The sequence below is a fragment of the Balearica regulorum genome, chromosome 2 (genome assembly GCF_011004875.1).
Source record: "Balearica regulorum gibbericeps isolate bBalReg1 chromosome 2, bBalReg1.pri, whole genome shotgun sequence".
In the NCBI taxonomy this organism is placed as follows: Eukaryota; Metazoa; Chordata; class Aves; order Gruiformes; family Gruidae; genus Balearica; species Balearica regulorum.
Window position 1 is genome coordinate 48194630 of NC_046185.1, and position 72089 is coordinate 48266718.

The window sequence follows — 72089 nt, forward strand, 5'->3', positions numbered from 1 at the left end:
TGGTCAGAATTTTGCAAGACTTTTTATTCTTTATATTTATTTCTTTATATTTCTTTATATTTATTTCTTGCTCAGTGCACTGTTTCATTAATAGGGGCTTGGTTCTTTAGTAGTATAACCTGCCATATGTGTAGTGATTTTGCTAGGAAGAACACTAACTTGATTTAAAAAAAATAAATCAGTGATATAGAACACATTAGGTTTCTAAAATGGTTATCTGGAAGTACCTGACAAGAAATAGAGGGAAACAGAAAAAAAGCCTCATAAGCAGAATCTATGCATTGGTCTGCTGCTGGCTAAGTATATTTTAATTGTTTCAACAATGATTTAGAAGAAATCTTTGCTTTGCTATAAAGAGCTGGGCCAGTCAAATACAAAGGCACACACATAGCATAAACCAGCCCAGAATATTAGGGAAAAAAAAAAAAAAAAGGCTTTTGCAGCAGCAGTAACTTATGCTTGACCAATGAGTTCCCACTGCAATGCTGTTACTGTGAAGAAATACTTGCTATGCATATTGAAATTAGGGAATGTTAAGTGGGAGAAGTTAGATACTGCATTCATGAAGATATTTTGGGGTTAGAAGCCTTTTGCCTCAGCAGGAGAAATGCAGGCTGAACAGTTGGGAAGGAGCCAGGGAAAGCTTCAAGAGTGATTAAAAAAAAAAAAAAGGTTCCCTCATAAGATAATAATGAAACTCGATTTATTTTACCCAAGCGATGACTATGACTTAATCATGCTTTGCAACTATGTATTTGGTGAGTAGATTCCTGAGGGTTTTTCAGTGGAAAATGGTAAAATGTGAGTTTGTGGTTGATAGCTGACACTAGACCAATTCAGGTTAAAAATGGTAAAAGAAATATGTAAAAAATTCCATATTGAAAATAATTAACCTTTAGAAAATGTTGACTAGGGATATTAATATCTAAGTTTCTGCAAACAGAAATTATACTGTGCTTACACTTTGTAGTTCAGGAAGTTAGCCTGGAGGCTGGTGGTCCCTTCGCTCCTTACAGTATTTGAGTTACATAAATATAAATCAGATGAGGAATTGGCTCCTATATATAAGTTGATATTAAAAGGCATTCTTACTCTGAGCCTGAAACATTCCTGAAAAAGGTTAATAATTTTTTTCCCCCATAGTTTTGCCCCAATTTTTTTGTTTTTTCTTTGTCTGAGAGTGCTTTATTTTCAGATTCATGAAGGAGCAATACACAGAAAAAGCATTTGTTTCTCAATGCCTGCTCTGGCTGGATGTACAAGCAAGGTCTATAAAGCAATTTTGAAACTGATAACTTCCAGAGTAGGAATATGTAATTTCCCCAGTAATCTTTACATTATAAATTGATCGCAAGAAGAAAAAAAGACAATGAGGAGAAGAAACAATGAGGCAAGGGAGAAATGACCATACTTTAGGGGGATGTCTTACCAGAAGAAGAGAAAATGGAAAGAAATGGGACCCTTCTAGACCAGACCTTCTTCTTTGTCCCATCCTATCAGTTTATTACTTTTAACATGAGATAATATGATAAAGATAGCATATGATGCTTAAGCCATGGCTTCCATACAAAGCCTACTTTTTATCTCAAATGTAGATGATGCAAACTTCTTGAAATAAATAAAATTATTTGTGCAAAAGCAGATCAATTCATTAGTAGAATTATCATAACAGCTGCACTGAACAGGCAAATCAAAGTTTATTTTGTATTTTATTTTTAAAGTGCTTAACAATAACTCTAGGTATTTTTTACTATCCTTATGACTATGCAATATTATGGAAGTGTCTGTATCTTCATTTAATTTTTCTTAGTACTATACTTAATTGATCACATTAGCTATTTTGATGGAATGAGCAGCAGCTCATCTTGTTTAACCTATCTAATCTATAAATGTCTGGAGGAAAAGAAGAGCGATCAAAATGCATCTCTAAGTCTCCAAAACTTGCTAAGAGGCTAATCAGCCGAAATGCTGGCAGACCAATAGGGAAATGAATTTGAGAGTCACGGACCACTTGCACAAAACACATTGGCAACTGTTCCATCTGCCCTAGAGCAATGACAGTAATGAACCGCAGTCCACTGCTACTGCAAGCCCTTCTTGCAGGGAGGGGAGAGACTTTTCAAGTAATCAAACTGCAAATATCTAGTCATCCACAGAGTATAAAGCCGTGTGGAGTATAATGGGTAAACTGCGTGAGTCACGGGCACTCAGGTAAGAACTTTGCTAATAAGTGGTTTTTCAGTTAATTTTGCAGTGATGGAAAAAAGCAGCTGAAAAATTTTGAGTTGTTCAATCATTGCAATAAAATAAAGCATTCAACTTTCAAATCTTAAAAGAAAATAATAATTGAAGGAAATCTTGAAGCAATACACCAAGCACTATTAAATTAAAGTATTATCCTCGGGTTTTTTTGCTTTATTAACCAGGACAGTAGGAAAACCATGTGTATTTTACAAAAAAAATTGAGTGTTGAGGTCAACTAGAACATTTAATAAGATTTTATGAGAAATATTTCACACAGCTGTAGTTAATGGTTTGAGGATAGGATTTTGTGCCCATTGTAATGAGGTCACTTTTCTCATCAGCTTCTGCTTCTTGTTTCTCTTCCAATGTAGCTTAGTTTGCTAGGTCAAAACATAAATGATAACAGTGACAGATACACTTGTGTGAATTATAACAACCATTTCACTAGGTAAGGATGAAATAACTTCTGTTGGACTCAGCTGTGTGACCTAATCAGAATTAATGAGACTTTTTGTCCTATGAAACTGAATCAATACTGTTTCACTCCTTCAATTCTTTGTTATTAGTCAGTTCTTTTTCTAGCAAGCAGTTACATTCCTGCTGTATATACTGATAATTTATTTTTAAAACTTTGGAAAGGTGTTTCAGCTTAGCAGACATGGCAGTATAGCAAATAGTCTTCTTTATGACCTTTTGAGAGACAAAATTAGCAAGTTACTGCTGTAACTTCTCACTGAATTGTCATTGTTCTATTCTATATCTGCACCATTTGTAGTCTGTGATCTGATCAGCTTTCACAAACCTACCCCGGTCACAAATGCAGCGTAATGTTATAAAGTTCGGTGAGGTATTATGAATTTCTAAGTTTCTCTTCATTGATTGGTTAAATAAATCCTCCATTCATCAGATAGAAACAAAATTACAGAAATATTGGAATTAAACCATGCAAATTCTCTCAACCAGATGTACAGTTTGAATTATGTTCTTTGTAAATATTCTGCATTTAAAGTTAATATTTGTGGGTTTTATGATGTTCAGGAATGTGCTCAGGTACTCAGGGAACTGTTTGTTGTCAAAGCTGAAACTAAATTCTGAATATAAACAGTAGTTGTATGTTTTTTTCCCTTTTTTGCTTTGCTTTTCTACTTATTCCTCTCATCCCAATAATTAAATTTTGATTCCATTTTACTACCTTTGTCCTGCAACTGAATACTGAATGCTGTCTATGCCTTGCTTTGAACAATTGCAGCTTTCTAACAAGATGGTGACTGAACTATAGTAGTTGAATCTGAGAGCTTTTAGTATATGCAGTAGATTTATAGCATGAATAATGATGTGCTATAAATAATGATGTTCCTTGCTGAGAGTTACCTCGTCCTCTGGAAAGGGCTACATCTAGGAAATGAGAGTGCACACTGCGCATCCCATATGCACAAGACCAGCATTTCTGGAAAGTAAGGGAATATATTATGTACATCCATTTAAATCTGACCCCTTGGGAAGCATCAGATCTAATATGAATTCAGAAATATCATGGCAGGCAGCGCAGCTTGCCAGTAGAAATTTTGCGTCTTGCTCAGGTGGAAAGGTTGGTCCTCATTCCTCTCAAACATCAGGATTTTAGTCTGAATGTATATAAGTGAGGTAGAAATGAGTGACTGGACTGCACAGGCTAAGCAGTGCTAAGGGAGGGCTGTTAAAGAAAAATTCTACCAGACGTGAGTTACCCTAGGTATGCTTTATTGCAGCGCTGGATGCACGGGGGAAATAGCTCCACCAAACGTGCATGCCAGGTGATCACCAACATACAGGTTATATAGAATCAAAATATACATATTCATTATTTTTCCGAGAAAAGGCAGTCCTATGATAATCATTTCTTGGAATCCATTTCCATATTCTCCTCCCCATCACGCATGCTCAGTGATTTGAGTCGGTGGTCCTCAGGGGTCTCTGGTGGTCATCAGTGGTCTCGCACCCGTGTTCGCTGGATGACCTTCTTCTTGCAGGCATGCGCAGTATCCTTGCTGTGGATACACTTGTCCCTTACAACTTACTTCATAAGATTAATATTCCCGGGCCTATTGTCCCGTTGGGTAGGGACTGTACAAGGAACGTAGCAGCATTGTACATTGCCATGGTCAGTTAGCTATTACCTTGATTACAAACCCCTTTCCCACGATTATAGGCTTTAAAACAGTTCTAGGCCATAAGCAGCTTTCTAGTTAATATAAGTTTTCTTATAGCTAAGCTTCTATATTTTTACAGGGCACGGGGGATGTCCAGCTGTAATGCACCGAGTCTGGCTAGACTGATGCCCCAGTGTTGGGCAGGAGTACCTGTCGGTGAACTTCACGATTCTAATGACCCGATGCCATTTTAACCTAATCAAGCTGCAAGATCTGCTATTTTCTCCCCTGGAGAAGCTTTATCTCAGACCAAATGAAAAGCTCAAGTCATTCACTACACAGTGGTGCTTCAACCAGGGGTGTTGGGGGAAGGACTCCTTCGTCCTTCACTGCAGTGACAGAAGCTTTGAGCTTCTATCTCCAATGCACTGAATTCGGAGTGAACTTTCCCGTTGTGGTGGTCACAATACGTTGCAATTCAGAAAGGAGAATTCAATGTGGTGCCACTGAATGGGTGGCATTTTATGGCTGGGTTAGACAAGAGCATTGCTACAAACAATCTGTTTTATAAAAGAAGATTATGGTATCTTGCAACTTCCAATTATTTCAGAGCTTGGTCAGTGAGACAATAGAAGATTTTGAGGTGCGTGGCACAATCTCTGTGTAACTCAGTAGAGTGTATGATGCATGTTTTGAATCTTGCTTTGCATTCATTTTAATAAGGGAGTATTCATGTTCAATAAGGGAGTGTAGAGTGACAGGACAAGGGGTAATGGGTTCAAGCTGAAGGAGGGTTGATTTAGATTAGATGTTAGAAAGAAATTCTTTACTGTGAGGGTGGTGAGGTACTGGAACAGGTTGCCCAGAGAGGCTGTGGATGCCTCATCCCTGCAAGTGTTTAAGACCAGGTTGGATGGGGCTTTGGGCAACGTGGTCTAGTGGAGGGTGTCCCTGCCCATGGCAGGGGGGTTGGAACTAGATGATCTTTAAGGTCCCTTCCAACCCAAACCATTGTATGATTCTATGATTCTATGTTCCTTTTTAAGCTTGCTGTTCACTTCTGTTGCTGTGTGGTGGCTTGACGCTGGCTGGAGGCCGGGTGCCCACCAAAGCTGCTCTATCACTCCCCTCCTCAGTTGGACAAGGGAGAGAAAATATAACAAGGCTCCTGGGTTGAGATAAGGACAGGGAGAGATCACTCACCAATTACCGTCATGGGCAAACCAGACTCAGCTTGGGAAAATTAATTTAACTTATTATCAATCAAATCAGCATAGGGTAATGAGAAAACAAAAAATAAGGCTTAAAACAACTTCCCCCCACCCCTCCCTTCTTCAGCTTAACTTCACTCCCGATTTTCTCTACCTCCCCCCGCCAGCAGCACAGGGGGATGGGGAATGGGGGTTGGGGTCAGTTCATCACACCTTGTCTCTGCTGCTCCTTCCTCCTCAGGGGGAGGACTCCTCACACTCTGCCCCTGCTCCAGCATGGTGTCCCTCCCATGGGAAACAGTATTTCATGAACTTCTCCGATGTGAGTCCTTCCCATGGGCTGCAGCTCTTCACGAACTGCTCCAGCGTGGGTGCCTTCCACGGGGTGCAGACTTTCAGGAACCGACTGCTCCAGCGTGGGTCCCCCACGGGGTCACAAGTCCTGCCAGCAAACCTGCTGTGGCACGGGCTTCTCTCTCCATGGGGCCACAGGTCCTGCCAGGAACTTGCTCCAGCATGGGCTTCCCACGGGGTCACAGCCTCCTTCGGGTGCATCCACCTGCTTCGGCGTGGGGTCCTCCATGGGCTGCAGGTGGATATCTGCTCCACCATGGACCTCCATGGGCTGCAGGGGGACAGCCTCGCCATGGTCTTCTCCATGCTGCAGGGGAATCTCTGCTCTGGCACCTGGAGCACCTCCTCGTCTCCTTCTTCACTGACCTTGGTGTCTGCAGGGCTGTTCCTCTCACATCTTCTCATTCCTGTCTCTGGCTGTTGTTCTGAAGGTTTTTTCCTCCCTTCTTAACTCTGTTATCCCAGAGGCACTACCTGATGGGCTCGGCCTCAGCTAGCAGTGGGTCCATCTTGGAGCCAGTTGGCATTGGCTTTATTGGACATGGGGGAAGCTTCTAGCAGCTTCTCACAGAAGCCACCCCTGTAGCCCTCCCTGCTATCAAAACTTTGCCATGCAAACCCAATACATGCTGTCATGTGAAAAGCAATACAGTCATTGCAAGGCAGAAATGACCACACCAAAGAGGAGCTACAGCAGGGAGCTACGTGTCCTTTGGGCATGCCATTATTCACTTCATGACTGGGAAAGAGTGTGACCCGAAGCTTTGGTACACAGGTCTCCCAGGTGAAAAGACTTTAGGTAGGAGACTGTCAATATGGTGTATGCTCCATCCTCTCACTGTTCTGATCAGCTGTAAATGCTTCCATGGTCTTTAGTAGCTGTTGAGATATTATGACAATTGGAGATGTGAAGCAGGTATGCCCAATAATTTTGCAATTTGAGCTGCTGTTTGTACATGAAGAAAATTAAGGGCAGAAAGCATTTTGAGTTTGGAAAGCAATGGCAGAATGCTCCAACATGATGGGATCAGTTCCTAAATGGTCTGCAGATAGTGCTGCATTTCCATACAACTGCATTTGAAATGTACTTTATTATCCATCAATACCCCTGGCAGAGGTAAGGGGTCAAAGATTCTGTGGTTCTCTGAATTTGCAAGATTTTGATCAAATTTCTTCTGAAGAAAATCTAAAGTGTAAAGTTAGTAATAAGGCAGCATTATGGGATATTGAAAACAAAGGCTGGTAGGCACAAAACTCCTAAGATATGTTGCTAATCTCGACCAGTTTTAGATATTGGATTGGTCTATTGCAGAAGGTGAAAGGCAAAATCCTGGAGTGCCAGATATACTGAGGTCAGTGAAGTCAATTTGCTGGAGCAGAAACAGCCTCTATCCTAAACCTCTGGAGTTCATTCCATTTAAATTGTCAATGAAAGGTTAAGGTGACTTATTTTTCATTTTTTTTGTGTTCATGTGGGAGTTGGTGTGATTGGAAATTGGGGCTAGACAAATGGTAAAAACAAAGCATCATCTCCTCCTTCCCCAACTAACCCTCTGAGTGACTTCCTAAGGATTGTGCTGGACCTTGTGTTTTAGGTCAAGCCTGGATGATTGCTTTAATTTTGTGAAGTCAAATAGTTTGTATCAGATGATGATCATGTTGTGTGACCTCCTGTGGTCCCTTATGAGAGATCTCTTATGATGTCTCTCACATCTCTGAATCTGGGATAACTTCTGAGTATAGAGAAGTTTGTGGGAAGACTTTCATCTTGATTTTGGGAGTGGAACTAATTACTCTGGTCATAGTGACATACACATTTTTTTTCTATTGTATTCTGTTCTTATTTACTAAAGTTAACAGATCTGCTTAAAATTTGTCCCCCTTTGCATGCTGTTCTCCCTTTCTGTGGTGTGGTGTAAAAGTAGCAGTACTGCTACACTGAGGCTTAGGGATTTCTCCTGTCACAGTTCATTAAGAAGCAGATAGGTTGTCATCTGCTTTGTACAACTTTTATCATCTTGATGTATTTGATTCATGTGGATACTTTTAATGTGGGTGGCAAGACAAATAAAAGCATATTATCTGGCATTCGACATTTTAAGAAAGAAGAGTAATTCTAGGTAATTTATTGATTTGTAATATCGGAACATTTGAAATGTATCCTTGCGTTTTCTTGCAGAACTAGACCTTGTACATTCATGGATAAGCTACTGCACACAAGACACAATGCTCCTTGACTTCTAATTAGTCCTTCTAGCAATTGTTATTTATAGAAGGTGGAGTGACATGATTTTGGACATGAGCATGATTTCAGTCCTGTGCTCCAAAAATATAGCTTTCTGTAACCAGAGTGAAAAACAAATTAATTTCCAAGAGAATTCTCCATAGAGTTGAACAATTATAGGACCTCAGTGCATCCATGCATGCATGCAGAGCCAGCCCAATTTATGATTGTATGCTGGAATGGCAATGGGAATGAACAAATGAGGCAGTAGAAATCTGTATACAGAAATGTTTATTCATACACGTGAACAAATGATTGTGGTCTAATACCTTTCTACAGCAGTTAGTATTATGATTTCCAAAGTCTTCACAAGCATGGCCATGACTGAAAAAGAAAAAGTTCCCATGTTTACTGGTAAAGGCCTCTATGTGCTCCTTATTTCAGGAATCTTTCATGCACTATGAAATCATCAGTCACTGTGTGTATCTTCTGGGAAGGGCAACTGACGTCATCTACCTGGACTTGTGCAAGGCATTTGACACTGTCCCACACGACATCCTTGTCTCTAAATTGGAGAGACATGGATTCAATGGATGGTCCACTCACTGGATAAGGAATTCGCTGGATGGTCGCACTCAAAGAGTTGTGATTAACGGCTCAATGTCCAAGTGGAGAACGGTGACGAGTGGTGTTCCTCAGGGCTCGGTACTGGGACCAGCGACATGGACAGTGGGATCCAGTGCACCCTCAGCAAGTTTGCCGATGACACCAAGCTGTGTGGTGTGGTCGACATGCTGGAGGGAAGGGATGCCATCCAGAGGGACCTTGACAGGCTGGAGAGGTGGGCCTGTGCGAACCGCATGAAGTTCAACAAGGCCAAGTGCAAGGTCCTGCACGTGGGTCGGCGCAATCCCAAGCACGACTACAGGGTGGGCAGAGAATGGATTGAGAGCAGCCCTGAGGAGAAGGACTTGGGGGTATTGATTGATGAGAAGCTCAGCAGGACCCAGCAATGTGTGCTTGCAGCCAAGAAAGCCAACCGTGTCCTGGGCTGCATCAAAAGAGGCGTGACCAGCAGGTCGAGGGAGGTGATCCTGCCCCTCTACTCTGCTCTTGTGAGACCCCACCTGGAGTACTGTGTCTCAACCCCTTCTGCCACAGGCATGGACACCCTCCACTAGACCAGGCTGCCCAAAGCCCCATCCAACCTGGCCTTGAACACTTCCAGGGAGGGGGCATCCACAACCTCTTTGGGCAACCTGTTCCAGTGCCTCACCACCCTCACAGTAAAGAATTTCTTCCTAATATCTAATCTAAATCTACCCTCCTTCAGCTTAAGGCCATTGCCCCTTGTCCTGTCACTACACTCCCTGATAAACAGTCCCTCTCCAGCTTTCCTGTAGGCCCCTTCAGGTACTGGAAGGCTGCTCTAAGGTCTCCTTGGAGCCTTCTCTTCTCCAGGCTGAACAACCCTAGCTCTCTCAGCCTGACTTCACAGGAGAGGTGCTCCAGCCCTCCGTTCATCTCCATGGCCCTTCTCTGGACTCAGTCCAACAGCTGCATGTCTTTCTTGCACCGGAGACCCCAGAGCTGGAAGCAGTACTCCAGGTGGGGGTCTAAGCAGAGTGGAGTAGAGGGGCAGAATCACCTCCATTGACCTGCTGGTCATGTTTCTTTTGACACAGCCCAGGACACAGTTGGCTTTCTGGGCTGCAAGCGCACATTGTCAGGTCACGTTGAGGTTCTCATCCACCAAAACCCCCAAGTCCTTCTCCTCAGGGCTGCTCTCAATGCATTCTCTGCCCAACCTGTAGTTGTGCTTGGGATTGCCCCGACCCATGTGCAGAACCTTGCACTTGGCCTTGTTGAACTTCATGAGGTTTGCACGGGCCCACCTCTCCAGCCTGTCAAGGTCCCTCTGGATGGCATCCCTCCCCTCTAGCATGTCAACTGCACCACACAGCTTGGTGTCATTGCCAAACTTGTTGAGCATGCACTCAGTGCCACTGTTCCTGTCACTGACAAAGATGTTAAACAGGGCTGGTCCCAATCACAACCCCTGAGGAATGCCACTCATCACTGATCTCCACTTGGACATCAAGCCATTGACTGCAACTCTTCCAGTGCAACCATCCAGCCAATTCCTTATCCACCAAGTGGTCCATCTGACAACTCTCTCCAATTTGGAGACAAGGATGTTGTGCAGAACAGTGTCAAATGCTTTGCACAAGTTCAGGTAGATGATGCCAGTTGCCCTTCCCTTGTCCACCAACGCTGTAATGCCATTGTAGAAGGCCACCAGATTTGTTAGGCACAATCTCCACTTAGTGAAGCCATGTTGGCTGTCATCAGTCACCTCCTTATTTTCCATGTGCCTGAGCATAGTTTCCAGGAGGATCTGCTCCATGAACTTGCCGGGCACAGAGGTGAGACTGATTGGTCTGTAGTTTCCCGGGTCTTCCTTTTTTCCCCTTTTTAAAAATGAGAAGTTATGTTTCCCCTTTTCCAGTCAGTGGGAACTTCACTGAACTGCCACAGCTTCTCAAATGTGGTGGATAGTGGCTTAGCAACTTCATCCGTCAGTTCCCTCAGGACCCGTGGATGCATCTCCTCAGGTCCCATGGACTTGTGCACCTTCAGGTTCCTTAGATGGTCTTGAACCTCATCTTCTCCTACAGTGGGCAGGTGGTTCTTCATTCTCCCAGTCCCTGCCTTTGCCTTCTGTGACTTGGGCGGTGTGGCTAAAACACTTGGCAGTGAAGACTGAAGCAAAAAAGTTGTTAGGTACCTCAGCCTTCTCCATATCCTGGGTAACCAGGCCTCCCATTTCCTTCTGGAGAGGGCCTACATTTTCCCTAGTTTTCCTTTTATCACCTGTAGAAGCTTTTCCTGTTACCCTAGATGTCCCTGGCCAGATTTAATTCTATCAGGGCTTTAGCTTTCCTAACCTGATCCCTGGCTGCTTGGACAGTTTCTCTGTATTCCTCCCAGGCTACCTGCCCTTGCTTCCACCCTCTGTAGGCTTCCTTTCTGTGTTTGAGTTTGTCCAGGAGCTCCTTGTTCCTCCATAGAGGCCTCCCAGAGTTTTTGCCTGACTTCGTCTTTGTTGGGATGCATCGCTGCTGAGCTTGGGGGAGGTGATCCTTGAATACTAACCAGCTATCTTGGGCCTCTCTTCCCTCCAGGGCTTTGTTCCATGGTATTCTACCAAGCAGATCTCTGAAGAGGCCAAAGTCTGCTCTCCTAAAGTCTAGGGTAGTGAGCTTGCTGTGACCCCAACTCGGTCAGCCTGTCCTCACAGGAGAGGTGCTCCAGCCCTCTGATCAGCTTTGTGGCCCTCCTCTGGACTCTGTCCAACAGCTTGATGTCTCTCCTGTACTGGGGCTCCCAGAGCTGGATGCAGTACTCCAGGTGGGGTCTCACAAGAGCGGAGTAGAGGGGTAGGATCACCTCCCTCGACCTGCTGGTCATGCTTCTTTTGATGCAGCCCAGGACACGGTTGGCTTTCTTGGCTGCAAGCGTGCATTGCTGGGTCCTGTTGAGCTTTTCATCAATCAATACCCCCAAGTCCTTCTCCTCAGGGCTGCTCTCAATCTGTTCCCTGTCCAGCCTATAGTTGTGCTTGGGATTGCACCAACCCACGTGCAGGACCTTGCACTTGGCCTTGTTGAACTTCATGCGGTTTGCATGGGCCCACCTCTCCAGCCTGTCAAGGTCCCTCTGGATGGCATCCCTTCCCTCCAGCATGTCAACTGCACCACACAGGATACAGGTGATTAAAAAGTGTGCAGAACCCATTTCAAAAAAGTTTTGTGTAGGACTAAATACAATGCCTCTTTAGTATAATATAATTATTACTGAAAGCACATTTGGAACTTTTTCTACTTCTAGTTCCTTCTTAGTCATATGTTGAAGTCACTAACCTGTTTTGAAATGAAATAGTGTCTACCAGTTATCACAAATACTTTACATTTAATGTTGAATTATTAGACAGTATTAATTTATTGGTTTTGCCTCCTCCTACCCTGCTGCTCCCTCTGCTGCATAGTTTTCCTACTAGGCTATTTTCTACCTACCTTTTTAAGCTAATATACACAGTGTAGGGAAATAGCAAAGCACTGAATACCTGGGGAAAATGTTATTTGGGGAAGATGGAAGAACTGAAGTCAATAGACTATCTGAAGGGAGAAAATGAGAGATTTATGACATTTTCACAATCACAATAGTTTAATGAAGAGTGTGATTTTTAAACCATTTTATTGAAACTGATACCTTAAATGTAGATGTCCAAACCTTAGTTGTCACCTAAGCTGTTACCTGGTAATTAATATACTATCAAAAGTTTAAATTTTTTGAAATAAATGTTGTAATTTTTTAAAAAATTCAATTTAAATTTAAGTGCATTTCTTGTATGTTGACAAGTTTTTCTAGCTGTTGAGGGAAGGAGCGAGAAAAATACAGGTAAAATATTTTTCACATAAAATATTTTACAGGTAAGCACAGGTAAAGTATTTTGCAAAAATATCATTATGTAGTTCATCAGCCCAGACAAAAACAAAACCCAAACAGTTAAACTTTTAGCTATTTGCCAGCACAGCATGTTAGAAATTATTGAGTGGTTTCTGAAACATCAACATGCAGTTCTTTTCTATTCCAATTCCTCTTTGAAGATGGCTTTATCCATCTTTTAGAAAAGTGATGCTTTTGATTTTAAATTATAAATTGATTAAATATTGTTTGTTTTTAAAGCCCTTCTTTACATAACCCACTCAGAGCTGTTGACTACTGATGTGCAAAATTAATCACTGTACTTAACTCTAAAATTACTACATATGTCTGCAAAAAGGGAGATGCTTGGAAACTGCTTAGGTGGCTGGTTTCTGGAGACTTGGCAGTTTGGGAATTCATGATTAAAATGGCTTCACTTGTCCTGAGAAGGCACGATTTTAGTTAAAATGACTGTAAAAGAATAGCAAAATATTTACAGTGCTCAGAAAAATGTAGGTTTCCAAACACTACAAATAAGAACTATTGGAACTGACAGTTCAGGTGATTATTGAACTTTTGTTTAATGGAGGCATTTTTTCTTATTTTAATTAACAGGGATGGAGTTATTTCTGTTTGATATCACTTCCCTTATCTGTTTGTATTTTCTTATTTTGATAACACAGAGAAGGCTGAAACACTTATTCTTACAATTCTTGTTAGAGCGCAGAGCTAGTACACTAGCTTTACACAATCTCTGGTGCTGGAGATATGTCAGTGAGGAGCTGAGTAAAGTGGGCTCTAGGGACTGGTTTCTTTAAGAGAAAGAGTAAAATATACTGCGACACCCTTGAAGTGATTTTCATTTACAGTGGCAGGTGAAAACTGTGGTATCACTGGACCAGGGGTAAAGTAAATGAGACAAGCAAGGGTCACATTGTCAGTGACACAAAAAAACCATCTTCTTGACCTTTCTGAGTGAGAGCTTTTTTATCTACTCAGAAAAGTGGCGGCTACTCTTATCAAAGCCAAATTAGGAGTAGGGTTGGATGCTTTCTGGGTGAGAGACACTGCATATACTGGGAATATCAGCCCAGTTTTGTCATGTCTTGTGTTGGGTTTGCATGGCAAGGTTTTGGTAGCAGGGGGGGCCTACAGGGGTGGCTTCTGTGAGAAGCTGCTAGAAGCTTCCCCTATGTCTGACAGAGCCAATGCCAGCCGGCTCCAAGACAGACCCGCCACTGGCCAAGGCCAAGCCAATCAGCGCCTCTGTGATAACATGTTTAAGAAAGAGAAAAAACAGTTAGAGAGGGCTTTTGCAGCCGGAGAGAGGAGTGAGAAGATGTAAGAACATCTGCAGACACCAAGGTCAGTGCAGAAGGAGGGGCAGGAGGTGCTCCAGGCACCAGAGCAGAGATCCCCCTGCAGCCCGTGGTGAAGACCATGGTAAAGCAGGCTGTCCCCCTGCAGCCCATGGAGGGAGGATGAGGGGGTGTAGAGATTCCACCTGCAGCCCGTGGAGGACCCCACGCCGGAGCAGGTGGAGACACCTGAAGGAGGCTGTGATCCCGTGGGAAGCCCGCGCTGGAGCAAGCTCCTGGCAGGACCTGTGGATCCGTGGAGAGAGGAGCCCACGCCAGAGCAGGTTTGCTGGCAGGACTTGTGACCCCGTGGGGGACCCACGCTGGAGCAGTCTGCTCCTGAAGGTCTGCACCCCGTGGAGGAGACTCACGTTGGAGAAGTTCGTGAAGGACTGTCTCCCGTGAGAGGGACCCCACGCTGGAGCAGGGGAACGATGAGAGGAGTCCTCCCCCTGAGGATGAAGAAGCGGCAGAAACAACGTGTGATGAACTGACCGTAACCCCCATTCCCCGTCCCCCTGTGCCGCTGGGGGGGGCGGAGGTTGAAGCCAGGAGTGAAGTTGAGCCCGGGAAGATGGGAGGGGTGGGGGGAGGTGTTTTAAGAGTTGATTTTATTTCTCATTCCTCTACTCTGTTTTGCCTAGTAATAAATAAGATGAATTCCCTCTCTAAGTTCAGTCTGTTTTGCTCGTGATGATAATTAGAGAATGATCTCTCCCTGTCCTTATCTCGACCCATAAGCTTTTTGTTGTACTTTTTTTCTCCCCTGTCTAGTGAAGGAGAGGAGTGATAGAGCGGCTCTGGTGGGCACCTGGCCCTCAGCCAGGGTCAACCCACCACATGTCTGAATAACTCTTTCGAAGTATGGAAGTTGTGGCTTAAATGCTCCTCTGCCTGAGTCTAGCCAGTGCTGGGCACTTGGAATAAGACTTCCCTTTTCTCTGCATGGGATTTCATTCTCCAAAATTAATTCCAACAACAACACGGGTAAAACCCAAGAGAGTCTACCTCTGACAAGCGAGCAGGCTGCTTTGGAAAACCAGGAGCTCAAGTAGATTTCCAGAACTCACGACCAGACATTTTCTAGGGTAAAATGTCTTTCCTTTTAGCATATATGAAATTTGCTTTTGATAGGAGAAAGCATTGAAAACATAGCACTAACATCTGAAATGAGCTCAGCCTTTCCTTGTGAATAGACTGCCTCAGGGAAAAAGCAGATGAATGTCCTGTCACTATTTTTGTTACTGTCTCTTGAGGGCAGTCACATGCTGCAGCACTGGCCAGCAGGAAAATGAGGCTTTTGATGTGAAATCTTGCTGTTACTGCTTCTGCTTAAGGAATGGAACAAATACTGGTAAATGGATTAAAATATAAATATTACTAGTGTTATGCATGAGGCTTAAAATTCCTCCTGAGTGAACACCTGGTGAACAAACACGTAGCCTCTTTGGTTTCAGTAGAGGTGTCCTGGATTATAGCAATTGAGGAAAAAGACGTTTATGTAGAAACAAGTGATGGACCACTGGGGGAATAAGCAGCTTATAGGAAGCTGTAGGAAAGATGGACAAGCTGAATTTAAATACTCTGCCTTATTACACTGAAAGAAAGAAATGCAGCTACAAGATCATTATTTACTGTGGACACACAGCAGTTAGCTAAAATGCAGCCAGTTTGAGCCCTGTGTGAACTAGGAGCTTTATCTGTTTACTAAGATGACTTCATTTCTCCAGGTGCTTTTTCTTTGACATTTCCCATGTTGCCCTGGCGCCAAACACATAAAGCTGTGCTGCTGCTTCACTGTGAGCTGCTGTTGTGCTGGGGATGGAGCGAGAGCCTCTTGCTGCCCACAGCGGTCAAGCAGCAGACAGCAAACCGTTACAAGAAGAAACTCAATGGAAGCAAAGAGAAATTGAGAAATGACCTGCAATGGAAATTTATTTACCATTATCCAAGGCAAAGGCCTGTGAATATATCTGGAGGATTTTGCTGAGCTTTTGTCATTATATTTTTGTGGTAACTTCAATTTGCCAAGTACAGCTCCAGATAATCTCTCTAATACTGGTTAAGACAATACAGCAACAGCATCTGTGAGAGGAGGAAAAACAAACAAACAAAAAGATGAACCTTTGCTGGACTTTTCTTTCTTTCTTTCTGACTGTGGCAGAAGACAGCTCTACCTGAGGTCTTTGCCCTGAAATTGTACAATGTGTTAAACCCTGTCCGTGAGAGCATTTACATATCTGGGTACGGCTCTAGCAGGTGCCTTGCCATGTTATCACACGTTACTGTCCTGACTTTGATCCTGCACTCATCTGCGTGGGCAGGTCTGGACGTCCTGCGTCACAGGGCTGGCCCCACAGCAGGATCCTTGAACATGGGAATGGCAGAGGACAATGCATGGTAACTCTGGCATTTTGCTGAGTTATACCACTGTGAATCTCAGACCAGCGTGAAGACAGCTGACAGAAGCTCTGTTTCATTACTGTAACTCTTGTCACAAAGGATTTTGCTAGGAAAAGCTGAGCGATGTCCCATTGACTTGAGTTGTAAATTTAATAACCCACTTCCTGAAATTTGAGAGCATTCAATCTGTTGTAGTTTAAGGAATTGGCAGGAGCTGTACACTAAAGGAAGGGCTATTGATTTACCTTCAGCCCTTTAACTCTCTCATATACTTTGCTAATTTCTGGGCTGGAGAAGCACCAATTTCTACAGACATATATATATAGGTTTACAAATACAGTTGATACAGATTCAGAAAGGTGGAGGGCAGGGATGGGAAATAAAAGGGAATGCTTGTGGAAGGCAGAAAAAGAGAAGTTATTTGGCTCACCCTTATATAAAGTTACTATTTAAATGCTATAAATAAGTTATAGAATTAAAAGCATACATACACATATCATACATTCTTGTGTCTAATTATTACTTATTCTGATACTCTTCATACATTTCTCTCTTCTGGTCAAAACCCCCTCCTCAAGCAGGGCCACATAAAGACTGTTGCCCAGGACTGTGTTGAGACATTTTTTTTAATACCTCTAAGGATGGAGACTCCACAACCTGTCTGGGCAACCAGTACCAGTGCTTGGTCACCCTTACAGTGAAAAAATTTCCTGATGTTCAGGTGGAACCTCCTGTGTTGCAGTTTGTGCCCATTGCCTCTGCTCATGTCACTGGGCACCACTGACAAGAGCATGGCTCTGTCCTCTTTTCATCCTCCATTTAGATAGATTAATTATTAATTAATAAAATAAAATAAAATAAAATAAAATAAAATAAAATAAAATAAAATAAAATTCTCCCTGTGCTCTCCCCACAAAACAGCTTACAGCCTTGCAGAGAGCTCACAGGTACCTGCTTGGATATTGAATTTCTAATACCGTGTCCCATTCTATTTTTTAGATGGGCCCATCTGTCAGTAATTCAACATTCCAGTCCAAAATAACAGAATCAGCTGATATTTTTGTTGGAATATGCTATATGGTATTTGGTAAGTATGATTTCATGGTATAGAGCATTTGATGTGGTAATCAAATAGACTGGAGACTAGACTGTAAAAGTAAAGTTTGTTTCTGACACAGATGAACTTCTCTATATTCATAAGAAGGGGGGGAAAAGCATAGAGTAAAATCATTAAAAGTTTTTTAACCTGTGATTTATGTTAGGTACAAAAACTTTATTCAGTACTAGGAATATAAAGCTGTTTGCTAAGGAGAAGTGCGATGATTGACTCTTCTATAGTATAGACATTGAAGATATTTAGTATAATTGATATCTCTGATGTCGCTACAATTTTTATATTCTGGTTAAAATTAATCTTACTAAGAAGAGTGAGAGAGCATATTCTGATAGTCTGATGATCTGTGGTCCTTGACCTCAGCCAACCTGATTCTGCTTAGGTAATGTTCCTTTTAGAGATACCAAGTGATAATCAGATTGAAATGTAATTGAAACATTGAAAAATATTAAAATGTGGAAAGAAAATGGAAATAATAATTTTAAACAAAATGATTGCCTTTTACTGTGTTTTCATTGTTATATTTTTAAATCTTAGAAGAAAAATGTTTGGAACAAAATTGTTGTATATTTTCAGGAGCAGAATTCAAGTAGAATATCTTTTGTCTCTCCTGAAGATTTTAAATTCTAAATATCTTAAATGGTCTTAAGGACATCAGTGATAGATAAGAATTTAGTATCAATTTCTGACATTATTTGCTAATCTGCTGTTTCCTTATGAGAAAATATCATAATCTGCAGAATATTTGGGAAAACTATGGTTTTGTTTTTTCCTGTGAGAGTACGATTAAGTGAGGTATATTCTCTTATGGGTATAATCAAAACCCATGTTGGTTTGTGGTCTTTATGCAACTTGTTAGCCTCAATTTCTATATCAATACTTACCTATTCTATAAGTAAGTAAAGTGTTGCTTTTTCTGTAGGTATGTATGTGAGGTCCACAAAGGGCTTGTGGTCTCTCTTCAACAGCTTGATTCCACATGGCATTAATTAAGGGACCCATTCATTAGGCATTCTTGTGTCCATGGCCCTCTGAGACTTTTATGTTTGAAAGTGTTCTTTTGTGTCTATAAAAGGCTGTCTAAAATTTTGGTTTTTGACTGTTGTCTGACCTTCTAAACCGATGATCACCTAACTCTTACCTAACTTTGTGTATCCATCACAGGTTTTGATCCTGTTAGTTTAAAGGTTGAGAGCAAATTGCTTGTCTTCTACTAGACTACTTGCAGCCTTCTTGAGTTTCTTGTCAGATCTCATACTAAAATCAGCATTCCCAGATAAAATAGTTCTATCTACACATAGTAGAGACATTAACTAAATTTTTCTCTTTCATGCATAATTCAACATTCTTGCTATATTGCCTATTATTGCTAGGAGCTATAACAGGCACCTCTGAGAAAATGCGTCAGAGAGAAAGGAGGAAGGGTTAGTGAATGGAGAGCTCTAGACTTGGAACTGGGAAAATACGTGCAGTGCCAGACTGATATTGTCTTTGGCTTAATTAATGCCAGCTTCCTACAGGAAAACTGTTTTTTTGGCAGGTCAGTTAATTTAATGGATGAAATTATTCATTAGATCTTTGTAGATAGATTGATGGACAAAACAGGAAGAAACCAGAAAAAATTATAATTATTGTTCTTTAAAAATGAAACATAAAGGAGAGCAAACTGCACATATAAAAAAGACACAAGTTTATCTGATAAATGTCAGCGATGGTGACAGCACATTATTCTTGTGCAGAAAAAAAAAAGATGGCTGAAAGTAACTTTTTCTTCATATTCTGTGTTTCTCTGCAGGGATATGCTCCTTGTGTGGGAACAGTATTCTCCTATATGTCTCCTACAAGAAAAAGAATTTGTTGAAACCAGCAGAATACTTCATTATTAACCTTGCTATCAGTGACCTTGGTATGACTCTGACATTGTACCCTCTAGCTGTAACCTCCAGCCTTTCACACAGGTTTGTTCACTATGCACATCATATTTAGCATCCTCTGCAGGCTCTGGAGGTCTGTGTCAATGATGAAGACCAAATTACTCTGCCATTTTGCTTGTCATAAAAGTGGGAATTAATTAGAGGGACTGAGACAAGTATACTCTGAAACAGCAGCTTTATGGACTGCTGGTGTTAATTAGTGTTCATGTCTATTTGAGGCTATTATCTTTTTGATTTCTGCAGGGCTGAGAAGATTTTCTTCCAAACATCCACTTCCTATTGCATTTATCCTTTGAGGGTAGTATTATTTGAGTGATGGTGAAATGCTTCGTTTTTATTTTTTTTAATTTTACATTGAAATTTGGTATCATAAGAAGAAAACCCTGAATTTACTTATGATCTCCAAATATGGTGTTCTGGATTAATTTTTAGGCCAACACTCTGAATCTGGAACTTCTTCCTTCATTCGTCCCCATTTCTCTTTATTCACATGAATTCAACCTCATATCATTGTGCAAATGTATTTTTTTGTGATCTTCGTTTAAGTTTGGGAGGCTTAGGAGGCTCATTACTAGACCTCAGATAGTATCTGTGCACCCCAGGCAGTATGAAAGCTTTTGAGAGAAGGGAACTAGATAGAAAAGGTGAAGGAAGATCAGAACTGGTTGTCAAGAGCTGATCTGCAGGGTCTGAGATAGGATACTATTGGTAATATTTTGGTCTATCCCAGTGGGTTGCAGAATGTCCTGCAACTGATAGGATGAGAGGAAATGGTCTCAAGTTATGCCAAGGTAGGTTTAGATTGGATATTAGGAAAAATTTCTTCACCAAAAGGGTTGTCAAGCCCTGGAACAGGCTGCCCAGGGAAGTGATGGAGTCACCATCCCTGGACGTATTTAAAAGACGTGCAGATGTGGTGCTTAGGGACATGGTTTAGTGGTTGGACTCGGCAGTGCTAGGTCAATGGTTGGACTTAGTGATCTTAAAGGTCTTTTCCAACCTAAATGATTCTATGATTCTTTGTGACTATGCAGTGATTATTTGACTTCCCAAAACACCTTACTGAGAAAACTATGGAAGTCTGTAAAATGGTAAAGATTATGAGAAAGTTAAACATTGCTAACTAGATGGAGACATTATCAAGGTGGTCCATAAAAACTGAAAGAAATTAAAAAATTTAATCAGTTTTTAAAACTAGTTTTTTGTATGAGAGAATGAGTTGAAAACAGCAGTGAATCAGATTCATTAAGTAGTTAATGTGTGGCATGATGAGAAAAAGAGAAATCTAGAAGAATTGCCATGGCAATATGTATGTTGGTGCCCGAGACATATAAACCAAATATTGATGTGAAGTCAGCTAAACAGAAAAAAGGGAGAAATGGCCTTGTGGTCAAGAATGGAAATTAATTTAACTGTCACAGAAGTGATATTCATTGTAATCCCCTGTGGTGGGTTAACCCTGGCTGAGGGCCAGGTGCCCACCAGAGCCGCTCTATCACTCCCCTCTTTCATTAGACAAGGGAGAAAAGGTACAACGAAAAAAAAAACTTATGGGTCGAGATAAGGACAGGGAGAGATGATTCTCTAATTATCATCACGAGCAAAACAGACCGAACTTAGAGAGGGAATTCATCTTATTTACTACTAAGCAAAACAGAGTAGAGGAATGAGAAATAAAATCAACTCTTAAAACACCTCCCCCACCCCTCCCATCTTCCCGGGCTCAACTTCACTCCCGGCTTCAACCTCCGCCCCCCCAGCGGCACAGGGGGACGCGGAGTGGGGGTTACAGTCAGTTCCTCACGCGGTGTTTCTGCCGCTTCTTCATCCTCAGGGGGAGGACTCCTCTCATCATTCCCCTGCTCCAACGTGGGTCCCTCTCACGGGAGACAGTCCTTCACGAACTTCTCCAACGTGAGTCTCCTCCACGGGGTGCAGACCTTCAGGAGCAGACTGCTCCAGCGTGGGTCCCCCACGGGGTCACAAGTCCTGTCAGCAAACCTGCTCTGGCGTGGGCTCCTCTCTCCATGGATCCACAGGTCCTGCCAGGAGCTTGCTCCAGCGTGGGCTTCCCACGGGATCACAGCCTCCTTCAGGTGTCTCCACCTGCTCTGGCGTGGGGTCCTCCACGGGCTGCAGGTGGAATCTCTACACCCGCTCATCCTCCCTCCATGGGCTGCAGGGGGACAGCCTGCTTCACCATGGTCTTCACCACAGGCTGCAGGGGAATCTTGCTCCGGTGCCTGGAGACCTCCTGCCCCTCCTTCTGCACTGACCTTGGTGTCTGCAGATCTTCTTACATCTTCTCACTCCTCTCTCTGGCTGCAAAAGCTCTCCCTAACTATTTTTTGCCTTCTTAAACATGTTATCACAGAGGCGCTGATTGGCTTGGCCTTGGCCAGCGGTGGGTCCGTCTTGGAACCGGCTGGCATTGGCTCTATCAGACACAGGGGAAGCTTCTAGCAGCTTCTCACAGAAGCCACCCCTGTAGCCCCCCCGCCACCAAAACCTTGCCACGCAAAACCAACACATCCCCATAGGGAATTAGGTGTCTGATCAGGTGGGTTCAGCATGTGGAGGTAGACTGGCACTCATTTTAGCACATTTAGTATGTTTTAGCCCAGCGCTGACATACTGGCAGTGGCTCAGCACAGGCTTAAGTTGCTGTGACTCAGCTGCTGCTGGGTGCCCCAGAGGGTGGGAAATGCTATGGGCTTTCTGAGCTGCACTGTCGTCCTCAAAGGTCCGAGATTGGGAGGGAAATGGGAGAACAAGCTGTTCTAACTTCTGTATTGCCAAAGCCTGGGATGTATTTTAGTTAGAATTTAATACTAATTGTATGTGTACTCCTTATATATTTCATTTCTCCATGTATTCCTTAATACAGTAGAAACAACTGTACCTATAAGTTAAAATATCCTCCTGGATTTGATATATACATATCAGTACAGACTTAAAAGGTAGAGTTATATGTGGAACAGTTAAGGAATTTCTCCTTGTTCAGCTAAATGTTTAGAGAGAGACTGGTAGCATGTTGCAGCAAAGAGTCACACAGCACTGTGTGATGCAGACATCCAAGCCCTATTGTATTGCATGTTTAATAATGTAATTAAGTAGAATATATTTAAAAAAAGAGATGGAGAGCACCTCACCCAATATAACCTCTGGGTTTTTCTGTTCAGTTCATCAAAATGAAAAAAATGTATTTGGTTTGATGTGAAAAAAAAGTCTCTCTTTTTCCCATCTAGTTTTCTCTCATTTTGGCATCAAAATAAAAAAATAAGAGAAAAAAAATCCAGTAATTATTCAGTTTTTACCACATTACTTTCTGTGTTGAACTATCGCTAAATGTGTTAACTAATGGAGATGATGTCTTCAAAATGTAGCACGGAGCTTTTGGTAACTGCTACTGCAAATCATGAAGGTGTCTGAATAGAAAGGGAGGAGGTATAGTGATTCAGATCAAATTTTTGTTCCTCTGGATAACCTTCACAAGTGAATATGTTGATTTTGATGAAAACTTGCTTTAAAAAGATGCATAAAGATAGCAGAAGTAATAATGAGCTGTATTAATTTATGACGTAGACCTACTACTGACAAGCATTTTGATTTTTCTTTTCAGAATGATTGTCATTAGATATACTGCTTTGTTTTATAAAAATGGCTTAAATGTGAATCAGAAAAATAAAGCAGAACATGGTTAGTTTACTAGCTGGAAGTTTTTCAAATGAGAATATCTTTCGTAGTTGATCATTGACCAACAAATAATTTAATCATGCAGATTTATTGAATTTTTAAGGCTACAACTGTAACTATATTTCTACTATTTAGTGTTACATTTAAGAAAGAAGGATAACACCTAAGAATTAACTTTCTTGGTTATTCACCAGGTGGCTGTATGGGAAACAGTTTTGCTTGTTCTATGCATTTTGTGGGGTGCTCTTTGGGATCTGCAGTCTCTCAACACTGACATTACTGAGCACTGTGTGCTGCCTCAAAATTTGTTTTCCAGCTTATGGTAAGCTAATGTTTCTGTCTTAGGTTACTCAATTTTTCACGTGAACATAGACCACCATTTTTGGGTTGCATATCCTAAAGAGTATTTTTATAGAAGAGATCTTTCACATCCAGTCAAAACTTTCTTACTACTGTGATCACTGGTAATTAACTATAGGGATAGATGTATGTGATTGAGTACTTATAAGCTCTTTTAAGTCAGGGTGATAATTTGGAATCATGGAATAAGAGCTGTGGTCTGAAAGCAAGGCTAGGCTGAATAAACTATTTTTTTCAGAGTTTATTGCTACATTTTGATAGAGATTTATTTATACAGATTTATGTTGTGCTAAGTATCCTAGATATATCACAGAATTCAGTTACCTTTTTTTTTTTTTTAAATTGTTGTGAACCATGCCCTATTCTTACAAACCTTCAATATGCTATAGTATTTTGAACACCTGTTAAACCTGTCCTTCTTACTTACCCTGCTCAGCTGCCTGCATATGGGAAACTCCATCCAGACATGCCAGCTATGCTGATCTTCACTGATTGTTTTGTGTCTTCCAGGGAACAGGTTCAAGAGAGAACATGGACAAATCTTGATAGCCTGTGCTTGGACTTACGCAGCAGTTTTTGCCTGTTCTCCCCTGGCTCACTGGGGAGAATACGGAGCGGAGCCCTACGGCACAGCCTGCTGCATTGACTGGCGTTCCACCAACGTAAATTCCGTGGCCATGTCTTACATCGTAGTCCTCTTTGTTTTCTGTTTTGTCCTCCCTTGCGGAGTCATTGTCACTTCCTACTCTCTTATTCTGGTAACTGTGAAGGAATCCAGGAAAGCAGTGGAACAACACGTCTCCGGGCCTGCCAGGATAAGCAACGCGCAAACTGTTACTGTCAAGGTATTTGAAAGTTAGTTTTTGGCAAGCCATTTTTGGCACAGCTGGGCAGCACCATTTAAGGACCAAGAAGGTTCCTGAGAAGGGAATAAAGATGGAAAAGAAAATCAGTCCTCACTGCATTTTCATTTCAGACAACAATATTGTCTTGTGCAGATTCGCTGCATGGCAATGAGTTGCTAAACATACAAATGATAGCTGTGTTGTTTCTGGAGGGTGATAATTAAGCTCACGGAGATTCTTTACTTGTGAAAATTAACATTTCAGACTTTTGATCAAAAGGAAGGTTAAAAATTGGAGCACTGTGTGGAAGTGAGTTTGGGTCTCATGCTCATGAACTATTGCTTATGAAAACCAGTCTGGTTTTGAGTGAATGTTGTTTGTCCAGCTACAGACATCTAAGGAGATCTAGGCTTAAACTTTACATCATTAAAGATTTTAAATAGTATTGTAGAGATCAAATTCTCTTGATTACAACTGAAAAATGGACAAAACTCACAGAAAAATATATTTCTGTAACCACTTTTTGAACCAAAACCTCTGAAGTTTTGTGTTTCACTAGCTTAGACAGTAAAATAAAGCTGTGGTCACAGTAGTAGGGGAAATTGTTTCCTGCTGCCAAACTATGTCCCTGTCCTTTCCAGGAGATCAGCATCTATTTTTTCAATATTCCAAAAAATAAGAAGAGCAACTTTGCAGCTAACATTAGGTGTACTTCATTCCTTAGATAATGTACCACTTGAAAGACGAATGCTACCTCTTCACTCTGTTAATTATCTCCAGAGAGAAAAATCTTTGTTTTTTCTTGATTTCAATGAATCCTTCTCTCATTTCTCTAGTTATTTGGCATGTCCTTCTAAGTATCTTCCTCACCACCCTTCACCTTTTCTGCTTGGAGTCATCTTTGGTCCTTATCTTCTCTCTCTGTTCAGGAATATGGACATTCTCACTTGCAAATACAATTGGGTATCTCACAGATCTTTTTCTGTATAGATGATCTGCTTTCTCTTTTTCATGCTAACAAACTTGGTCTCTCTCTGACATCTCTCTTCAGATTACCAAGGCCAGTGTAGCTTCAGTAGACATCTTAATCTGTCCTGCTCTCCTTTTGAGTTTTTTGGTTTTGACCACAGTTGGAAACACCATCCTCCTGTCTACTGCATGGTCTTGTAACCTAAATATCTTCCTCAATCCAAGCAATTTAAGAACTAATCGGTTATGTCAATGTCTTACCTAATCCTTCTTTGTAATAACTGTTAGATGGAACATTTCCCAACTAAAGCTCTTAAGTATATTCCTACTCCATTCCTGGATATTTAGTAGACATTCGTTTTCTTAAGTCTTTCATTTGACTACAGGATACTATCCTTTAACTCTTTAATTAACTTTTAAAGCTCTTCACGGCTTATCCTAATTGACTTCTATACTCCTGTTCAGTGCGGCCAACATGCTGGTTACACTGTATGCTCACAACGCTCAGAAATGCACATGCATGCTCAATGCTACTTGTCATTCTTATGAGTTCCTTCTAATAAGCACTAGCAAAATGAAAACAATATCTCCTTCAAAACTTCCTTTGTGATGTTAACAAAAAAAGTCACACTGGTATGTCATACTGCTTATCATGTACTGATAGGTATTTCTTCTTTTTATTCCCTGTTTTTTTCCTCTCAGAATTGCTCTGATCTTCACTGTTAGATTGTAAACTCTTTGAGATACTCTGAGACTGCTTATCATCTGCAGAAATAGATGAGATATAGATTCACCTTAGAATAATAATAATACAAACAACAAACAGATGTGCATCTTAATCCCTTAGAGATATTTGCTAAGGGGATGGTATAAGTCAAACTCATAAAAGCAGAGAGGAGAGAAGAAACTTTTTTTAATTTTTTTTTTCCTTAAAAAACTCTGCTAAAACAATCCACCCCAAATATGTCAATTTTGTGGTGTACTTTTTGAATGATTATTTGTTGAACTGTAGTTCTTCCTGCTGGATTTGAGCTGCAATGCAACCTACCTTGTAGTGCCTGTCAAGTTAGAGACCATTTATAGCCCATTCTTCCTCCATCATTTTCCATCCTGCCTCTGACATCAGGTCACTGTAATTTAGGAGTCCTGGCCAGGTTTGACCTGCGCCTCTACGGTCTGATCCAGCTTCAGTGGCAGTGCTTGGCCATTGCTTCAGTCTTGAAAAGCTACATCCAGAAAATTACTTGGGCACTTAAAATGGAACTTAGACTCTTATGAGTCTGGCTAAGCCCAGAAATATGATTATGGAAGCTCTTGCTTGGTGGCTGCCTATGCCTCGAGGCTCCAAGAAAATGCCACAAGTTCCTCTCTAAGCGTAAAGGTTTCCCCAAGTTTCTGCAGTTTGCTTTAATCTGTATTGCACTGCTATCGCTTTCCTAAAATATATTAACATAACCAGGCCATAGCATTCAATTTAGGCCCATTTTACTTTATTTATTAGTAACTGAATATTTTTATTAAAAAAGAACAATAAAATACAGATAACATTCACTATCATTAATCTACTTCCCATGCTAAAAGATCTGTCTATAGTGGTTTTTTTCTGTGCTATTTTAGATTGACAATATCAAGAATTTTAGAAAATGTAATGGGAGCTGTATAGTGCTATTAGTGCTTTTGTGCTTGTAAATTTGCAAGGTTGGTAAACAGCTGATATTGCTTTTATTATTATACAGTGCCATGAAAATAAATTATAATGCATACAGAGGACACTATTGTGTGTCACACACATGCACTCATGTGATCTCTTCACAGGTGCATGGATTTGCTAGCTTCTGGAGCAAAAATGCTCTGAGCATATAGATAAGACAGATAAATACGAATGCAATTAGAGATGTAGAAAATTGCCTCTGCTCCGGGAGTTCCTTGGGTTTAAGCCATTTTAGAAACACATCTTAGTTACCCCTAGATGTTGCAGGAGCAAAACCACCATGAGTATAACTTCATGTCTCATCAAATATTTGTCCAAATACCATTTCTGAATTGTCTGCAGTACATCCAATTTAAATCATGAGGGCTAAGCCTTTGGCCTCGGAGATTGTTTTCAGTTTTTGTTCTGATTCATGTATGACCTTGGACAAAACTCCTGGTACTTGTATCTCTTTGTGGCTGTAATCTGTGATACCTCTGAAGTACCTGATTTAAAACACTGAACTATCATTTGGCTGAAAAGGACAAGGTTGAATAATTCACATCTCTCTTCTAAAATAAACTGATTTTTTTTTCATTTTTGGAATGCAATGATTTCCAGAGAAACAACTCAAATCTACACACCATGAAGGTTAATTGATCTTAAATTGGTTTTCTACAATGCTTGGACATAGTGCTTGGGTTTTTTTAATCCTCATTAAATTATTTTTTGTGAAATTAATAGAAATTTTACCACCAACATAAATGGAGGATGTCACACTGCTCTGAAACCGGAAGTATTATATATCCGCTGGAACTAATAATCTTGAAAGCTGTAGATAATTACAGATGGGAAGATCTATGAGCATAATAGGAAATATAATGGAAATCAGATTGGATAAAAGTTACTCTTCAAATAAGACCTACAGTTTAGAATACAAGATGCTAGATCTCAATAATCGACTGTAATGGGTAAATCTCCTCCTGAAGCAAAAGAAGAATTACAGCTGTTCAATGCCTTTCTTGATTTTGTCCACCTTAAACAGATGCTTTAGTTGTAAGGCAAAGCATCATTGCGATTTGCTGGAGGCATTTCAAAGTCATTTAGGGATTAGTGGTCAGTGTGCTATTTCTAAATGAGTGTGAAGGGTGAGAATCTGCATGAAGACACAGTCTCAATGACAAACTTGCACTATTGACTTCATAATATTTATTGACCTGAGGTGAAGGCAATCAGCTTTTTGGCAAGAATAGGTGAATCCGGTTAACTGATAAAGAGCATGTTGAACATGTCTTACTGTCAAGGCTTGTTATGGCAGAATACAGACATTTCATTTGGGGAGAATGTGAAATTGAGCTTCTGTTACTGTAATCCAGATGATCACATTTATGATTGACTTTTACTTTTGTGTAGTATAAACATTTATAATAGTGAAACATGAAAGAAGTAGTGCTTTTAGATTCCTATGTAAGCAAGGCTCAGATCAAAAAAACTTCCATTATACTTCAGACCTTTCAGGAAAGTTGCCTTCATTTTTGTGCTCTCTCATTTGACTAGTTCATTTACAGTGATCACCACTACACATCTAAAAATCCTAGGTTTTCCAGACGTGCTGATCCTATGAAGTTGTCAGGCATCTTGGGCAAAAGTACAATTTTTCTATTTTATACATCTGGAAAAGTTTATAGAGGGAAAAGAGGACAGATCAAGGGTGTGAGACAGCCTCTAGTCATCCCAAGTTCATCAGATTTCTGTTACAGCCTGATGAATACCATTTTAATTCCTTTCCTCCCAGTGTAGTAATGATAGCATTGGTTGTTCTTGTCTGTTGCTTTTCAGACCTTGCCATCATTGCTTTGCAATATTTTGAAAGATACAGTTGCAATATGCTTTGGCTTTACAGGTCAGGAAACTACCAGTCTGCAATGTTTAGCTGGCTAGTTTCATGATTTCTATGCACAGTGAAACTCTGCGAGATGGGAAATTATGGCCAATATTTCCCTTACCAATGAGAACTGGAGCAAGGTTAAACTAACAAACTAAGGCCTCCAGTGTAGCCATAATTAGCTACAAGGCTCAAATTCAGGAACCACCTGAATCTTGCTTTGCCTGGTGCTTAGCCCATTAGCCTCTGCCCCTTAGAGCATGTTTCTGTCTCCAGGGTTTGGTATGGTACTTATGGTGACCTGAATAGTCAGCAAAGTTTGCACAGAGAAGCAGTCCGCAGTTTTCTAATAGACGCTTCTGCTCTTGCGGGCTTTTGAAGAAAGAGCGAGATAAGTCTTGCCCGAGGCTGGTCCATGAGGTTGAATTTGTGAGCCTTGCAGTCTTCAGGGACCCAGAGGCTGAGTTTGGGATCCATGCTACCTGGTTCTAACATAAATTCAGTAAGCAGAATGGACAGGTGGTTTGTAAGACTGTCTTCATCTTGTGAACCACTGTAGGGGACAGGCAGCATCTTGGTAGAGGGTGGTAGATGAACTGACAGATTTGAGGTCATAAAAGACTGGATCAAGGGACAAGAGCCATTTCCTCCATCATGCTCCGTGCCAACTGAGCTAGTTGGCTCAGAAGGGTGGAATCCTCTGTCCTGTTCAGACATTACCATAGTGACTGTGCTTCTCAGAAACTTTGGAGAAGCAGTGGTTTCTCTATAGCACACTGTTGATTAGATCTTGCTCTGGGGTGCACAGCTCCCTGGTGTCCTAGGAGGACACTAAAAAAAAAAGGTGGCCTATTAGTATTGCTTTCTATATTTTGAGGAAAAATGGCCTTCAAAAAAGAGACCGAAAAGAGATAAAAATATCAAGTGATGGGAACACTAATGATAAGTTTATATTCTCCTACTGTCATCTGTGACCCGGATCAATGAGAAGGCTACATTCCCAGCTTTCATAATTGGACTGGGTACTCCTTGATTTCTGAAAATAAAGCCACGATAGCTGTTTGTGCAGCCCTCTGGCCTAAGCTGCACTGGTGAGGTCCTCAGTGAAATTTAGGAACTCCCTCTGGCACTTCAGCAGATGGGGTGGGTGCTGGGCATTCCAGGGACAGGCTGGCTCTGGTCATTGGGGCTCCCTGGGATTTTGCCCGGTGTGTGATGCATGTGTCTGTGTGCACACTGACTCTGAACAAAACTTTGCTTTTGCAACTCATGAGCCGTAGAAAAAGTTGTGCTGAGGATACGAGGAAGGGCAGAAACCAGCTTTGTATATGTAAGGTGTAGGTGTAAATCCTCATGAGGAAATCTGGCCCTAAATCTAGCACCGGAATTCCTCCTCCAAAGGAGCCTACATCATCCTCGCCCATGTGTTTTACGTGGCTCTAGGGCAGGACAAGAGGAGACTGTGTTTAGTTTTTAAGTATCTAATTAATCGGGATGCACATAATGATCCCATCTACATGACAACCAAGGTAGTCCACCATGCAAGGAGAATGGATTGCACTGAAGATACATAGCTAATGTACACATTTTAAATAAAATGCTTATGCTGCATTACAGCATTGTTTCTACTTAGACCTACAGGCAATATGTATTAGTGACTGACTGCAGGAGAGGACATATCCACTTATGTGTACTTTTTGTAAGCTATGCACTAATCATAGGACTCACTTTAAAAAAAAATAAATAGGCAGCTACCAAAATGTTTTGGGCAGTAGGAATTAGATAGCATTAAAAATTTTTTTTTGCCATATTTTAGCAAGACAATTGAGGAAGAATTACCTTCACCTTGCACAATTCAGCACCACTAAACTGAGAAATACAGTGAGATCTAAATATGTACAAAAGAATAAGTGAGCACAATAATACCAGATTGCTTAAAAAATGCTGCCAAAGGTCTGTTCCAAGGTCTTGAGAGCAGAGTAATCATTGGTTAGAGGACCATTGACTTGTTTTGGAGCAGACACCAATATGAATCAGCTGGGGGTTTTTTTCTGAAGCATGGTAGTATAACAGAATTTTATTGTTCTTACTTTTTTTTTTACTATATTGTGCTTTGTTGAATGGAGGAATAAAATGCATGACATGAATTCTCAAAGCTTGCCCTGTGAATTTCTAATTTCTTTTACTTCTTCATGTATTTTAGCAATGCATTGGCTCACTGGCTTATTATTTTGCAGAAAAACAAAGTAAAGGTTGTAATAGTCCCTTGAGGCATAAAAAAAATCAGTGGAATTAATTTGCTGCTTATAAGCATGCATTTGGAATAAGTCTTACAGATTTTGCAAATAGTTGCACTTACCCTGTCAGAAACAATTTGTAGGAAAAACTTTATATTTTCAGCAGAACAGCTTCACCCATAGCACATTCCTTTAAAAGTGAAAGGAAAGAAGAAAGTATCGTTTTATTGGCTTTGTCATAGCCTTATCTAATTACCTTCTGCAAGCACATTTCTCCTTCTTTGCAGCCTCTGGGAACTGAGAATCCTTTAAGGCTCTGCTGCAATAAGCTTATCACATAAATAAATTGAGAAACGTTAAGTACTTCCTGTAAATATTCTTTCTTGCAGACAAGAATGAATTTGGCTGCCAAAGTAAGCAAAAGATTCTACAGAAGAGACAAATGATGAACCATATATGATTCACAGAAAGGACAACATGCAATCCTCTGAATTTAAATGACACAATTTCAGGAAGCCTTGATTCTTCTAATTCATTAATATTCAAGACTTCTTACTCAACAACTTTTTGCAATATATTTCTTAAGAAGCAGAAATTGACTTCTAACTTTCTATTCTAAACTCCCCTTATTATTACAGTGAATTATCCTTTATTAATAATTTTGTACCAGAAACATCCACACGTCGGCAAGGTTCTCTGTTGTACATAGAGATTCAAGTCAAGATGTGCAAGATGCTGACAACACTGAAACTGCTTCCCTGCCTGTTCCTAGCATTGGCCTCAGGCGTGTTGGATGGACTGTCCCTGACAGCGTCTGGGTTTGCCTTGTCTGTGCCTACAGGCTACAATAGTTCTGCACTTTGTAAAAGATCTGCAGGGACACAGGGTTTTACAAGAAGTCCCTGGCCTAACTCAGAATTATCTTTCTTGACTTTGACCAAAACCTTTCCTTTCCATGCCTTCTGTACATTGCTCCTTCTTACTGATATTCTTGATAATCCTGCCAATCTTAAGCAATAATGTTGTAGTCTCCATACAGGTATATAATGATCAGTTGAAAGTCAATATTTTTAAGTGGGTTTATTATTTAGATGCAAGAATTTCTCAAATCTTCTTTACTATAGTGAATGAACTGATATACCAAACATTTTTCCAAGTCCCAAGATAGTTCATTATGCTGAGGGTAAAGCGTACTGAAAAAATTTTACATGATTCAAATAATATAATCTCAAATTTTGTGGATATCTCTGGACAATATTATTCTTCTGTAGATGAATTTTTTAAACATAGAGGTTGGCTATTACATTGAAGCTACTGCATTACATTTGGAGACCTAAACAGAAGTTCTTCTGGCTGGTTGAAGATCTGCAGCTCTTACTGATTTAGCGGAATTTGTAGATAATTGCCACACCTGTAGCTGTTGAGTATGAAATTTTAGGCAGGTGCTTAAATAGTGACATACGTGCAGAGCTATAGATGCTAAGGACTGAATGATCTAAATGATCTACATGGTTTCTGGTAAAGCTTGTTGAAATTACACACTATGTGACAGATATATAGATAATTCAGTATTTATATATTTTATAATTAAAAAGCAAGCACATTATATAATTATTACACTGTTAGCTAAACATGGCATCTAGTGTAAGCTTGCAGTTATAGCTCCATGCTGGGCTAGGACAAATAGCTCCACAAGTTAGACATCTAGAAGTTAGAAATAGAAGTCAGACAACAAGGATTCAAATAAGATACTTCTATTGTAATTTTTTTTTTTTAATAAAAACCATAGTGATCAAGTGGATCATGTTTTTCAATTAGTTTTCAAAATATATGGTTTGAAAAAATCTGTTCTTCACTTGCATTAAGCTAGTATCTTTTCCAAGCAGTGTGCATTCTTACTAAAGAAACTTATGGTAGTCCTGAGAGGGAAGCTGTGAAAGATTTATACATGTGCATAGTTCCCACTTATTTCATGGGAACAAGTAACACAACTTTGTTTCTGGTAGGCTGACACCAAGGTACTGCTGCCTCTTTGTGCCTGGGTGACTGGCTGAGTGTCATTGCATCAGGGATATTCTCAACAGTGGTTCAGTCCTGTAAAGCATCATTTACTTAAACGTGTCAACAAGCTGAATTCACCCCATCTTCTTCAATGCACACTCGAATAAACATCTAGTTTGAAATAGTTGAATCAGATCCTTGGCTTGTGCCAACAGCCAGGGCTTGTTCCAGTCTGCATGAGTGAACATATACCAGCTGAAGATCTAACTACAAAGATGACTTCATGCTGCAAGTGTAGAACACCTATTTTCTTTTCCTATTTACCTGTAACGTAAAAATATCCTCTGCAACTTGTGTTCTTTGTTGTGAAGCTCTTTGTATAAATCATAATGTTTTCCCCACATTCCACCTCAATTGTAATTCCCCAAGAGAGATTTTTGCTTGTAACTTTCTGAGGTGTGTCACCTACTGTTATATTTGGTATACGAACAATATCCTTGTGCTTGATTTACAGACAAAAAGAAACTTTTTTCATTTGTAATTGTGCTTATTTGCTTTTCTATGAAATATTTTTAAGAAGGTTTTTGTTTATAGAATTTGACTACACACAAGGGCAAAGTTTAAAAAGATTTTTGAAAACTCCTCTATGCCAAATCATATTGTTCACAAGCTACGATAGAGTCCTGTCCAGGTTAAGAGGCAGGTCAAGGGTGAATCACTTCTTGACTTACCTTGGGAAATTATTATATTGCTATATGCCTGCATTTATATGAAAATTTACATTTTATGAAATGATTTATACTTGGCAAACTACATAAGTTATATCAAACTTCCCAGTCAGAATGGGTGTTGGGTGTATAGGGGATGCTATGTATCCTGTGTATCCTATGTATCCTGTATTTTTCTTATGTTCTTGTATGATGGACAGGACCATAGAGATTCTTCTGGTCAGTAAGATCTTTGACTGGAAATACAAATAATTAGACTAAAAATCTGACTTGCAAGATGTAGGAAGAAGGCATTGCCTTTTATTCATACTACTGCAGAGCAACACTGGACACTTGATGGTCACTTTGACAAGAAAAAGTGTCAGAAATTTCCACAGATATGTGCATTTATGAAAAGGTAACTCATAGAGCTGAAGCTGTTTTTCTATTTGCATGATAAAATAAAGACATTACAGAGAGTCCATTATAGTTCATTAAAATCATCTTCCTGTTAACACTAAGGGATTTTGGATTGTAAACCTTTGATTGTACTTGCTACAAACTGTAATGAGCTACTTAGTGCCTTTTGGAATAGTTTCCATAACAACTATATTTTTTTATGCCTTATATGAGGCCTGCACATATTATTCTAAATCACATTGTCACATTGTTCCTTAATCAACCACACAACTTTATCCTGCCGTTCCTTGTGTTCTACACAGGCTCAGTTTGCTGGTACTGCAATTTTAGCAGCGATGCATTATAGACTGAAGCTAAGATTAGGCAATATGTCTCTTCTTCACTTTAATGAGAGATGCTGGGCTCAAGTATAGAGTGAAATTATGAAAAGGCTCAGCTGTAGTCCAGCATGCCTGTTGTCCTCCCTGGGTGTCATTGTGTAGTGATGCACAGGTGACTGCTGCCTCAGGTGGTACCACCTTCACAGGAGGAAATCCAAGGCCAGAACTGACATCTGTCCATCAAGTATAGCATTAAGATAATTGAATCAATCACCCAGTGATGTAATGAAAGGGGATAGTTGACCCATCTCATAGTGTGAAAGTCATATTCACTTATGAACAGTTCTCCTTGGTGTACGGTAGTTGATGTGTGGCCTTTGTGAGTTAATGAAATGAAATAAAAGAATGAATGTACAGATCAGTTATCTTGAACAATGGTTTCTGGGGTAAAATGAACTCATCATTGGAAATAACCTACCTGAGGCAGAAGTAAAGTTTTTTTTCTGACATATTCACAGAATTCTAGTTGGTTATTGAGGCTTGAATTACAGAACCAATGTCATTTTGTTTCTATCCTGCTACTTAGATTTTTAGGTAACCTTTGGCCACTGTTTTGTGCATTGAATTACGAAAGTTTTTTGGAAATCATTGGCAAAGTTGAAACATCAACCAGCAGGAAAAAAGCCCACTCACAAGTACTCTGTCCCTTACAGTGAAAGACCTTGTGGAAAAGATTATTTTGCTTTTAAAACTTTTCTGTTATTACCTTTGACCAGTTTATATGCAGGTAGTTGAAATCCCCTATTATGGTTGACTCGTTATGCTTTGTTACCTCTCTCTTTTTACTAGAATAGTGTACATTCAATAACTTTTTTCTGATCATTTCAGGAAAACTGACCACTGCAACTTGCATGTGTAGTATTTCAGAGGTAGCTACGATAACGCTTATACAAATACACCATGTCTCCAAGAACGTGTACGAAAGGACATGTCTTTGAAGGCATAGCGTGCCTATGCAATGTTCCCTCATTTGTTGTCCTTATGCAGTTGTGCTGTTGTTCTTGTTTGCCCACAAAACCGCAAAAGTGTCCTTTGGTTTGGCCCTTTGGTGAATTTCTTGTGAATGTTCACAAAGTTGCCCCATATCTGCCTCATTAAAATTTTCCTTTTGTTGTGCATTTGAAAATCTTGATGTTCTTTGCCATCTAATGTTGGCATCACTTGTTAGCCCACTCCTCACACCTGTCTTCTTGGAACCATGTTGATCATTTTGTTGATCTTAAGGAGATGGAGGTACTTCATCAAGCACCTGGCTTGAAACTTCTTACCATAGGCAGAGATTGTTAAGTCCTTTTGAGCTCTGTTGTATTAAACTCCAGACTTTTCAATATGTGGCATGACAATATGGATAATAGCAAAGTCTCTTTCTACATTCATGTATGTATATGTACAGTTGATATACTTAAATATCTCAAAAAGGGGTTCCTTTTGCCTAATTGTGCTCCACTAAAAGTTAGTTGTCTTACATACATCCTCAAAATTAGCAGTGACAAAGACCTGAGAGCAGTCTGTCATATCTATTTTAGACATAGATCTTTGAATGATATCAGTTACTTTCAGGAGATATGTCTCTCATTCCTTTGACATTATAAAGACCTTAGACTGGCATAGAATTAGCGTATAAGTTTTTGGATAGCTCAAGTTATGCAAGATTAATCCCCTCCTTGCTCTAGAAACTGTATTGATGCAGTTTGGGAAGCTGGCTGAGAGGTCCTTGAAAATATGTGCCAAATGTCTTTTCATAGGAACGATGTAAAGCCTATGACAATCCCAAAGATTAATTGCTACTATAAATAAGCCATCTGGGAAATGCATCAATTGATTCTTATGTCCATTTCTTCTTAATGTGATTCTAAAGGGCCAAGGTATATTACTTGCCACAGAGGCTGCTTTTACTTTCAGCCTTGAATACTGGCCACGGACAGTTGAGGATTACAAAACCCATGCACATGGCACCAGCATACCCATAGATAGAGTCAGAGTCAGACCTCCACTGTTGTAAAGAAACAGAATGCTATGGAAACAAAGTTCACCCCATCTTGCGGATTTGCCTCCTCGTTATTTCTTAACTAGTCTCATTCTGCCAAAATACTCTGTTTCTCAGTTCTGTCAAATGACTTTAACTTTGGACTTCATGTGAGCTCTAACAGGTTAGACCTCTAAATGGTCATCACCCATAAGCAGGAGATTTCTCCTGTGCCATTACTATAGTGCATGGCTTTCTAGATACATGCGCAATTTCATAAACAGATTTTAGCCTCACAGAAAAAACAGTTAAATGCCACAGACATTCCTCATAAAACTCGTGGTATATATTTCTTGGCAATCACCATGCATTTCTTCTTGTGAAATAAAATTTGTGAGACTATTAAACTTAGGGAGAAAATAATAGCATTTGGAGGAACTCTCTATGCCTTAAAAGAACCTAATGTGTGTTCTGGTGTTAGTGCTCAGGGCCCCTTTCATTCTCACTCTGAACACAACAACGTCATCTCTCTTAATAAAAATTATTACCCCATTATTTATGCAACCTTGAATCTATAGGCAGAGCCTTACTGCGAAAAGTGGTGGATTTGCAGTTAGCTGAGCTAGTTAGCAGTTCTGTACTCCCACTTGCAGAGGGCAGCTCAGGCAGGTGGCACAATCAGCAGCTGAAAACAAAAGTACTTTCCTCATGTATTTTCTTCTGTCCTTTGGATCCAATACCTCTATAAATGGAATGGATTCTCTACTATGTTCCTTATTCGGAAATACATACTTTTGGCTTGTGAAGCTTCTTCAAGAGCATCAATATTCTTGTTTCCGTCTTTAAAATATACATGCACTTCAGTTATAAACAGTGCTTAGAGCAATGCCCATCAGATTAGTCTTCCTATACATGCTGATGCTTACACTTCAGACTTCTCGAGGTTTATGTTTATTGCAGATCTGATATTTATTCTTGCATTTTACATGTCTCTGTGATAATTTGTACAAAAACCCTGTTGGTTTCGTTTGGTGTTTGGTGGGGTGTTTTTTTGTTTGTTTGTTTGTTCTTTTGAAGGCTTATCAAAGCTTTGTTCACAGAGTTTATTAGGACAACCATTGTGCAGTAGGAGTTAACTTAAATTCGTTAATTTTATTAATCTGTTTTTCTGCTATCAGATGCCTGAATGTGGCTCCAGTTGAGCACCAACAGTAAAATTATGGAAGACATTCTGTAGCCAGGAAAATGAATATTACTCATGAATTAGCCAGTAGATAGGAATGGCTTTGCAATCCAGACAAGCGTTTCCCCAGAATGGTATCTTTTTCTCTAGCTTGGCTTCCTTTTTGGTCTTAAAAGAGTCTTCATGGCACTTTAGTGAAGAGGAAGAAAAATGTAGGAGCTGTTACATTTTGACTCTGAAAGTTTCAGGTAGAAGTAAGTTTCAGACAGAATTCAGTTGCTAGAAAAATACACATTTGGAGAGCAGCTGAGGTACGACGGAAGACTTGGGGAGACTTTTAACAAGGGGATTCAATCCGGTGGTATTTTTATGCATATTCTAGTTTGGTGGCTATTTTTTTCATGCATGCCATTTTTTAACTCACTGTTTTCTCTTTTTCTCTGCAAGTTGAGTATTGCCGTGTGCATTGGATTTTTTGCTGCCTGGAGCCCTTACGCCATCATTGCCATGTGGGCAGCTTTTGGATCAATAGATAAGATTCCTCCATTAGCCTTTGCTGTGCCAGCTGTCTTTGCAAAGTCCTCCACACTCTACAATCCAGTTATCTATCTCCTCCTGAAGCCAAATTTCCGAAACACCATCGCCAAAGATTTCACAGTTCTTCAAGAGTTATGCATCAGGAATTGTTTTCGTGTCAAGGCACTGCAGAACTACAGATCAACTTTGAACACAAGCCTGAGAACATTTAAGGGCAAAAATGAATCCAACTGTAATTCTCTGCCAATTGTGGAAGAATGTCCTTATTTCCCGCGTGAAAAGCACAGTGATGCTTTTGAGTGCTTTCAAAACTATCCAAAATGCTGCCAGGAGAGGCTAAGCGCTATGGAATGCCCTCCTCAAGAAACTGTGTCCTTGGAGACCAACCTCCAAGCAAAAGTGAGACAGAAGTCAGTAAAGGTGGTTGTGCAGGGAGAAAAAAGCACTGAAATCGATACCTTGGAAATCACCTTGGAAGCAGTACCTGTGCATCGTGCATTTACAGACCTCTAGGGCTGCTTGCATGAAGCCCTCTGACAGTACTGTTGTTTTACTGGATTCATGAATGTAACTTTTTCTAAAGAGTCCTTCTACTACTCCATTTTCTAGACTATTTTCCTGTTTTTTTTCTCATACTCTTTGATGTGGCATATGCTACAGCATGGATATGCTATAAATGCTGTATGACTCTTGCCATGCCAATTTAAGTACATTGTGTTAACTTCGTTCACATCACGAACTATGTCAGGCAAATTGTCTCTGCATTTAGCGACATCCTTTTACTCTGTTTTCAAGAGATTGCACTAACCACTGAGAGGTTTTCCATGAAGCGTTATTACCCTTTCTAGACTATGTACATTTTATATTATGTCTGTTCAAAAGAAATAACTCAGTGTAGAGTTTTAAAAAGATGAGCTCATGTTGGTTTAATTGTTATAGCAACTGAAAAGGTAAATGCTAACTGAAATGCCTGTTTTACAAGAAGTGATGCTGAATGACCACATATGTTGCATTTGCTGGGAAGTATGCGTGATTTTGTTTCTTGCTTTGAGATGAACAGGCAGGTTCTGACCTCCTTCCACATGAATGAAATCAAAATATTTCTGGTAATTCAAGGTAGTAGGTAACTTTTGTTTACCTTTTGGTGTAATTTTAGAACTTGCCCTAGGACATTATTTATTATTCCCAGTTTCCTGTATAGGACCTTGGAACTAGGAGGGTGAAGACCTGGCCCAGAAATACCATAAGGGCCAAGAATCTCTGCTGGTGTAAACCACTGAAACCTGTGAAAACTACCCCACGTGAAAATCCTGATCCTCTAGGAATTCTTGAATTTGACTTCTTACAAGGACGATGCTGTAGAGTAAGAACAGGCACAGTTCTTGTTTCCCTTGTTCTTGTGTTGGAGAAGGGACTTTAGAAATTGTTGATTGTATTGGTTAGGGAGGATTTGGTTGAACTGCTGCTCTGTTTCACGGCTTGCCAGCAAGAAACACCATATCCTCTGCTGCTGCCGTGAGAACAAGGGCATGCTGGAAGTGCCAGGCTCTTATTTTGGCCAGCCTACAGCCAAAATTACCATAGCTTTGTTATTAAAAGTGATTATAGATTTGTTTTCCATCTGGGATTACTTTGGGCAATAAGGCAGTACTCCCTGCCGAGGACTTTGCCATCTGCAGAGCCAGTTCATTCTCTGCTCCCCAGGAGGCACTACCGAAGCCTCAGGGGAATACCTGGATTTTTATAATGATAATGATTCATCAGCAATGCATTTTGCTGCTGTTTCTGTGGTCACTTGAAGAAAATGTACCTTATTACAATAGGAACAGCCATGTTAAACTATGAAAGTCTCCAACTAGCCACTTTAAGGGATTTTTGGTTGCTATAGAATGCATTTGAAATATTTACTTGGGACATAGAGTTTTCTGTCCTGTTTTTAAACTGCCCTCACCCCCCAACTGCCCGACCCAAGCCTCCTTTTATCCTCAATGTTTTTGTATATGAACAATCATTAAGATTTTTTTTTATTAGATTTCCATATGCATGGGAACATGATGCATATGTGCTTAAAATACATGACCTAAGGAAGAGTACAAAACATTTACAGAACATTACAGAAAAGAAACCCTCTCCAAGGTAAAAAATACTGTTTTTTTTTCAGGAACTCCAAAAAAGCAATCAGAAAAGGCATCTGGACTTTGAATGGTCAGAAAGTCCTTTCGGTGTGTGTTTTTTCCACGACTTCCCAAGACACACGGATCAGCAGCACAGCACAAACAGGAACCTAGGTCTGCAGGGCTGCAATTACTGCACTGCTGTCTCTGACTTCAGATGAGGTGGGATCAGGCTTTGAGGGCCCTTAGGCAATGCTGACCTTTTCAGATGGTGAATCAGTGAAAAATAGGAGTAGAAGCTGTGTTCAGAGGTCATCTGGTCTTTCCCGCTCAAAGTCCCATTGACGTCAATACACAAAGCTGAGTATGTGAATAAATCTCTGGAGGACTCACTGACAAAGGCGTACATTTGGGGGTTTTAACTGGCAGAGCCTAAAAACGTCACGCTATCAAAAGACAAAAAATTATAATCTGCATTGTGTGGAGGGGCTGCGTGTCCACCTTCCATACAGATGTTTGGAATCCCAGCCGTAACATGCAGCTCTTTAAAATGATCAGAAAAATGTTGGGTGTTTTTGTGCTGTGACTGCTCTTTGAGCTGTGCTGCTTGTTAGCTACATGGTGAGATAGTATTATGAGCTCTTAATCTAACCCCCAAATAGCATTTTTTTAGGAGATCTACATAGGTTTGTGAAGAAAGTAAGAAAGTTTGGAGTCTCCATGCCTGGATTTATAGTCACTTTCAATTTAGCATTCTCTACAGTGGAAGCCGAGGATGACTTGCACTAGGTGCTACTTTTTTTTAGTGGAAACTATGTGAACATATATTTCCATAATGTCATTTTGTTAATGTGAAAAACCCGCTGTATCTTTTTAGTTTCCTTCAAATTGTCCTGGCTGTCAGCTCTGAGTATAGAGTAAAACATTTACGTAGAAAGTGACATTCAACTTTGAGTAGAAAATGTAATGTTTTAAAAATGACTGTAGAATCCATGCCAGCTCCTTTTATAAATTAATGGCAGGAACATTGTGCCTTTGCAGAGAATTCCCCATATATTAGACATTAAGAATGACAGTGCACTCAGACTGTGTTCCCACTATGTGGTGGGGAAAGTTTTCCTTCTTGTGCGGGTAGCTTTTTCTGTAGCAAGCACAATTTCCAAACAACTTTTCAAACCTGCCAGTTCTGGGATTTTTCCCATCTACTGTTCATTAGGGTTAGTCATAAGTTACTGCTCATAAGTGTATGCCTAAATAAAATGCCATCGATTGCAGGGGGTCTTTATTATTATGCATTAAGTTCTGATGAAAGAGTCAGAGGATTGTTGGAATTTAAAAAAATATTTAAAAAAAAATATTTGTTTTTAAAGATAAAACAATAAAAGTTATTCTCACCTGACAAATGAACTTATCATTTTTGTTGCTAACAATGTACGTAAGTACACTGAATACAACATTTATGGTGTCAGTGGCAGAAATGGTAAAGCAAGCCAGTGAGGTTGCTAGTGTAGCATCGCATGGACGACGTAGTGGGCCCTGCCTGCCTGCTCTGCTTTTGAAGGGGAAACTGTTTTTCTGAAACTGAGTTGCTCAGAAAGGCCACTGATCTAAGCCTGCTCCTGACCAGAAGGGTTCAAAAGTCATTCCCACCTGGTGGGAGGGTTGGTGATGCAGATAGGCACAGATCTGGAGTGAGGTGTGTGTTGGTCTCTTCTCCCAATCAACTAGTGAAAGGATGAGAGAAAATGGCCTCAAGTTGCATCAGGGGAGGTTTAGATTGGATGTTAGGAAAAATTTCTTCACCGAAAGAGTGGTGAAGCATTGGAACAGGCTGCCCAGAGAGGTGGTGGAGTCACCGTCCCTGGATGTGTTCAAAAAAATGTGTAGACGTGGCACTTCAGGACATGGTTTAGTAGGCATGGTGGTGGTGGGTTGACGGTTGGACTTTGATGTTCTTAGAGGTCTTTTCCAATCTTAATGATTTTATGATTGATTCTAGATGATTTCATTGCACACACAAAGCTTAGCAAAGACCTAGTACTGAAAGTGTGCAAAGAAAATCCCTCTCTGCTTGGGCTGGAGGGCTGAAGGGGCTCGGCTGGCTGAGCTGAGGAGAGCAGGGCAGAGCTGGTGGCTCTGGGCTGGGGACAGTCAATCCTTGGGCTGGAACAGCAGGAACTGGAAGTGTGTGTGCCTGCGCTCCACGATCACAGCACCCTCACTCCCCCTCTCTATTTACCTCTTACATTCATTTATGGCTTTGTCTTACAGAGAATGGTAAGTTTTGGGGTGGGAAATGCTTTCCTCTGTGCATGCAAAGGATTTCAAACCAGGTGGGAGACACCAAGTCTTTCGCACTGCCACAGGAGGGCTGAGGAGCTTGCATGGAGGTAGTGTGGAGAGGCTTGTGCTGCTCTTGGCTTTGCTCTGTATCCACTGTGGACAGGCAATGTGTGCTATAGGCAGTGGATACAACATATCTGGGGAGCATTATGCTTGCTGTTTAAGCCATTTCATGTGCTGGGCAGTGATGTCCTTGCAGTGGAAGAAGAGTCTGTCAGAGGTTGTAGAAAGCAAGTGAACTAGCTGGCTACGTCCCATCTCAGCCAGAAGAGCTGGAAATAGTTCTTCATAACTTTTCTGTCACCTTCTTGCTCCTCCTGTGGCACTTTTCTTCCCTTACACTGTGTCCTTTCCTGCTGCGCGCTCTCATTCCTCTCTGCTCCACTCTCTGCCTTCTCTCAGATTCCTGTTTCTTTTCCCGATCTTTGCCTCCCCACTCCCTGGCACTCAGAGCACCCCCGGGGAGCTACGCAGCAGGCACCTGGCACCCTTATTACAACCAACAGAGCAGTAAAAAGCTGTGAACTGCCCAGCTTCTGTGTGCAATGTCAAACCTTTGTAATCGATATTTTTTGCTTTTCCAATCATTATGACATTGAGCTGTTCTGTGGAGGCCAGAAGCATATGCTGTATGTTTTTGGGTTGTTTTTTTTCTTTTTCTTGTTGACTCTCTGGCTTTATTTTAGCAAGGTACCATGAAAGCTCTTCTCTAGCACACCTGCCAAGATAATGGGGTTACAATGGGGTTGGAAGGGAGACTGGAAAATCCCCATTATTTTTTCCCCTTTAGATAAAATACTATCTATAGGGAGAAGTGGTCAAGGCATTACTGCAGTACATGCTTCTCATGCTGTGGTCCCTCTGTAAGAGAAATACACCTTTTCCTAGAGATGGGCTTTTAAGAGAGAGCTCAGTGATGTTCCTCCTGTCACATCATGGGTAAAGACATCTGGAAAGAAAAGTCAAGAAGAGTGGGTCTTTGGATAGAAAAGCTATGATTGTCATGCTACAAGTTTTGGGCCTTTAGGAAGACTAGAAATAGACTCATTGCATACAATCATTGTATAAGCAAGCAGGAGCAGTACTTTGGACCAGTTCTGTATGCGCAGACAGTGCAAGTAGTGCAACAATGAGACAGAAGGGCACTTCACCCACCAAAAAACCAGACTATAATGTGTGGGGTATGTTTTTCAGTGAATTGCAAAAGGCAACTGTGAGATAGGTGAGAGGATTGAATGGTTTTTATGTGGCAGGAAAAACACTGCTGGAAATGTCAAAACTGTTCAATACAGCAATTTTGAAATTAAAGGCTTTGATTTTCTGGGTTTGGAATCATAAGGGTGTTTTGGTACCATTCAGAAGGTGTCAAACCAGACCAAGCCTTTGTCCTTGGGTGATGCCCAATGGCCGAGCGTGCCTGGGAGGGTGGTGGGGGCAGCTGCACGGCAGCCCCTCCATCCAGCAGCCCACAGCCTGCACCAGACCCTGGGGGGGCTGGCAGGGGAAAAGTTAAAACTGCACTATATCTGCTGCACACCCACTCCTCCGCAGGACACCTCTGAGGCCCCGAAACCACAGCTAGCCACAACCCTCCCCAGCAAGCTGAAGGATGCCCCGGTGCAGCCCTTAGGTAAGACCCACAGAGACCATCAGACCCCCAGAGATTTAGAGGCAATGCTCCTCTGTCAGACAACCGCTCCTCTGATGGTGCACCAGCCTCGAGGAGAAGCAGGCAGCTGCCCAAGCCAGCAGAGCTGAAGACACAGCCAGCAATCCAGGCTTCTTGCTGGTTCATGAGCTTAGTGCAGTGAATATATTTTGTTCTAGATGTAAAATATCTGGGAACAATGCTGTCCTTCTTGCACCGTGGTGATTGCATCGTTATTGCCAATTGCACTTTGCAGTTACTCATGGATTTTAATCTTATTGTTTTATGAACTGCAACTAATTAATCCTCTCATTCCTCTCAGCTCAACAGACGCTATTGAGAATCATCTGCATTTTTGTCTCAGATGAAGGACCACAGTGGAGATTTCAGGAGACTTGTCAGTGTAATTAGAGGAGTCAAGGTGCTGGAAATTGGTCTCCCATCACTTGGAATCTGGGAACAGCTCTGGCTATGCAGGCTTATTTGGAGGATCACACCGTAAAATTAATAGCTGTGAGCTGAAATGAGGATGAATCTTGTTGTCTTTTGTTTGATGTGTCTCACTTTCTGAAGAGGGTCAGGGCCAACCTATTCCATTGACAGAGAGACACTGGCAGATACTGTCTGCCAGTCTGTTGTTCAGATTTAGTTCAGAGAGGCTGGCAGAAATCATCCTGGGTGCTGAAACATTTTCCTTTTCAATTATCTTATTTCTCTGCTATGACACTCTGCTTCCTATCAGGCTTCGTGCCGAGACAAGGCTGTTGCTGAATGGAGATTACCTGCTGTTCAGGGAAAATGACATTTTTTTCTACAGGCAATTTTTCCAATTCTACATGCATGAACACAGACAACTTCTCTATGGACTGTGGTCACAGTCAGTGTACCCTCTGATGTACAGAAGTGTATAACAGAAATTACTATGCTAGTTTAAAATACTAGCTAAGTCTGCAGCTTAAAAACTCTTTGCTTTTCATTCACTGTCCAGTCCATGGTTCCCCCCCTGCAGCTCACCACAGTTGGGTTTTAAACAGCTTTCTGCGTCGGGCCAAGCCCAAATGGCCTAATTACCTGGGGAGGGGGGTCCTTTAATATGCTCTGGCTGCACCTCCAGTAGAGAGGCAGAGACAGAATGCTGGAAGACAAATAAAACATTTAAATATTTTGCAGGGGAAGTTTGGTCCAGGCCCAACATATCAGGAAGCATTCTGCACAGCTTGCTGTAGGTGACATAGCTCAGCTCATTTCTCTCTCAGAATACTTTGTTCTTTTCAGTTTTTGCTTGTGTTGGATTAAGTTCCGCTCTGGATTGCAAGTGGATTTTCTCCTTTAATTTTTTCCTACAAAATCCACAGTCCTGAGTCAGGATAGCTGTGGTAGCAAAACTGCATGACAGGTTTTTTTCATGCAGTTTTTCACAGTTTTCTTGAAGTAGTGACTTTGCAACGTCTGCTCTGAATGTGGATTTTCCAGGTGAGTTTCACCCGCCTTGCCAGCTGGCCGCTTTGCGAGGCAGAGGGAATCCTATGGCAGCTTTACGTTTCCATGGTGCCCGCACCAGAGCGCTGCTGGCTCGGCCGATCAAAATAAACAGCACTCGTCGGTGCCAGTATTCAATGGGTTTAGCTAAAAAAACCCCAAACACCAAAACCTAGAACTGAAATAAAGGAAAGATGTTCTCACTGTACAGACTGTAGTGTCTGCCATAGGACAGACTCATGATGGCTTATGTTACGAAACTGTTATTTGTCTTTGATGTAAAACTGTGCATCTTCTGAATGCTTCCAGTGAATGTTTCCATAGTGAATGTAATTATCACCTGATTTTAAAAAGCTGTATAGGCTACAATACATGAGGGTGGTGACAGCTGGTTAGAAAGGTGAAGCAAAAGGTAGAGCTGCTGAGTGATCTGTGTAATACACTAAAAACCGCAACAAGACTGAAAAAAAGGAAAACTATTTTAGTTATGTATTCACTATTTATCTAGTCTTAAAAACAAAAGGTAAAAGAACATGATTTTTCCCAGGGAATTCCTTTGGAAATACCACTCACTATTCAGTGTTTGTTAGAGAAGTGTAGACAATGTCTTTTCTTTCAACATGGATGAAGGATTTAAAACCCCCATCCTGTTAGGTGGGCTGTCATGTACAAAGAAGGAATATGTGAGATCTGCAAGGAGATCAACAGGAATTTTGTCTTGGCAAGGAGTGCAGACTCTGCCTAAGCTGAGGACAAAACCCCTCTGCCTTTATGGTCTGCCACAAAAGCTTGATTAAACTCTTGTCTTTGTTAAATCTTTAACAATGTGTTTCTGATTTGAAATCCTGGGGGGGTTTCTGTGCCTGGAAAATCCCAATACTTGCATGCTGGGAGCACTAGAAGACTTTGCTAGTTCATTTCAGTGGTAAAGAAGAGGAACATGTCCTCACTCACTTCCCAAGTCTTACGGAGTGCAAACGAAGGCTGCAGTAATGTTATCTGCATCTCCCTGTACTCTGAGACATGTCCCTGAACTGGTTACTCCGCGTGGAGTGACTGTTTCAGGCTGCAACATGAAATGAGCGTGGATTCGGTGTGCAGGTCTCAGGTGTGTGAATAATGTTATGTATGGGGTGACTCAGCAATATTGTTGCCAACAGAAGAAAACATAATTTTCAAAATTTTAAGGCTTTTTAGAAGTCAGGAAATTTTTCCTTTGATATTTTTAAGCAGCTTTATGGAGGAAATTGCATAAATGGACTCCGGAGACTTTCTCTTCTGTGAGAGCAGGTTCCCAAGAGCCCGAAGCCAGAGAGGAAATATAGTAATTCCATACACAATGTGGCTTGCATGATGCAAGACAAAAAAATCTCCAGTAATTTCTGCAGCATGGAAGTGGATTTATACCAGGTGGGCTATTACTCTAGGTAGGATAGCTGAAGCCCAAATGCTCTAAATAATGACATTTGCATAAGTCTCTGCTTGGGAAAGCTGGTGGTCTCCCTCTGCCACAGCAGTGTGCCCTGAATTTGTCTTTGGAGCACATAAAACCAATGGCAACTATCTACAACAAACATCATTCTCAAAATGCTTTGCAGTAATGCTGAATTTTACTACCAGATACTAAATTAGTATAATAATAAAAATACAGTTTAAAGTTCTCGTTGAAGAATTCACTATCTGTGTGAAATTGTTTACAGAAGATAGAGATATTTGCATCTTCTGGGAAAACTTAAGAGAGGGAGATGGAATAGAAATGTACACAACCTAAGGTGATGTGGTAGGATGCTGCATGCACTGTAAAAGGTGGAGTACCTAAGTTTGCTGAAACTGCAGCTGGTGAACCACCACTGTGGCATGGACAATGTGTAACTTCATCCTCTTACTTCTTTGTAACCTTAATTTGGAAACCATTTGTGCTAGGGGACTTTGATCTCTCTTAAGCCCTGCACTGAAGATTATAATTTGAAAATCATGGGATGGTTTTACTAGTACAAAATTCAGCTTTGCTCGTATAAAGTGTCTGTTATGACTCCTCTGAAGTCCAAAAAAAAGAGTAAATTGGTATCACGTTGCCAGTAGGAGATGTTCTTCCCCAGTTAAATAGTCTCATTATCTTTATAAACTATCCACATTATGGTTTTAAAACATCACAGTTAAATCTAGAAGCTACTGATTAATTTCTATGGTCAAACTTGTACTTTTTTTCCCCAGAGAATGAAACACACATTCTTTGATATCCATTAAAACTTACTTTATCCAAAAAGTCAGAGGCCATGAATAAAGTCTCCAGTCCAGGACATTTGCATATCAATTAATCTGAACAGAGTTTTGTCCTAATTGCTTTTGGGCTAATTGTCCTACTTTTTCCTTACGGTCAGTGTTATAGCATGATTTTCATAGAATCATAGAAACCTAAGGTTGGAAAAGACCTTTAAGATCATCAAGTCCAACCGTCCACCCAACACCACCATGCCTACTAAACCACGTTCTGAAGCGCCACGTCTACATGTTTTTTGAACACCTCCAGATGGTGACTCTACCACCTCTCTGGGCAGCCTGTTCCAATGCCTGACCACTCTTTCGGTGAAGAAATTTTTCCTAATATCCAATCTCAACCTCTCCTGGCACAACTTGAGGTCATTTTCTCTTGTCCCATCGCTTGTTACTTGGGAGAAGAGACCAATACCTACCTCACTACAACCTCCTTTCAGGGAGTTGTAGAGAGCAATAAGGTCTCCCCTCAGCCTCCTTTTCTCCAGGTTAAACCACCCCAGTTCCCTCAGCTGCTCCTCATAAGACTTGTGCTGTAGACCCTTCACCAGCTTCGTTGCCCTTCTTTGGACACGCTCCAGCCCCTCAATGTCTTTCTTGTAGTGAGGGGCCCAAAACTGAACACAGGACTCAAGGTGCAGCCTCACCAGCACTGAGTACAGGGGGACGATCACTTCCCTAGTCCTGCTGGCCACACTGTTTCTGATACAAGCCAGGAAATTCTAATGGACTGTTCTTTGAATGAAGAGCTATTTCATATGGGTTTTCTGATTTTATTTTTTTTTATCCAACCACTTTACATTTAAATATATTACTGAGACCATGAAAACAGCCTATATACCCCTTTAGCATTCTGCTAGGTATTTTGAAACAGCTCATAGCTTGATCCTTAACATTAATATGTAACAGGCCCGCAGATGGCTTATTCAAGAACAAATATTCATATCAGAGACAAAAGTGAAAGATGGAGTGAGTGGGATGTTAATTTCCCTTCATGGTGCTTTTCCGGAATGCATTCCCAACAACTGCGTCATTTTCAGTGAAATAAAATTGCTCATTTTTCCTGGAGTTGGAGACTAGAAAATTATGAGGGGTCCAGGTCCAAGGCAGTTCAAATGGTTGATTTACCTGGAAATAAAAAATCAGAAAGCTTCCAGTCTCTCAGCAATTCAATACCCTGCCAAGTACTTTGGCAGGAAAGAAGGTGGTGTACAAAAGATGTCTGGAAAACACTTTTTTCACTGGTAACCTGTCTGACTTTTAACCTTAAAGTTAATTGAAGTTGACAGCCTTCCATAAGGTACTTAGATTTAAAAAATATACAGCTGTAGAATATCAAATTGGAATTTTTCAAGAGTCCTATCTGGCAAGGAACATAGGAAGCCTTCCCATTTCTATTTGTTGCACTATGCCTTTGTCTGAGACTTCTGATGTACAAGCTGAAGTGAATAGAGAATCAGTTCACCTTAAAGTCCCATTGCTCTTTTCTGGGGGTGAGAAGATCTACAACTCAGACTCTACTAGAAGCATAATAAGCAGATACAGTACGTAGATAAAAGTTAAAAAAAATCAGGTGTAAAGATCAGCCTTTCACAGGCAGGGGAATTATCAAGCTAAATATAGTTGCATTTTTTTCTTTCCCTTGTCCTATATGAATTTTGCAGAATTTGTTAAAAATAGGTGGTTGGGTACCGCCTAGCTCTTCCTCTATACCAGAACTTTTAATCTGAGAAGGATAACAAAATCTACCATCGTACTGCGGTGGCTGGCGTAAGGAAACAGGTGGCTGGGGCAAGGCAGACTTTATTTTATGTGTACTGCTCATGGATTAACAATGTCAAAACGTCTGAGTGCTGAAAAGGAAATGAATTGTTCAGTTTGATTCAAAGCTGTGCATTTTACGCAAAAAGATATTTTACTAAGCCACTTTGAAGTGCTCCTCACTGAGGTTGAGTGACTTAGTGGAAATGTATTTGAGGAAAACAGTTCTTTGTATGAATCACTCCTAACTAATCGGAATACTTGCACATGAGCTGGAAGATTACATGTGGGAAGTTGGCTATGTAGGTTTTTATTCAACTGTAGCAAGCTAAAAAAGAAGAAAAGTGTAACCAGCTATCTTTCCCCTCCCCTCAGAGGTTTTATGAGGCTAAGGGGTCAGAGCAAGGCCAGTTTGGCACACTACACCTTCCCAAACTCCAATTTCTCTGAACTAACTAACAGATTAAAAAGGATGGTGGTGTTTGTGTGAGAGCTTATTTTCCTCTTGTTTTTTCCTTTCTCTTTTTCCATCTGATTCCTTAAGAGATTAAAAAACCATCAAACCACCCCTCAAGATCTATTCTGCATCACAGATGCTGTATGTTAGCTCAGGTTTAAAATAAAATCTCTAGAATACATCCAAAAGGATTTGCCATGCTTGCACAAGCTCACCTTTGAATGTATGTATAGCACCTTCCAGTTTTAAAATGTGGCCATTCCATTATATGACTAAACTGGACGTGACCAAGGACACCACACCAAGTCTCACAGTCTTTACCACTTCCTCACAAACTCTGTGAGCAAGTCACAACTTCCAAGGCTGTCGTTCCCATCGTTCTTTGATGACTGGGCTGCTAGTTTTGCCCCAGAATAAATGTATTCCTGGCTTGAGATAATAGGCCTTTTTCCTTAATGTCAATAAGTGACAGCTGTATTTGTCAATCAGGGCAAACGACTTCTGTCAGCACCCAAACGCTGCTGTATTTGCTTGGCTTTGTCACTTCTCAGTATTCTGCCACGTATACTCTCTAGAAAGATTGCCTCCATTTCTTGCATTTAAACATTCTGTAGAGGGTACTGGTAGTGTAACATTTGGATAACAGTCTCAAGTTTGAGAATATAGCAAAAGCTATTCCTTTAATGAATAACCTTAAAACCTACCTAGCCACAGGGACAAACCTAAAGGAAGTTACACATTCACAGACAGGTGTTGTGATGGAGTACCTGTGCCTGGGAGCAAGGGACGTGCTCTCTGATTTTACTGCCATAGCATTTATCGTACGATGTATCATACTCAGTGGCAGTGAGTTTTCAGAGTTACAGCAAATCACTGCCATCAGTTCCTCACTTGTCAGTGTTGTCTGCCATTCTCAATGAAGACAAACAAGGTCTTTTTTGTCTCTTTAAACCTTGAAATCATTCAAAAATGTTCAAAAGAATTTGTAGGGCAGAGTCTGCTAGGAATCACTTGGGAGACATCGGTCTCTAATCAAGTACAAGACTGCACAGAGCCTCTGGAATATGACTTCATAGTAATATAAAAGAACATGTTTGTATTTGCAAAATGGAGTAATTAGGACTGATTTCCCCAGTGCCCTGTAGCCTATAAACACAGTAACACATTTTGCACAGTCAAATTCATAAAGATTCAAGTCTGCGAGTTGCTTCTGGAGACAGGAACATTGGCTATCATGAGGCCCCCGAGGGCCTTAGAGGCTTCTCCAAGCTGAGAGAAATGAGCAGTGAGAGGAAGGATTGTGGTGGAGACAAGTGAGGTCTTGGTGACTGAGACAGGATAGACAGATACCTGTTCATAAAGCAGCAGCTGAACATCTCAGTCAGTCTTTTGGATGTTTAATGCATGACAAATGTGGTAATAAGGTATTTTCCTCACAGTACTAGCAGCAGCTGAAGGGCTCTGATGTAATGGGCACTGCCAGATTTCACTGTGCTGCTCTGAGATGTTGTTCTCCCTACCTGGAGGGAACTTCTGGCAAAGGTGTGGGCAAGGTGCACTGAAATGAGCTCCAGCAGGAAGTCTTGGGCAAATGAAGTCAGTGATTGTGGTAAGCACTTTTTCAGCCTTGGTAGAAGAAATACCTAAGGTCCTTTTGCCTTAAAACCCTGGCTGCATCTCTTAGTAGTGGCTAGCAACTTGGCCCAATCTGGCTACTTAGCCTTGGAATACTTAGGCAACTGTCTTTGTATTAAAGTCTCAAGTGTTTCTTTGTGCTGGTTTTACATTCAAATGGTGTTACTTCTGTAGATAACGTTGGCAAGAAGGGAAGAACACCAGTTAAGAATGGCACTTCTGATTGCCATTCATTGCTGATTTTGGGACAGGGAACATGAGAAAATATCATCTCTGCAGGCCTGCTCCATCTGCCTGAAGCTTGAGTGGGGTCAGCAATGGACTCTAGCTGCCTAATGCATGCACTGGTCTGTTGAGGATGGAAATCTGCATGTCAGCTTTACAAAGGAATGGTTTCTCAAAGAAATCTGGACAGTGAAGTCCTGAGACCAGCCTTTCTTTTCCTTTCTTAAGAAGGATTTTGGTCACCTTAACAGACAGATCCAATAATGTAGTAATAATACAACAAATAGGAAAGTAATGTAGGAACCCTGACTGGGACTGGCATAAGCTTTTGTGTATGTGAGCAAATACGTATTTCTGAGAACGAAGATACATATGGATGTTAAGATACCTGAAAGCATGCTGGAAATGCTTTCCTGGCTCTTGGTTGTATTCACTATTGGCTCTGTGCATTTACATTTGAAATATCAAGTCAGGAGATTTTAATTCTGGTATTTTAAAAATGAAATTCTTTTTTTGATTCAGAACAGCAGTGAGGAGAAGAAGGAAAAAGATGTGGGAGAGAAGATACACAGGAAGAATGTGTTGTTTGGTCCACATCTTCATGTACCGATGTGAGGTACCTCTCCTCTGATGCTGAGTTTGATGCTCTGAAGCTGAAGAGTGGATGAAGTATTTGATATCTGTGTGTATCTGTTATGTGTGACATAGCTGTTTCATGATTATGTCACCGTATCATACTAGTAAGCCAATTTTTATGATGTGTTGAGGTTAATAATCATGCCTGCCAGACTCCTAGAGCAAGCACCCATGCATGTAATGACTTCCTACAGTGTCAGTCATCTTGAAACAAAGAGTCTATCCAACAATCATTCAAGTGGAAGCTGGCAGAGATGATAGGCTGAGATACACTCTTCAAACTTGCAGACACACTACTGCAGTCTTAGTTTCAGTTAAAGGAGATAGAATGTCCCGTAATGCTTTGCTGCTAACCAAAAAGTGTTAGTCTGTGCAAAAGCACACTTCAAGCAAGTCGAGTTAGTCCAGCCAGAATGTCCCAATGTTCCTACTGTACAGTGTCTGTAATTACACAGAGCTCCTAGTGACCAGTGCTTGATCCAAAGAAAATCTTGGGAGACATTTCTCTGGGAGATACTGTGCTATCTTAAGCAGCAAACCTACCTCGCACATTCCTCAAATGCTATAATGGCTGATTCAGAAAGGGGGACAGGTGTAGAAACGATGCTGCCTTATTTCATTTTACCACATGAAATTCAAGTCAGAAAAAACAGTGGGTTTTTTCCACACCAGTGCATGCTCAATTCCACAGCTTCATGGAAAATGGTAGCTACAAAAGCCAACAGTCTGGTACTCCTTTCTCCATTCTTCCGAGCTTGATTCCACCTTGAATACTACAAACGTTTTAGCAAACTAGCAAGTCTTGATATACAAAATCTTGGAGTGCCAGAAACTCTATCAAGAATGCCAGAGCACAGTAAGGAAGTATTTCCACTGAATTAAATTAATTGGAAATAAAATGTATGATTAGAATCATACCTAACAGCCTCTGATAACCTCAAGAAAAACCTACAGTAGTAATATGATTAAAGAGGTGATGGAAAAATCAAGTGACATAATTTGTTGCTACTGAAGTTTTAAAATTAGATGGAATCTAATTAGTCCTTCATTGAATGAAAGGCGATGAATTACATATTATGCTTAATTGCTTGTATTAGAAACAACTCCGGAGGGATGTTATCTGCTTTGCCCCGCAGCAATGATAACCTTTTTCTTAAGCAATAACAAAACCTAACTATTCTCTTTGGTAATCAGTAACTTGTTTTGTAATGTTGTCAAGGTATTCTTGGCACACCGGTTTCAGTGTTTTATAATGTGTTGACCTTTCTCTTCAAGGAAGATGAATTCATATTTTTTCTTCTCATTTATAACAACACGTTTTAGAACATACAGTACTTGCAAGGTGTTTGACAGGGGACCAACTTTTTCTTCTGTGCTCGTTTGGTCTTTACCTAAAATGGGAGGGGGATCCAGCTGCTACAGAAATACAGATCAATAATGATAATGGATTTTTTATTTTCTCCAGTGTTATGAAGATTCATGGAAGATCCTTTTAAACTGAAGCAGTGTTACAGGAGGCAAGTGTCTGGGCTCAGTTCCAGCAGCTTAGACTCTAACTCCCTGCTAATGCTGTTCAGCTGGTAAAACTAGTTATTACTGTGCTCTGTTCTAGTGAGTGGCACCGGATTAAATATTCGTTAGAAACTCAGTAGTATCCTTACAGCTTTGACAACCTGAGAGACTGCAGGCTGGTGTGAGCCGGCTCTGCCTGCAGACTGCACCACAAGGATGCAAGCCAGCTCTAATCTATAATGCAAGTGGCCGTGATACCCTGGTACTGAGCCTGAGCTCCATGCAAGGCTTATCGTGTCAAGCTGGGTTTGTTCATCCCAGAGAAAAGAAGACTAAAGAGAGGTGGTTTTAAGTGCAGTCTTCAGTGACCTAAGGAGGAGTTATAATGAAGACAGACTCTTCTTGGAATTATAAAATGAAAGGACAAGGAGCAATGAGACCACATTGTAGTAAGGCACAAGGGAAATTCCAGTTGGACATAAGGAAAAAGGGGTTTGTCACTGTGAGAGGTTGACCAGAAGGTCCTTGGAATGTCCACCCTTGGAGACTTTCAAAGCTAGACTGGAGAAGGTGTGAGCAACTTGCTCTAACTTCAAAGTTGGCCCTGTTTGAAACAGGAGGTTGGACTAGAGGACCCCAGAGGTCTCTTCCAATCTCAACAGCTCAGTGGGAAGGGGGCATATCCTACAGATCCTGATGTTGTACATATTTTCTCTTCCTCTATCTCCCTCTGACACAGTGAGTTTTATGTAAAAATACATTTTTCAGCATTGCAGGATTTAATTTAGAAATTCTTTTGTGATGGTAACTTACTTCCTAAGGGTTGTAAGAGTATGAGTGAAAAATGCCCTAATCCTAGGGTCCCCAATCCTTGGGGAAACAAATTTGGGAGGATAAAAATGTTCTTGATCCTCCTGTCATGCCACAGAATTTTAAGCTGGACAGTAAAATAATAAATGGGGTTGCTCTGCTGCATACAGGGCATAGACGAAGGATGGCTGAAGCTGGTACAAGAATAATTCACTTTCAGCTCATATAAGGAGACAGGCTTCCTCTTTTTATAATGCTAATTGTTGTTCTGGCATTAGGCTCCCTTTGCAAAAATATAACTGTTTTTCCTAGCTACAATCTAGATGAGGGGTTTGGCCCCACAGCTGGGAGGTTTTTCTCTTTTCCTGGTAAGACTCAATGTTTTGTGCCTCTTACTCTGTGTGTTACATAGCACCAGCCTGCAGACCATCCTATCTTGCTCTGGTATTTACTCTGCCTTAAGATCACAAAAGCAGGAGGGAAGTGTCTGATAATAAGAACTGGAAGACTGAAAGACCTGAAAGACAATAATTATGAAAGGATGAGGAACATGAGAGATGTTGCTTTGCTTTATCCAGGGTGTTCCAGAGAATGGTGCTCATCTTAAAAGATGTCTGAACCAGTCTTCACAGGATATTCTGTTTTTAAACAAAAGGCATCCATAACTTAACTTTTAAAGTAACTCTGGAATGCATGTCATGTAACCCCAGAACTACTGACAAATAATCTTGCAAACATAGAGCAAACGAGTTGCACAAAAGGGGTAAAAAAAGTAATGTTTTTGAGAAGTATTATATTAGCACTGAGAGGAGTTCTCGGATTCTTTTTTTGTTTATATTTTTGCTAGTTTTGTATTTTTCTTGATGGCTTCAATACTGGAAATGAAAACATGGACTGTTACTATTCTTGTGTGAGCCTTTATGTGCACTTTTTATACATACAACAGCAGCTGACTGCAATGAAGAGAGAGGCCTGTTCCGACCCTGTGAAAGAGATGCAGAAACCTATGGATGTGGTGCTAATATGGAAACCCCCTCACCTTTCCCAACACAAGTCAGAAAATGAAGTTCTTCAGGGGGGAAAAACTAGGCCTTTTTTTTTTTAAGCTGATCAAGGTCAGGGAGAGGTATGTGGTTAAAAATCTCTGACAGTCTGGGGTTTTGTATTGAAACAACTGCCTGCAAGTAAAATGGGGACAATAATTTTCTGACTTACAAAAATACAATGAACTTGAATACATTTATAATCATGTTCTTTCATGATTTTGGGATAAGGGGCAGAAATATATAAATCAAAAATAATGTAGTCCTAATTTCATTGGCTAATGCATGCTGATACACATGGAGTAAAATTATGTATGTACAAGCATGTCCCCAAGGGAAGAGATATAAACAGGGACAGCCAAGTATAATGGAGGCTGCTTTTTTACTTGCCAAATTAATATTTAGCTGTTAGAAGACATTGGTCTTATCTAGAGCCAGTGAAATTAATGGCAAGACTTCAGTTGACTTCAGATGGTTTTGGATGCAGAGCTGTGTGTTCTGTGATTCGTATATCATATTAAAGATTTATGTCAATTTCTGGCACTTTCACCACCACACACCTAAGACATCAAAACTGTGCTTTGATTTCCAGTCTTTTTTGATTTATACTAGTTACACATCTGTATCTTATTAGTAGACTGAACTAGCATAGCACTCGCATTCCTCAAAGCCTCCGCAACCCAAAAGTGGTGAAGAATATGTTTTTTACCTGATGCTTGGTCCTGGAGAGCTTTCAGAATGACAGAAAAATTGCTGATAAATGTAATGTTGATCTTAAAATCTTAAACACAGTATATATGAACCATTCACCTTTTCATCTTTAGGAAGACGTGTCTATTTCTGCAGTGCAACAGTACTTGGTTTTCAACTCCTTCCCTTACATCTTTGGGTACTGCCTTTAGCTTTAGAGCACTGGTTGGCAATTGAAGATAAATCCTTGTAGGTGGTGTTCTTTTTAGTGCATGGATCCACATTTTCCTATAAATATAAGTAGATTTAACTCCCATTTAGGCTTGACTTTTATTGCCCTGCTTTCATCAATCTACTGTGAAAATACTTCTTTTCTTTCTCCTTTCATTGGATTTTTTCCCCATATTTCACTTCCCTCCCCCTTCAGTTGGTTAATTTACAACTATGACAATGATTTCACTGCAGTAGGACTCAGATGAGCTTCATCCAACAAGCTGGTTGATGATACCATAGAAAATAGTGCCTATATGTGTACTGCAAAAGTTGCACCTGCCCCAGAAAACTTTTAAAACTTGCATTAAATAGTAGGAAAGAAGGATGATGAATTGGTTTAATATTAAGCCCATATCTTCGGAAAGTTCTTATCCGATACAGAAGCCACTATTCCTGAATGATTTTTGGCTGCAACAACCCCTCTTGCTAGGTGTGTAACTCCACCTGGAGAACAGATTTTATATACATGTGTAGAAAATTCTTATGGTTGAAAACCCTTGAAAGGAATTTCTGTTGTAGAGCCCGTGTACCTCCATGTGTGACTGGACCGGTACTTTCCCTGTATCTGACCTGAATGGTCAAAACTTAAACCAAAATTCCCTTTCTCTGGCAGGCTAATCTTGCCTGAAATGACCTGCAACACTTTCTTATCCTAGACTCATGTCAATAAAGTTTTCAGATTATAATTATATATTCTTCTTCTAAATATATCACTATGATTACATTTAAATCAGAATAAAATATCTCACTCCTTAATACTATGCTCATTATTTACACACGCTGACTCTTAATGAGGTTATTGGCAATTGATTAGGTAGCTGAGTCAAGACGATATGTTCATTTAAAGTTTTACTTTTTTTTCCATATATTTCCATATATTTAATAACCTGTTCCTTTCAAGAAAAAGCACCAAAATTTGTTTCATTCTAAGCTATATAGGCAGCTGATGACCAAAGACAAGTACTACTAACATGAGTGCCAAATTACAACAAATTTTGTTTTGATTGCTACAACACAGACATTTAATGCCAAGTTTTTGCATTATAATAGTAATTTATGTGATTGAAGTCACTCTGTAAACTTTCTCTACTTGAGGCTCAAAACATATAGTTTCCTCTGAGAGCTCTGAAATATTTCTGTGGATTTTCTCCAAACTTCTGCTAGTATTTTCATATGGCTGGATTAATAGATAAATATATATGTATGTGTGTGTTTGTGTGTGTACATATATGCACAAATATATATACAAAAATATACACATACATATATATATTTGGATAGTAGCTATCTAAACAATCAAGATTTTTTTCAGAAACATCTCCTTTATGACCCTTTTGGTCTGCATCTTCTGAAAACTGCCATCAGCAGAAGTTTTCTGTTCATATCTAGGATGCTATTTGTTGTATCATATTGTGCCAGACCAAATTGCCAACCTGGGGCCCTTCTGCTTACAAGCAGGTTCTGTGATTGTTGACAAGGTCCGGCTTCCTGGAAACCCCATTGACTAGCAGCCAATTTTAAGTCTTAAATTATTTTTGACAGAGTCTTAAATTACTGTTGTAATACCTGACTTAAGACGCAGACAGACTCACAGGTTTGCGGTTCCTGTTTTCTTCATTTTAGGCTCTTTTCTTTTCCTTCAGCTTCATTTACTAGATGCCAGTATCTAATGTATAATGTTCATTCTAATGTTTTCTCCAAATATTAATTACAAAGCCTAGTAAATATTCTTTTCTTTCTGTGCCCCTTTGTGCTTGCCATTGTTACGTGCAAATGTGTTGGTATTTTAGTGCAGAAACTGGGGCCTACATCAACACACATATCAAAAAGAACTGGAGACCCTAGTAGAAGGCAAAGAAATAGAGCTGCAAAATTCTGCCCTTTATATTTAATCTTCCAGTAAATCTTTTAATCTTAATTCAATTTAATGAATAAAGTTTTTGGTTTTGTTTGGAGGCAATGCTGATATGCAGTGCAAATTTGTGCAGCTTGACTCTGCTGGAATGACCACACTGTGCAATGCTATATGGAGATAACATCACAGGTCCTAAAAGAGTTATATTTAGGTTAATTAGCTCATGATTGTATTGCTTGAGCTGATAAACATGCTTCCACCTTTAGCCATAGCTCCACTGGTGATTTTTGCCTTGTGCTACATTATGCACATTTTCTGCACACGTGCTCAGATGGAAAGCAAACTCCATCAAGAAGTTGTATCTTGTCCAAAGGATCATCAATGAAAATTGTTTAACTATGTTTGTCTTTGGTCAATAGCAAAGTATATAATAAGAACAGGGCTCAAACCACAAATCAATATGTCTTTCAGTTTCATCCCAAGCCAAGGATTAGTTTGATTCTGCTGTTTAGTTATCAACAAGATATAGAGGCCTTTTATCCAAAACTCTGATATATTAATATGAACTAATTCATTAAGATCTCAAATGGACCTTATCCAAAGGTCAGTATGAATATTTACATTGATTTCAGTGGACTATACACAAAGTCAGCCAAGAAACATATATCTAATAGTCTTATGAGTCTTCCTCATCTGAAATAGCCGCCTTTTTCCTGCCAGCTTAACTGATCATTATCAGTAAAATGTCAGACATTGGCCGCAATAAAGCACAGCTACATTAATTTCTAGCTAAGTAATGTCCTTTTCCTGTATCTTTTCATGCAAATTGTTTTCATTTTAAGATGATTATGATTTACAATGCATATTTTATAAATTGCATTAAATGCTGTTGGCTTATCTGACAAGAAATCTTGTTCATTTGCATAAGGAGAGGGTGGAGGGAAGTAGGTTAAGAAAGGGAAATGAGGACAGGTACCAGGAGACCCTAGTGATAATACAATTTGGATATGTGAGTGTATGAGTTCCTGTTCCTCCATGAACCATGAATCACAATCTGTAGCGGTAAGTTGAAATTCCCAGAGAAGTACTAAAGAACTATACTCAGTTTATCACAGTTCTTGTGAAAGGCCTCATTGTTTTCCCGGGCTGGGCTCTTAGAGTTGGCTTGGATCTGTTCCAAGCGAGTGTCTTGCCTCTACGTTTCTGAGTGGCTTACGTTTCTACGCGGTGATTGTGCTATGCTACTGCATGACATATGCAGATGACATGTGCTATGCTACTGCATGACATATGCAATAAGCAAGAGATGAATTTTAAAATCTGCGTTTTTCAGCGAGCTTTTATGACTTTTACATGACAGGTTTATAATATGACAGGTTTATAACTAAGCACCCTAGTTCTGTGTGGACGTAAGATTAATTCAAAGTAATCTCACAAGAATATTTTTAAAGGATTTTGAGACACCACATTTTACAGGTACTATATTATATTGAATTGCAATTTGGTGTGGAAGGTGAAGAAAAACACATCAGCTTTCTGCCTTCTCATATCCACAGTGAGATGCAAGCTATGAGCTCTGGTAAATAGGTTTTCCCAGAATGCTTTAAGAGAACTGAGGAAGTCACTGTTCCCCACTTTTAGCTCTTTCTTTGGGTACCACTTGTAGCTTGAGCTGACAAAAGGGAGCACGTTCAGTGCTCTGGTTCCTCAATCTGGTGGTGTAGCACAGCCCACTTATTGCAGAGCTCATCCCCACCGTCCGGCTTATTAGTGTACACATCCTTTCCTGCTGCTGTCATTTGGAAGCAGAAGGAGTAACTCCACACAGAGGAAGGAAACTACAATTCCTTCATTTGTATTAAGTAAAGTTTGTGGAGATCTTAAATGCCTTCTTCACATTCAAGGTGCACATCAATATCAAGTTAGACCAGGAAGATAACAGCGCTTCTCACTTCACTTTAGACATCACCTCAAATTTTGTCTGCTGGAATCTTTCAATTGGGGATGTCAGAGACCAGTTGGGTTTCCTTCCTTCCTTGCACTGCACTCTGTGATGCCAAAACAATATTGATGTGTGTTGTAGCCAAGACTGTTGGACCACCATAGCTGTCAAATCTGAATTCAGTGCGCATCCCTTTTCTTAGGAGCTCTTCTTTTCTCAATAAACAAGAGAAAAGTGGAGCACAACCGTACTCCAGAAAGCACTGACTAGATGGTTTGCAGTTCATTTTGTCAGTTCTACACATAAAAAACCCCACTTTTAACTTCTCAGCGTAATGTTGGCTGTTGGTACTTGCATGTATCAAGCTCATTGTGGAAAGCCAGTTTCTGCGTCCTGAGCAATTAGCTAACTGAACAGACCAGCTTGCAGTTTGAAAAAACCCCACCAAAACAACCAAAAAACCAATCCCAGGATAATGTTTTACTTTTCCGTACATTGGTACAATTGTTCAGTAATGGATAGCAGTGTATCTGGACTGGAGATGCAACCAAAGTAGAGATACTGCCCCATTTTACGTGTTTCTTGTAAAGTCGGGCTGGACACACAGGCAGGTGCAGAGAGACAAGATAGGCAGGATCCTCTCTAAATTGAATGTGAGAGATACCTGCTCAGAATGGAAATTAGTTTAATTAACTACAGAAAAAGAGAAAAACTTGAGAAATTATTGGGGCAAACATCACCTGGATTGCAGGGAGACACTATGTTCCCTTGCCAAAGGATAAGTTTTTTTAATGCAACTCAGGTGAATGGTCTCCTACCCAAAGTACCATGCTTTTGACAGCGATCAGGAGCAAATACCTTGATAAAAATGTATAAATCTGCTTTTCCACATCTATTTCTAGTGATCTGTCCTTAAGGAACTTCCTAAGCCAGAGTTTGGATTTGTATCATAATGTTTCACAGCTCTTGATGGACTCTTCATGCATGAATTTGTCTAGTCCCTCTGCGAATTTGTTCACACTGGGTCAGCAGAAACAACATTCTATAGTAGAGAATCCTACAGGTAAAAATAATTTCTTTTTGTTTAAATCCATTACCCAATAAAATGAGCTTCTGCAGTAAACTCATGTTTCAAAAAATTAACTTGATTTCAAAAAGAGGTTCTGTATAGGGAGTATTTCATAACTGCCTCCTATGCAGAGAGAGGTTTTGGTTTTCCTAAATGAGACACTGGACTTACCTGAGAAGGCAAACCCTAAGTTTTTAATTAAAAGCAAATTAACCAGACATTTCCAGTGCTCTTTCATATCAGCAGTTCCATGGTAGAGTTTTATGTAACTTATGCATTCTCTTAATCCATGCTGAGATTTTTCACTGTTTCTTGTTAGTCCACAGTGGTTTTTGGGATGAATAGAACAATTATGCCAGTCCCAGATCATGTATACATGCGAGAATGCTTGAATTCAGCAGTATTTGGCTGAAGAGCTGTTAGTTTTAATTGATTTTCTGTTGACAGGTTTATCAATTCTTTACACTTTCTTTTCTTTCATCAAAACAGACACCAAACTGAGGATTCTTTCTTTTCTTCTCAAGCACGAGCATTTTCCAGGGGAAATGCCAGTGAAATAATTTCAGATTTTTTTTCAAATTTCATGTCACAGTAGGAAAAAAATTGCATGGGGAAAAAATCCTTGTATATGCAAAGAGAAAGATTCCTGTGAAGAGTCAGGAGGGTAATAAACTCCCAGTGACACATAAGGCTAACTTCTGATAGATTAAACCTTTTTTTTAGTTCTTCTGCAGATTCATGTCTTTGTCATATCTTTTTCTTTCCCTTCCCCCCACCCTCTCTTGCTTCCCCTGGTTCACTCATTTTTCTTCTTTCTTACATATTCTCCTCCCTCTTGGGATTTTCACTAGGTCATTTCCTATGTTTCTCCCTGCCCCCTCCTTTCCTTTTTCCTAACTTGTCTTTTACCAGAAGCAGAGCTGTTGATGACTAGATATCTTCTTATCCAAGAAATGCACTTATTGATTTCCCTAAGCAACTAACACTCATTTACTTGGCTCTGTCTCCTTGTACGGCTGCAACAAATTCATGATGCAAGAATCAACATGGTGACATCTTATGGCTGGCTAATACCAGGCCAATGCTTGTATGTACTGCTTTCCTTCTGACTTTCAGGCTTAATAAAAATGCTTGCATTATAACTCACCTCAGTGAAGTAATTGTGTTAATTGCATAATTACCCATTACAGCTGTTTGACTTACTGGCATTTATACTAATTAAGCTAATGTGATGCACAACAAGAAGTTAATTTAAAACAAGAAAACCACAGAACAATCTCTCTTGAGGGTGTCTACACAGGTAGTGATACTAAGGTTGAACAGAAAATGAAATGTTGATCCTACATCTTTTCTTGAACCTATTACATAGTATACTTTTAAGTAAACAGGTGGTAAGATACAGAATTAAATAATAAACTGTGTAATAATCCTAAACAGAACAAAATACAAGGCTCTGGGATGAAAATAAACTCTCTTGCTCAAGAACGCTTGCCACACTCTGACTAATAGGAAGTAAAATTTATTGCAGGGAAATAATCATACATTTGTTTATTATAAATATCTCTCAGTGGTGGCCAAAGCTGAACTTGGATTTAGCTCAATACCTGCTGGAATATTTTATGTTCCTCTAGATTAAAATTCAGTATTTGAGTCTTGTGCTCAGTCAACTATTCTGATATGCAAATACCTCTAATGGATTGAATCTTTGCTTATGCAGTGAACATCCAAGTCATATGGACAGGAATAAGATTCAGAATACGAACTTAAATAAAGAAAACTGAGGGATTAACATAATGAATAGCAAACAGAATGCTGTCTTTAAATCTATGTTTTTGGAGACATTCATAATCCTACAATTACTTTACTGAAAAGAATGTGCTACTTAGTTTTGACTTTTTTTTTTTTTTTTAAGAAAAGCACAATTTATGTACTTATTTTCTTCATTTGAAAATTGGTCTATGCATTTCTTCAAAGAAAAATGCCAAAAGCCACTCTTGCTGCAACAGACGAGCAAAACCTTCGTTCTGTTCCCCACCCGCCCCAGTCTTTGCATTCAATTGAATTTTATGACTATAAATAGAGGCTCTGGTTGCTGTGATGAATTTTACTTGTAACAGGGATAAGCAAACAAGCATGTCTGCTGTGTTCTCCGAAAATTTGAACTATTTTGGAAATCTAAATCTTTCTTTTAGGAGGAGAAAGTTTTTCTGAGTTTCTACAAAATTCTGCCTTCTGGATTTGAGTCTGGTGTACATTATCACTTCATACATCTAGGAAGCAGGTTGCCTGGATAGAAGATATTTCTTTTGAGAAACTTGTGCAAGAGAAACAGAAGCACTTGAGGGGAGAAACTGTATGACCTGTAGCAATATTGTCTGCTCTTTACAACAAACAGTTCAAACAGTTCACTTAAAAAGTAAAAAAAAGATATAGATGTCCTTGAAACCAAAGCTGCTTACGTGAACAGAGTTGCTTGGAGAAGATTCCAGTCACAAGAAAGAGGAGGCACCTACTATGAGTCTTATTTTATCTTGATTTATGCTTTTTTATATCTTACAACTTCTTTGCATGTAATTCACTGATAACCACCAGAGGGTCTACTAATCTAACAAGGTATTACAAATGTGAGGTGTTTTTCTCCCAAGGTTTAACACATTCTCCAAATTTTCTTTCACACACTCTTTTTGAGGGGTACAAAACACTTGTGTGCCTCAGATGACCAGGTTTTAATGCTTCTTTTGGTGACAGAAAGCAAGTATTTTTATAGACTGCTTCAAACTGCTGTTTAAAGCTGAGAAATTGTAACATGCATGCCAATGTTTTTGACAGTTACCTAATGCTCTATTGACAAGACTTCTTTTTAGAGGGATGCTGATAGTGAAGGTATTGATTTTTTTTTTTTAAGTTTCTTTGAAAAATGAATGGAAATAGCCTGCTAAGATAGCAAAAGGAGGCAGTACTCCTGACCTCTCAAAAAGAGACCATCAGCAAATGAGAATAGCAAAATAATTCTACCTTATGCAACAAAAGAAACCAGAGGAGCAAGAATTTAAGTTTTTCAGTAAATTTGGATGAGTCAATATTTTTTTTTTTATTTCTGTCATGAGGCACTTGGATATTACATGTGCTCTATAAGAGTTGCTCTTTGCAGATGATGAACAGAGAGATGACTATTAACATACATATACATTCATTACTCTGTGTTTACAGTAAAGCGACTCTTCCACAAGTTAACCAGAAACTTGAGTTTTATTTACTAGGAAGATAAGGATTCATCTTGCAGTGAGCAGATAAGATTGCTCTAGTTTAGTGTACAAGATTGCCTAAAAATTATTTAGAGAACAGTAATTTTTTCTCCTCAGAACCATATATTCCACTGCCAAAATAATTGACATGACGAGATTTATCCATAAAATCCCAGAATTTGTAAAATACGCTTTCATAAACTATTATACAAGCCTGGATTTAAAATATCTTGAACTGGATTTCAAACAGCAACATCATAGAGGTTTTTTTTAAAAAAATAAAGTTGTCCTGTAGCTGGGAATCAGTGAGATATTCATCATTGGCACCTTCTCCTTGAAAAGCAATATTTCTGCAGAAAAGAAAAAAAAATCTCAAACAAAACTGCTGGTATGATGCATCAAATACTGGAATTTTTTTTTTTTTTTTACAGTGCTGAGTTTTTCAACTCAAAAAAGTCAGATGTGAGGTCTTTCAGTAGAAGTCTAGTAAAAGTGATACCCTAAAGGAGAAAACATCTGATTGTAAACTTAAAAAAAAATTGTACACAATTCTCACTATGTTGCAACTTTTCGGGTTTAGATTTGGCCTTTAGAAATTAGCCAGCTTTTGCTAGAGGCCTTCAGATTCAACAAATAGCTTGGATGTTCTTAATAAGCTTTTTAAATTAAATATGGGAGTCCACAGATACCGATCCTAAACTGTTCTCCAGCTTCTTTGCACTGAACTATTGCTGCCATAACAGACTGAGCTCACCCTAGTTTATGGTACACATGTACTAATATAAGTATTTGAACTCCTATTATCCTGACTTTTAAAATGGAAAATCCATATTAATCCTTGCTGGCATCATGGTCTGCTGGGGCATATTAAAAGAGGCTCTGGGATCCAGTCATGGGCTTGCTGGGAGATCTAACCACAACAAAAGCACCTTACAGTTACTGACTGTACAGACCCACTCCGGACTGCACTGCATTGTGTTTTCTCAGAGCTGAACCCGGGATCTGTGAATCAACTTACAAAGACTGCCATAAAAAGCTCCCCAAGAACATGATTTTGGCTGCTTCCATGCTGGAAAGTCCTCTCTAACTAGAGGTTGAAACACCTCCTTCTGTTGTGCAATGACCTCTTCATCCTGATGCTGAGGAGGTAGCTCAGAGGGTTCACAAAGGGAATCATCATCTTGTTCTTCCCATCCATGACAGAGCAGAGGAGAATACTTTAAACCCAGAAGCTACCTGAGGATGAAAAGAAGAGCTCCATACAAAGGAAGAGAGGGTTTCTCTAGTCAAAGGGTTTCTTTTGCTGCAAAGTTTCTCCTACTTCGGGATTTAAACACCATATGGGGCCCCAAGCAGGTTCTTTACCGATGCAGATTCATTCACAATTTTGTTTGAAAACATGACCATGGTAAGTGTGGAAGAAAAGTTTCTATCATCAGCTTTGAGAAATTAACTCTCCTGAAACAGCCCAGTGCTTGCTTCACACCATGTTATCAGCATGGAATCACCTCAGCTTGCCCACACTGAATGCAATTGCTGCTTTCCAGGCAACTGCCAACTTCCAGTCCCACCACTGATTCAGGTTATTTTATGCTGTGTGCAGCTCCTGTGTGAGGAAAAGATAAGCAAATCTCAGAAGACTAAAGATATTGAAGAGCTGTCCCAATGGCATATGTTTGTCCCAAATTATTTCCCTCTTGCTGCATCGTTATTACAAACAAGTTAGTGCAGCTTAGGGAACAATTAATGATCTGAGAAAGTACTGACACCTGAAACCACTATATCCTATCCAAACCTGAAGCAAGAACAACAAAATGTGTTTTGTGAGAGCTTTGCAAAGCTATCACAGCAGGTTTTTCATAAGGAAGTTGCAGAGCTGGCACAGCTGATCTTTATAACTCCTCATTTTCACATGTCCCTGATGAATAAACTCTTTTCTGGGAGAAGTCAGGGACTTGACTGGCTGTTACATTACTCCAGTGCTGCTTCAGAAGGTAAAACAGAGGTCAGATCACCTCTATCAGAAACCCATAAAGGCAACAAGCAGTCAAATATGTTGACATTGAACTTGCCAGTGTCTTAAGCCAAGAGCAAATGTTTTAGTTTCACTAACAATGTTCTATTACATAAATGCTATTGGCAGAGCAGCTGCAAATCTAATGCAAACTTCTCCAAAAGTAGAAATCATACAAATAGGTTTGGGTTGGAAGGGACCCCAAAGATCATCTAGATCCAACCCCCGTGCCATGGGCAGGGACACCCTCCACTACACCAGGTTCCCCAAAGCCCCATCCAACCTGGACTTAAACACTTCCAGGGATGGGGCATCCACAACTTTTCTGGGCAACCTGTTCCAGTGCCTCACCACCCTCATAGTAAAGAATTTCTTCCTAATATGTAATCTAAATCTACCCTCCTTCAGTTTAAACCCATTACCCCTTGTACACAGTCCCTCTCCAGCTTTCCTGTAGGCCCCTTCAGGTACTGGAAGGCTGCTATAAGGTCTCCCCAGAGCCTTCTCTTCTCCAGGCTGAACAATCCCAACTCTCTCAGCCTGTCCTCATAGGGGAGGTGCTCCGGCCCTCCGATCAACTTTGTGGCCCTCCTCTGGACTCTGTCCAACAGCTCCATGTGTCTCCTGTACTGGGGCCCCCAGAGCTGGACGCAGTACTCCAGGTGGGGTCTCACAAGAGCAGAGTAGAGGGGCAGGATCACCTCCCTCGACCTGCTGGTCACGCCTCTTTTGATGCAGCCCAGGACACGGTTGGCTTTCTGGGCTGCAAGCGCACACTGCTGGCTCATGTTGAGCTTCTCATCCATCAGTACCCCCAAGGCCTTCTCCTCAGGGCTGCTCTCAATCCATTCTCCGCCCAGCCTGTAGTTGTGCTTGGGATTGCGCTGACCCACGTGCAAGACAGTATTCAGGACTGGAATTTTAAAATTTGAATTTACTATAGATATTTTGGGTTGTAGCGATAGCATTCTCAGAGCAATGCAAAAATCATACTGAGCCCTGCCACTTACATGGGTTTTAATAGCAATCAGACAATTCATCCCATGATACAGTATCAAAATATTTTACACAGTTGGCTTCTCATTTTGACTATGCAGTGCATTTTCCACACCACTGGGCAAAGGCCAGTACATTTCAAGTTACAGTTGCTCCCTTACATGCAGTTAAGTTTAACAGTACACAATGTAATGAAATAATTAGCATTAAAGCATCAATTTATTCACATTAAAGCCCTTAATAGCAATTAATTCCCATATAAACTAGGAATTTCCTTCTTGTCATTAAATTTCATGTTACTTGGATATCCTTTTGTTACATGGTATCCTTTTGTATTTTTCCTTAAATGATGTGGAGCAAATAGTTTTAATGGGACTATAATTAGCCATCCTCACAGGGCTTGAGTTTAGTCATACATACTGAGAATGAATCTGTTCTACGGGTGTGTAACTATAGTTTGACCAACACAGAAATCTTTTTTGCTTGAGAAACTAACAACCATTGGCTTTTTAAAATCACCTCATACTTCTTTCTTTGAGTGACATTTATTTCTCAAAGCACTTAATTATCCATACAATGTTTATGCATGAGAATCATTCCATTAAAGTCATTACCTAAATTAGCACGTGCTTAAGTGTTTGTCTTAATGTAATTTTAATTAGGAGAGAGGTACATACAAGAGCTAGGTGACAGATGTAGTTTTCCTTGCTGCTGGCACCTCATTTCTTCCTCATCTCCACAATAAGGACTTTGACTTGGCCTATGGATGTTTAAAAAGTCTGATATTACCTGGGTGTAATAAGAGTGCCAACCCTCACGCAGCGAGCTTACTCTCCTGGTTGGCATCGTGCCTATCAGACAGGGAGATGATGTGAATGAACCTACTTTTCCCCTTTCAGGTGTGAAAATCCTGAAATATCCAGGAAATTGGATATTAAATACCTTTAAGTGCTCCAGAGTAAAATCCTCTTACACCTATCACATTTAGGTTTTACATGGACCTGAATATGCAGGATAACATTCTGGTCTCCTTACAAATAGTAGGAGATAGGCCAATGACTTCAAAAGGGCCAGGATCTCACCTGCACTACACACAATCCTGTTCAAACTGAAAGACTTCTGTGCTTGAATATTTAATCTATTGAAAATAGATTTCAATAGCAGCACATTAAAATTAACATTAGTCTATCATTTTAGTTCTCTCTGCAGAAGAAATTCACTTAAAGAATAAGAAAAGCATGAGTTTTCCCTTTTTTATACACAACATTGTATCAGTGCGAATCACAATAATAGCTTTTCTCAGATTTGCAGATATGCTGTGACCATGTGCTTTTCATGGGGTTCTATAGTAGATAGGGATTTCTTGTGGCTAAATGTTTCTGTGAGGACCTACTCCCAAAGTTTTAATATATTACCAAACATACTCTTCCTTGTGAAAACGTCTTCAGGCTCCAGATGTCATGTGCACCTATTGGCAAGCACTTCTTTTGTTATGCCCACCAACTGTAACAGGATTATTTGTGGATTAGCTGTGTGTCAGCTGTAAAATTAATTCAGGAGCACAGCCTGCTGTTCCAAATGAAATTGCAACAGAAGGAAATGTTGTTTCCATGAGTTTGTCTTTTAAAGATTTGTATAATTGGTTAATGCTGCTTTGTCTTTTTGTTTTTTGGAGACAATTAATCAATACTTTGTCATGTGTAACTTTTATTTTCTATTTTCAGTACATTGAGGTATACAAACGGCAAAGTCAGATGATCGTGTCCTCTAGTGCTCATGGAACCAGAGAGCCCTAATTAACTGATCTTATTGTGTTAGCAGTTTTAGCAATTAATTTTGAGCTACAGACCCATGAACCAAAGCCTTCAGTTTTCAGCTTTCTGGATTTTTAAAAATTTAAATCAGTTTTTGCAGAATAAATGTATATTTTCACTCTTTTCCCACTCTCAGTTAAACAGAAGACAAACAGCTCAAAGTCTAAAGCACGGCATTTGCACCCAGGTGCTGCAGGCTTGGTTCTTTCATCAGCCCGTCCGCCTGACCGTAATAAGACCCCACAAGATGTGGGGAGATAGTTGAGACTTCCTTTACGAATGGCTTCTTACTGCACCAGAGATGACTTTTTGGACACATGGAGCCTGCCCCTAGTTTGTCAGGTATTGCTGGAAAAGAGTAGTTCTCTGCCAAAGGCAGCAAGTACTGCAAGTTCAGCTGTACCTGGCTGTGTAAGTACCCTCAGCCAATTGCAGGGCAAAATCCTGGAGACGAGTTTAAAGCACTTTCAGCTTAGTTGAACAATTCGGTGCTCCGTGGACACCACCAGGCTGAAACAAGGTGTTGTAGCTGTGGCGTCAACGGCCTGTACTGCCTGGAGGCAGATGCTGTGAGTTAGCCCCTGTGCACGCAGAGCTTCGCCTTCGGCTGGGCGAGATCGGGCTGCTCGGCTGCACAACACAATGCGGTGGCAGACAGCAAATGCTTTGCTCCAGCTGAAGCTGTGGAAAGCTACATTTTTTAAAATAAACAGGACTGAATTTTGCCTCTGTTGTCAGAGCCAATTTAGTGCTAATAGCAGCTGAAGTGTTGAGATGGCAAAGATTACCACTGGGTAAATGGCTTCCTTTCCCTTCTGTCAGCAGTCAAACGAATTTCTTGTGCAAGTTTCTAGGAAAAGAGAAGACAAGTCCTTTGCAAAGGAAAGTAGCTGCTCTATGAAGGCTCTTCCTTTCTCTTTGTTATGATAGGAATTATTTTTACATACACAAAAGGCAAATATACAATACGTGGTTTTAAAGGTACTTCCCTAGCTATCACGTAAGTTTTCTTTTGCCCAGTTCGCAAGTGTTAGATTTTTTTTTCTATGATTCTTCCTTCTTTTGTCATATAGCCTGAACTAGGACAGAAGTCCTGTACCAGCACACTCCTGGAGTGAATCTCACCATCTAACTACTGCCCTGTTGTGATGTGACGAGGTCCTTCCTAGCACATTAGGTCTTTGGCTTAAGCCAAAGAGTTACCATTTTTGAAAAAGCTGCTCACACTTCTAACTGATTCAGCCTGACAACTTTCATGGCTGCATAACCTTGAACAGTAATCTTACTTCCATTAGGAATAACCTACATCATGGCTTTTCCTGCCGTTCTATGAAAAGGAAAAGCCACTGCATAGCTATTTTATGCTTTCTTTCACTGAGTTGCTCCAAACAATCACTTGAAAGGGAGCAGGTGAACTTCTAGATTGCCTTCCAGAACCAGCTCACATAAAGTATGGAATTTTAGAAGAAGAAAAGGCAGAAAAGAGGGTACATAGACTGTCTAATGTATGTGTAGGGGAACATATCCATCTGCTGGAGCTGAGGAGGTACAGGATAATTGTACAGAGAGACAGGGGAGACTCAGAGCTCCTGGCATGAGGAGTGAATTGAGGGAGGACACAGGGGAGTGGAGGAAAGGAAAGATAAGAGACTTTCAGTAGGATGCAAAGGGGTGGAGTGAGCTGCAGTATTCAGTTTCTTATAAAAGCAACAAAAAGTGCAAGGTTCTTCAGGTGATATTTAATGGAAGCTAACCACTTAATGAAAAAAATCTTAATGGCAAAGCCAAAGTATGAGCTAAACTTCCTCCCTGTCCTTGGCATTTTCCTCTTCGATGGCATTTTTTTCCCTCTCCTCATGTTCAGCAAAGGTACAAAATGAAGACATAATCTGATACTCAAGTGAGCCCCAATCCCTTGG

The 72089-nt window shown here is 40.3% G+C and overlaps 1 protein-coding gene across 1 annotated transcript; it reads left to right on the forward strand.

Annotated features, from left to right (window-relative positions):
- The first annotated feature begins 17410 nt into the window (after positions 1-17410).
- On the forward strand, positions 17411-38848 carry LOC104632244 (opsin-5-like). The gene is made up of 5 exons (XM_075747098.1): positions 17411-17498; positions 19321-19483; positions 23350-23477; positions 24026-24360; positions 38246-38848. The coding sequence occupies exons 1-5, from the start codon at positions 17411-17413 to the stop codon at positions 38846-38848; spliced, it is 1317 nt and encodes a 438-aa protein (XP_075603213.1).
- Positions 38849-72089: the final 33241 nt, after the last annotated feature.

What these genes read in the sequence shown, in the direction of transcription:
- LOC104632244 (XM_075747098.1), top strand. Translation starts at nt 17,411, where the DNA reads ATGGGCCCATCTGTCAGTAATTCAACATTCCAGTCCAAAATAACAGAA. An exon ending in AATTTGTTTTCCAGCTTATG is followed by an intron (nt 23,478 to 24,025) that starts GTAAGCTAATGT and finishes TGTGTCTTCCAG; the next exon opens with GGAACAGGTTCAAGAGAGAA. An exon ending in CGCAAACTGTTACTGTCAAG is followed by an intron (nt 24,361 to 38,245) that starts GTATTTGAAAGT and finishes TTTCTCTGCAAG; the next exon opens with TTGAGTATTGCCGTGTGCAT.